Source organism: Odontesthes bonariensis, chromosome 20 (genome assembly GCF_027942865.1).
Source record: "Odontesthes bonariensis isolate fOdoBon6 chromosome 20, fOdoBon6.hap1, whole genome shotgun sequence".
Lineage (NCBI taxonomy): Eukaryota > Metazoa > Chordata > Actinopteri > Atheriniformes > Atherinopsidae > Odontesthes > Odontesthes bonariensis.
This window is the reverse complement of record NC_134525.1, coordinates 4817810-4889725: the sequence shown is the minus strand read 5'-3', so window position 1 is coordinate 4889725 and position 71916 is coordinate 4817810. Positions and strand designations below refer to the sequence as shown.

The 71916-nt window shown below is 39.7% G+C and overlaps 3 protein-coding genes and 2 long non-coding RNA genes across 6 annotated transcripts; 2 read left to right on the top strand and 3 right to left on the bottom strand.

The window, feature by feature from the left end:
* The first annotated feature begins 12487 nt into the window (after positions 1-12487).
* On the top strand, positions 12488-27899 carry tnfsf10 (TNF superfamily member 10). The gene is made up of 6 exons (XM_075452197.1): positions 12488-12710; positions 13504-13629; positions 16754-16799; positions 16932-17048; positions 20655-20902; positions 24466-27899. The coding sequence occupies exons 1-6, from the start codon at positions 12603-12605 to the stop codon at positions 24673-24675; spliced, it is 855 nt and encodes a 284-aa protein (XP_075308312.1). The 5' UTR covers positions 12488-12602; the 3' UTR covers positions 24676-27899.
* Positions 27900-29553: 1654 nt separating this feature from the next.
* Positions 29554-40914, bottom strand: LOC142370142 (E3 ubiquitin-protein ligase MSL2-like). Its single transcript, XM_075452588.1, has 3 exons — positions 39573-40914; positions 33279-34657; positions 29554-31361 (listed from the first exon to the last, which is right to left on the bottom strand). The coding sequence occupies exons 1-3, from the start codon at positions 39712-39714 to the stop codon at positions 31062-31064; spliced, it is 1821 nt and encodes a 606-aa protein (XP_075308703.1). The 5' UTR covers positions 39715-40914; the 3' UTR covers positions 29554-31061.
* An 8020-nt stretch (positions 40915-48934) lies between these two features.
* On the bottom strand, positions 48935-52759 carry LOC142370119 (uncharacterized). 2 transcript variants are annotated; one of them, XR_012767796.1, is made up of 2 exons: positions 51683-52759; positions 48935-51375 (listed from the first exon to the last, which is right to left on the bottom strand). XR_012767796.1 is itself a non-coding variant. In XM_075452560.1 (2 exons), exons 1-2 carry the CDS (start codon positions 52504-52506, stop codon positions 51367-51369), a joined length of 780 nt encoding a protein of 259 aa, XP_075308675.1. In that variant the 5' UTR covers positions 52507-52759; the 3' UTR covers positions 48935-51366. The 2 variants fall into 2 exon arrangements, 1 of the variants encoding a protein (XP_075308675.1); XM_075452560.1 differs by having other exon boundaries at positions 51736-52759.
* A 1789-nt stretch (positions 52760-54548) lies between these two features.
* Positions 54549-55997, top strand: LOC142370099 (uncharacterized). The gene is made up of 3 exons (XR_012767790.1): positions 54549-54858; positions 55743-55805; positions 55935-55997. It is a non-coding gene; the product is annotated as an uncharacterized LOC142370099 (long non-coding RNA).
* Positions 55998-56455: 458 nt separating this feature from the next.
* On the bottom strand, positions 56456-58465 carry LOC142369835 (uncharacterized). The gene is made up of 2 exons (XR_012767717.1): positions 58148-58465; positions 56456-58016 (listed from the first exon to the last, which is right to left on the bottom strand). It is a non-coding gene; the product is annotated as an uncharacterized LOC142369835 (long non-coding RNA).
* Positions 58466-71916: the final 13451 nt, after the last annotated feature.

The following is a 71916-nucleotide window of genomic DNA, read 5'->3' as shown; positions in this document are numbered from 1 at the left end:
AATAAACTAAACTAAACTAAGAATTGATGTTGAATGATGGGCTGTGACCAGTCAGAGCAGATCTGACTTCTCTCCAGCTTCTGTTTTGGGCAGGAAACATGTAAAAATGCATAGGTAGAAATACTGTTGCCTTCAACTGGATGTTTCACAGGAACTTTAAAAGCAAGCTTCAGGGATTTAGTGCATTTTAACATTTTTCTTATCAGTCCGCACTTTCATTTTGTGCACACAGCACAACATTTGGAAGAGAAAATACTGTAAAATTACTCCAATGTTCATACATTTGTATATCAATAAAAGTATAAAGGGTCAAAGTGCAATGGAAACAGGATTAGGGGTTAAATAATGCTGTATATGAAGCATGTTTTTAAGAAAACTCTTACTCACAGTAATGTTTGAACAGAACAGATCCTTGTTTTACTCTCAACATATGCAGAGATTTATATGCAACTGACTGGGCCAGAATGAATAATAGCAATGTAGGTCCACAGTAAGAATTGTAAAATAACACTTTCTGGGCTACAAAATCATTACGTGTCCCCGTCATTCAAAATCATAATATGCCTACATTTTAAATTACGCCAAACTGTCACAAATGATCAAAATGATTATTAATTGTTTATTTTCTTCTGCACACTGTAGCATGCTTACATTTTTCATCATGTGAAACTGTCATAAATGCGATATTACAAAACTATAACATGTTAAACTATGATGTCTGACTCATGAGGAGGTGAGAGGGGCTGGACGGGGAAATTGAGAACAAAGTTTGAATCCGGTCCAACTCAGTATTATCCAGAAACTTCTCACTTTTCATTTTTTCCCATCAGTTGTGAGGTTTTGGGCTTAAAATATAGTTTAGATGCTAATAAAAACATGGTCACAAGCTTGGAACACATCACCTGAATTATCAATTAAACAAAACAAACTGTCAAAGAAAAACTTTCCCATCGCACATTTTCTCCAAATTTACTGTCACACCTTTACATTTCAGCCTTGTGGAGCTGAACCAACTTCTTATATTTACATAGTGTACTTACACAACAACATAACAGAACACTCACTTTGATTAACATCAATTTCACAGACAGGGTTGAAGAAAAAGGTTTAGATTTATAACTAGTAGATTTCACGAACTTTGACATTAAATGATAACTTAGGTGACTGATTAACAATGAAAGCATTTTTTTTACATCTAACAAGGTTGAATTTTGACTTAACTTGTATGTTTTTTGCACCATTACACCAAACCTTTTTTCTACCCACATCCAGTCTTTTGTTCCACATTTTAACCACAACAATTGTCATGCATGATGTGCATAAACTATGAAAAATTGGAATTTTATATATTTAACACTGGATTCAGTTTTCATATAAATTTTGCTATGTTTTCTATATTTGTGGGCCTGCAAAATTGAGATATACTGCATCTCTTAGCGCCCACCCCGACCATTACCCTCACAACTTAATCCAAAATCTTTTCCCCAACTTTCGTATAATTATACACTATAACCCTCGTAGAGTTCAGTGTTTTGGTCCACGCAAAGTATATTCAGTTTTTTTGGACTCCGTGAAGATAGAAAATACAACACACAACTTAAAGATCAGCATGGACATGAATCCACGCCCCTACAAAAACACTTACATGCTCAAGCATGTAAACGCCTCAGGCATGAAAACACAACTGAGGATATTTTCATTTTCTAAGACTTACCCTGAGCAGAACTACCGCCTACATAAACACAAGCTCAAACAAAGACCTAATTTACAAAATTAGGATTTATTATATGTCCTCAAAGGTGATGTGAGTCCCTGTCATTATGCCTCACAACATGAGGTATGCAAATAAAACACACACACAGACGTTGGTAACTGTCTGTGGAGGGTCTGTGAAGGCACCGACGGCCCCCTGGATCGCCTGCTTTCCTCTGAACTCTTGATTCCTGAAATGAAATAAAGAGGTGAACAAGCAGGCCTGAACTGTCTCTCTCTCTCTCTCACACACACACACAATAATAGAAAGAGAAAACCTATCACAAGCAAAACAGTATAAGAACACAAAAAGCCCTGACAAAAGCAAGACTGGGCCAAAATAATTTTGGAAAGTCCCCAAAAGTCTCCTGTTTTTCATTGGTCAGCTCTCGGCTGTCCGGCGTGCCCATTGGTGGTTTCGGTTGTCCCACCTCTCCCTTATCGAGGTGTGTGTGGGAGTGTGTGTGTCAGAAATCAGTGATATTGCTCAGTGCTGGGTCCTGTGCTCCACTGGCATGGACAAAATGAATACAGTGTGTGTGTTGGGAGGGTGTTTTCCTTGGCAGGCACTCAAGACACGGACAGGGAGGGAGACGTGGAACATATTAGTGTTCTCAGTCATTGTTTTCATAAATAATGTGTGTTTGGATTAAAAATCTATTTCAACAAATATTGGAATTAGGTTCACACACACATATTTTGGTTTTGTCACTTAGGAGGACATTCAATTGACTTACGTTTGTTTCCTAAACTAGAGAAGTGTTCAATCAAAATTTAACGGTTCAAAGTCAGTTTACTCTGTGAGGTCAAGACTTAATACTAGGTGACGTGAGGAGGAAACACTCCCAGTTCCCACAACATGATTATGAACTGAACTGATTGCCTGTTGAGTCAAAGGGAAAAATTTGAGTTTTAATGAACAACTCTGGTAAAAGTGACGTGTTTAACCTTTATAACATGTTCAAATGATGTTTTTAGAAACTTAAAGACATGAGCATTTACACCTGTTAACACCGCTGTACCAACGAGTCTCCAAAGCACATTGTCAGGGTTTGTGAGGATGGAGGACACCGATGCGGACTTAAGAAGGAAAACTGGATTTATTGTACAAAAACAAAGTAACAAACAAAAGGCGCGGCTGGGCCAGATTAAAAAAAAACAAAACTATGAAGAACAAACTAAAAGACTTGGCATGGCAAGGAATAAATAAATACTTAACGACAACAACGTGGACCAAGGACGCAAGGCAGGCCAGGTAACTTGGGGTAAGGAAACACGGGTAATGGTAAGAATCTCACAAGGAACAAAAAAGGACTGAGAACTTAAATAGGGAGTGAGAGTGATTGGGGACAAGGTGCAGCTGGAGGGGAATAAACAGGTGCAGTGAGTGAACTAATTAACAGGGTGCAGGGAAAACTAAGGCCACATTTACACATAGCCGGGTATTTAGAGAAACGAATATTCCCCCCCCCCCCCTCTGTTTTCAATAATAACATCGTGCACACAGCATCGTTTTCAAAAAACTTGTCATTTACATCAACCCGCATAAATACTCCGTCAAGCGCCATAATAACTATGCCAAACCTATTGGCGGCAGTGTAGGGAAAGGAATAAAGCCATGCAAGCCAATCAAAATCCTCAGAATCGAGGACTTTCCTCATGTGAAGGAGGAGATAACGCGAGCAAATATCACAACAAAACTGAAGGCAACAAGAGGGAAATATAGACAGTCAGTGGATACCTGACGCAGGAGCGGCCACGGAAGAGTGCGAGCAGGTTTGGGGTGGCAAATGCAAATAATACAAACGTAAAAATTAGTAGAACTTTAACATCATCCATGATAATCCTGATCAGTAGCCAAACAAACTGTAAACATAAGGCGCTCGCATGACGTTAAGCATTTTCTGGCGCATAATGTGACGTTTAAGAACCTAAAACGCCGTTTCTCCCAGTTGACATGGCAACACATAACCGGCGTTATCAGAAATCTCCACTTTGGCCGGAGGTTTTAGAAATAATCGTTTTCTGTGATAAAAACGGGGTTTTGGTGTAAATGAGAGGCCAAACCGCAGGAAAATATCTGCGTCTTCCTATCGTGTAAACGGGGCCTCAGACATGAACCGAAAAACTAAACATGGATTCAAACTCAAAAACGTGACCTAAAACATGAAACTAAAAACAAGAGTCCATGGGCGTGGAACACATTTTCAACTGACTGTCTCATACATTCAAAGCTGAGAAACCAGTCTCGTCAACAAATGGAAAGAGGAAGTAGTCATGTCTAAAGATAACATAATGTTATGATCTAAGTGCAAATCCAGTCAATATAACCAGAAAATATGTTAAAAAAAAAAAAAGTTTGTTCACATGTCCAAAACATAGTAATGTTATAAAAGTCGTCCTAAGATGACAATAACAACACACCAAATAACCTAAGAAGCAGTGTTTGGAGGTATTTTGCATTTTAAACCATAAATGGTATAGAAATGAACAGCAATAAGGCCGTTTGTTGACTTTGTACAAAGCTGCTTGCTCTACAACAACAAATCTGTGGACTCGCCAGCTGGCTCGCCACCAAAGTGAGGCAGCACAAACATATAAGCGAGTCAACGGTGGGGGTTTCGTGTTGTCTGACTGCCCACTGCTCAGCACAGTCAGCGACAGCAGGTTCCTTTGCCAGACATTCGTAAAAATGCCACCGCCAACATGGTAATAAGATTTAAAGGCTCACAAATAAACAATGAAACCAGCAAAAAAGAAGGTATATTACGCCTAACAGGACAGTTTTCTAACCCTAACAAAGTAAAATCATTGCCTATAGTGAAGCAGGAAGTAGGAAACCTGTTTTAGTGTTTCAGTAGAGTGATGATTTATTGATGGAACATATGCTGATAACCATGGGGCCTCAAGTGGTGCGCTTCACTGCTACATTTGACGCCTCTCCTTCCTCCTTATAAGGCCTTTATGGCTTCTTAAATGAAAAACTTGAGAATGATATCAACTCAGATTCAAAGAGACTGATGTGAGTTATATTTCGGTACGTTCCAGGACGCCGTTACGATCACATTGAAAGGTGTGAACAAACAAACGGTTTAAACCTCTTGTAGCTGTTGAACACAGTTCATAGCGACAACTACAAATGCTTTGAGGGACTTTTTAAGTTCGCTACATTTGACGAATTACGTGTTTATTTGAAAACTGCTCAAACTTGATTTTTGGAAAATTACATCCTTTCTTTGGATTAGTTAGTACCTTCCACTCTTTTTTTTTTTTTTTTATAAGCCTTTGTGGCTGTTTCCGCACTAACAACACCTGGAGAGTGAACACCATCACATAGATAGATAAATACTTTATTCATCCCAATTTGGGAAATTATTGTGTTGCAACAGCGTACAGTATAAAAGATATGTAAACAATTAAAGGAAAAACAAGCAAATAGAATAGAATAAAAATTAAGAAATTAACATTAGCTATTTATCAATCTACAGTATGAAGAGTAGGGTAAATAATAATAATAATATTAATAATAATAAACATCAGTAAACTAAATAAAAACAGATTTGTACATTTAACAATAAAGGTAAAAATAAATTTAACTGAGCAGACTGAACCAATAAGAAATATAGGGTATATGGATAAAATATATGGATAATTTACATTATATTGTACATAGGAACACATACTGAGACGAAGGATGTCGACACACTGACGATTGCAAACTACTTCCACATCTGTGTAGGAAACTGAGTAAGGAAAATGCTCTGTTATTAGATTAAGCTGTGTGGTCAAGTGGAAGGCTTTAAAAAACGTCATTACATGTAAGATTAATGATCAGAGATTGGCTTATATGGATTAAACAACAGGAAAAGAAAACAACAAAATGCAAGCTGTATTGCTTTTAAAACTACTAACCACCACGATGCAAGCTGTAGGTTTACAATACAGCATGTCCACAGAGAGGTAATAATAAGCTTAAGAAGTGGTATTTTCTTTGCAATGTATCTGGTCAAAGCTTGCTGGAGACCCATTTGTTGCCAATTCTGAGCTAAAACTGCAGACCACGTAGAGCCGAGTCATTATTAGGAAACTTTTGTGGCTCCAGTTATTAGTTTTACTGGTCATAAAATGGTGCCCACCGTTATTACTGACATCTTCGAGGCTGCTTAACAGGAAAAGGCAAGTTTGGGTCTTTGACGGAATGTTATAACATGAAGCAGTGAATTAAGAAAAAAACAAACAAACCCAGAGACAATACAGGAGTGAAAAAAGAAAGGAAGGGCCGGTCAGACAAAGAGAGCATGAGGCTGAGGAAGAATTAGGGCAGATGGGAGGTAGAGACAGAGTTTGGAAGGCGACTGAGGCAAGAGGGAGTCAACTTTGTGGGGGAGTCGGTCAGCTCTCCTCTATCAAAACTTGGCTGCCATTCAGAAACACACTCAGACTGTGTTTTTCAGCTTGTATTAATCTAAACGTGGGGACAAAAAGCTTTCAAACCTTTACACACAATCAGGTTAAGAGAACAAAAGCCTTTTTTTTGAAGGTTAAGACTTATTTTTGGGTTGTTTTTAAGACTAAAATTTGGAGTCCTCTTCGGTGACAAAGCCTCTACCTGTGTGACAGAGAATATTTGTGTTTCTCTGCAGTGAGGATGATCACAGATGATTTTGACTCTTACTTTTTCGCCGTGCTCTCTGTGTCACACACACACACACACACACATGCACACAAGTCATGCACACAAGTCATGCACACTCCATTACCCCCAGCAGGCCCTGCGGGTGAAGCTGAGTGAAACCTAAGCGGAGAGCACGTCTCCCGGGGGATGGCGGGGCGTAGAAGCCAGATTGAGGCCAGATGTTGCAGATGCAGGAATGAGCCAACACAACCAGGATCCATTTATAGGCTCAGACCGCCTCACTGCAAAACAACATATTGATAAAAACGACCAGAGCTGCTCTGACCGCCGTGCCTCACATCAGCGATAGAATGACAGAACAGCTTGAGCTTTCTTGCCAAAGTCTTTTCAGCCTTTTCTTTTTCCTGAAGTCTTTGTATGTTGCTTTTAACAGTCTAAAAATAAGAATAGGATCATGGCACAATGACACTTTTAGGCAGGAATAGGCTGCTATTGTGTTCAGAGGTCCTCTGAGCTTAAGGAATGATTAAAAGTCTTAATACTGACAATATTTGGAAATGAGGATCACAGTCAGTGTGAGCCCTTCTGCTTAGTCTGATGTTTCTATTGTTAGAAGGGTTTTTCCAGCGTGAAACCCTTGCGTTGAGATTACTAATGCGGTGCAGTCTACCATGGTCAGGTCATTCTTTTCATCTGCAAACCTAGACAAGGTTGTCCATCCTGTTTTTTCTTCCCGACTGAGCATTTTGAAGCATTTTTCTGTGATATCACCAGTTAAAAGGTGATGCTGCCAGATTAAGATGCAACAAGAGGGCACATTTTCATCCGTGTTGGCCTTGACTGGCTGACTTTTAGAACTAGTCGTACTTCTTGTTTTTGAGGCACTGATTGTTTTGGCTCCTGCCTGTGTCTGTGATCCACTAATTCACACAAGATCCTCCTGAAGAGCGTCTCTAATGGATCCCAAATCTTCATGTGCCACAAAGGTCACCAAACCCATGTGATCCCCTCAGCGCTGATACTCTCTGCCTGGAGATATTCCTTTAAATTTTAACGTTTGGCCCATTCCTTTAACCCTTGTGTGGTCTTAACATTCTGTTTACTCCCCTTTTCCCCGCCCTACCAAAGCCCCAAAATAAAGTAACTTAATTGAATTTAAATCCAAAATCTATTTTGTATGATGAAACCACCTGTTATTTATCTATTCAACTCAATTCAATACAGTTTTTATCATGTGTTTTTTTGTTACACAATACAAAAAGACAATCACCAGTTTTCAGGATTACACTTTTTTTTTTTAGCACTAACCAACTGTCAGTTGGACCAACAGTTTTCTTGTTTTCTCAGTTTTCTTTTACATAATAAAGGTTTATTATTGCTATTATATAAATGTGAAGTAATTACTTCTGAATTAATTATATTGAAAAACAGTTAAAAAAACAGTGAACTTTTTTCTGGTGTTTAAATGTTTTTATAATTCACGGGTCAAAAATGACCCATAAGACAATCTTTGCACCCTAGTGGTGTACAGCCCACATGGGAACATAAACAAAAATAAAGTATGACTTTTTCTAATGATGGGGTCCCTTTAGGAAAAGTCATAACATTTCAAGTTGGAAAAAGATAGTTTAAGGTATTTTTTCTACAGCTAAACATGGTAGTGGGTCACTTTTGACCCGCAAGACAACAGGAGGGTTAAGTTCTGATTCCTATTATACATTTTCATCTTACATCTTTGGGTTTATTGTTCAGCACTTTGAAAATATGTCTTTAAATATGTGTAATATCAATGTGCAGTATGTAACAACTAAAACAATGTGAAAAGACTAAATAGATGTTCATTTAGGGTCATTATTAAACTGGAAACAATAGCATTTTCTGTACCTGCTTATTGGGGTACACCCTGGATGGGTCACCAGTCCATCACAGGGCCACACAGAGACAAACAACCATACACACACAGGATTCTTTAAAGACACCAATTACTCCACACCGAAAGGCCCCAGCTGGGATTTGAACCTGAAACCCTCTTGCTGTGAGACGATGGTGCTAACCAATAGAATGACATCATAAATCTTGAAGCTGAGAAATTCTACATGTGCTCAATTTGGATTTGATGACAGCGACATGTTTAAAAAAACTTGAAGCATCTTTCTCAGTTTTCTCCCGTCTTGCTTTATGGCCAAATTTAGATCCCAGATCATTCTACGGAAATAGTTATTTGGAAGTTTGTTTCATTTGTGGAACAGTTCACCAGGAAGGATTTTCTGACGTGATTCTAATGATTTGGTTCCACTAACATCCTCCAAATGTTCTCTTTAAAATGGGAACCTTTGGAAACTCAGTAGGCAACATTAAATGACAACATTAGATAAAGTTATGTTATGATTCAAGCCATAGCTATAAACATTTTAGTACCCAAGGCCAATTATCTGAATGCTTAAATGTGGCAGGGTACTTGTATTTTCAGAATCTTTATGGAAAACCTGTCTACCTCTGGGAAACATTGTAAGACTGTTCTTTATTGTTGGATTGTGGAACTACCAAAATACAACCAATTAGAAATTCTGTGCAAAAGCAACTGTAAGGGAACACTGGTGTTTTTAAGTTCCCCAAACCTTTAGGGAATACTCTGCTACTGCAGAACCTCATGCAAACATTCTTTAAATGTTTGTTCTAGGTTCAATCTAACCTTAGGAGAACCATGTTAACAGTTTTATACTTTACATCAGTCCACATAAATCTAAACCATTAACAAGTTTTTGTTTGCATGCACAGTTAGAGCTTGTATTTGTGGAAGGAGAAAAACAAAATGTCCACTGACAGTGGGTCCAAATCATTCACATGTGGGCATGAGTCTGCACAACATTTAAGAATCAGATGTGCAAGCAGCGTAGACACCCACCAAGTCACTGACAGCTGGATATATTTCACTCCAGGATGTAGATTTTTTTTCTTAACACAATTTAGGACAATTTGTTTTAAAGTGACGCTTTCTTCTGGTGCAGACGTTTTTCATTCACCTCGTGCGCTGTCGTAGGAGCGAGAGGCGGACCCACTGACTTCTGAGCCCGTGCAATGATTGTTTTTTTATGCAGTGATGCCTGAAGAAGATCATCAACATTCAGTATCTTTTAATTTTCTCAATCTTTTAATGACAACTTAAATCCTCGACTTATCTGTTTGTGTTGACAGATGTTCATCTTGATATTCTGTTTTCCACAGTGACAAGCTTCTTTTTATCTTAACTTCAGATAGAGTTTGAGATGCTCTTATCGTACCCAAACACGTTCAGAATCAGAATCAGAATAAGAATCAGAATGCCTTTATTGTCATTATACGTGGTATTACGAAATTTAAAGCCACCAAAAACAGTGTAAAGAGTGCAAATATAAAAAATATAAAAATATATAAGTAATGTAAAAAAAAAGGGGGGGGGGGGGGGGGGGTGTAAGGTGCACCGTTTTTTACGGTAATAAAATAAATAGAATCAAATTTGGTGTTAGTGGTAACATATAAAATAAAATAAAATAAGGTGTTAGTAGGTTCAAGTATGTGGATATATTGCACACAACAGAGTCTGGTCATAATTTGAATATTGCACAAGAATTGGGATTGTCCAAAGGGATGATCAGTGAGTGTCAGAATTGAGACTGGTTATGGCTTTGGGGAAAAAGCTGTTTTTAAATCTGACCTGACCTGTTGCTAATTAACATAAAAAGTTGTGAGATGAGCTGTTTTTCCTTATAATTACAGAACTTTTCTTGTCTTTTGTTGCCCTTATATGAACTTTTTAAAATGTGCAGCTTGCATTAAATTAAACTCTTTAATTTTGTATAAATCAAACATGCTAATGATAATAATTTTATTCCTGTAAATGGGGTTGTATGTTGTTTACTTAAATGTAGCATTCCTATAACCATTCAAATAAATCAAAGTAAAGTCACATGTTATTCAAACATGACGGTAATTCAGTCCTGCTTATTGACATAATGCTCTGTGCACTTTGGTCCAACATACAAAGAAAATGTGCACTGACTCATGGTAAAACTATCGTAGTTCTTTGGCGTTTTCAAAATCAGGCAAAGAGGAGAACAGTTCAATGAAGATGTAGAACACAAACTCAATTAGAAACAACAGTAAGAACGACAATGTTTTCTAATCGCTAACAGACCCACAACTTTATCCGTTTCAGCGCTGCCTCGAGGTTAAAGGTGAATCCAGCGAAACAGTTTGGAAACTCGAGTAACAGATGTGTTCACACTTTATCACACATCATCTAACGTCAAATTTCTCTCAGACCTACTTCATCTTTCAGAGACACAACCAGGAGATCAGTGAACATGGTTATGTCACGCAGCCTGTTAGAGCTGAAAAACGCATTTGTTTCCATGTCAGTCCCATCATTCATGAGCATTATCCTTCAATATCTGTAGTAACTATATCCAACTACAGTTAATGTGATAGAATGGACACTTCCAATCACTTATATACACCAACAGGCCATCAAACAAACTGACTTTTAGACTTTTAGCATTTCTAGTTATCTATTTAAACTCCTTTCCTTACCTGAGACATGGATGTAGAGGGAGTGGAAACAAATGTCAGGAACATCAATTTATTTTTGTTTCTTCTAAACAACTGGACATCTTTTCATGTGGTCCGACACAGTGTAAGGCCTCTGAAGGAAATGCCTAGCTCGTATGTAACTGAAATAAAAAATCTTCCATTCATGGATCCAAACTATTTACAGTACTTTGCTAAATACTTGAGACACTCCCTGTACCAGGAACACAGGAAATAAGTCGTGCAAACATAGATATAAATACACTTTATAAGACAAAAACTGTTTGTCTTAGTTTGTACAATTCTAATGAGCTTTAAAGTGAATATCTGCTCTGAGCTCCTTTCTCCTCCAACACAGCCTGAACCCTCTCAGACGAGCTTTCTGTCCTTTCTTTAAGGAGTCTTCAGGAATAGTTCTCCAGGCTTCTTGAAGGACATCCCAAAGCTCTTCTTTGGATGTGGGCTGCCTTTTGTTCCGTTCTCTGCCAACATGATCCCACAGTGCTTCAGTAATGTTGAGCTCCGGGCCACCCTTCCATGGAGCCCATTTCTGATGAGGCTTGGGCCAACAGCAGATGGATCAGCTGAAGGTCCAGATGCATCTCTCAGCTCCTGTGTCAGGTCTTTGCTGGATGCTTTCCTCTTTCTTAAGGACATCACTTTCAGATCCTGTTCATCTGCTGTAGATAGTTCTTTAGGCCTGACACTTCTTCTTCTGTCCTCCACTTGTCCAGTTTCCTCAAATGTTTTAAGGACACACTGCACACCATGCTGAGATATGCCAAGTTTCCAGCTAACAGCTCTTTGGGAATCACCTTGTTGCTGCAGAAATCCTGTTTTCTGTCTGTCACACTGTGTTATCTTTGCTGTTTTTCATAGATGAAACAAATGATGTGTCTCTGTGACAGGCTGCTAGTAACAAAGTGCCTAAAGATCCAATTTAAAACAGTTTCTTTGCTAAGTTGTCTGTTCTGTGTCGACACAACACTGGTTCATCCCTTGAGTTAGGAGCCTTTTTTATGCTCGAATGATTCATAGGTCAGAGTTAAGTGGCTTAATAAACAAAAAAGGTACAAGGACTGGACTGAAAATTTGTGAAAAAGCAGCCAAAGACCAAAGAAAAACTTTTAAATACTTTCAGAAAGACTGGAAAACTATTGCTAAAACCATTCTAAAAGATTAGAAGAAAGTCTGGCTGCTTGGAAGAAAATATAAAGAAATGAGGGGAGGATCAAGACAACTCTAAGATGTGATGTAAGTTTTTGTTGTTGTTGTTTCAACTCCATAACATAATGATAAAGTATTCTACGTGCCTTTATTCCAAACTCAGGTCGTGTAAAAGGTGTTTTTCTAACTGTGAACCTTGGATCAGAGATCTGCAGCGAAGATATGAGCGTTCACAATGAACTATTGAAAGCTATCTGTGTTTTCTCAGAGCAGAAATGAAACAATCTCTCCAGGAGAAATTCAAAGAGTGAAAAGCTCTTGTTCTTCGGACCCGCCTCCTCCGCCTCCTCCACCTTCTCCTGCTCGCTGGGACGGGGAGGGTGAAAGTTAAGAAGTCAGCCCTCAGCCATTGTTCTTGTTCTGGAAGTTTGGGAACGGGTCGGGACGGCGCTGGTCGGGTACCGGACGGCGGTCTGTCGTTATGACGGGCTCCGGTCCGAAGCTTGGGGTCTTGCTGTTGGTGGCGGTTCTGCTGCAGACCGTGGTCGTCACCATTACCGTGCTGCACTTCAGTACAGCTCTCAACTCGGTAAGGAAAAAGTAAAGATGCGGAGACGCACGGAGGATTTTTACGCAGCGGCAGGCGTTGCGCACCGCGAGGTGGGCGCAAAACTGTGCGGCTTGTTGATGCGGCCATTAATCCGTCATTAATACCAAGTTGCAGTGTGTGTTGACACTTGCTAGAGAGGTGCAAGAGAAGTGCTTTTAATTAGTTTGAGCACTCTGGTTCTGCAGTTGCGCTCCAGAGCACAAATTGTACTCTTGTAATCTCTTTTTTTCTTTTGCACATGCAAGCACGGGCCACGCGCACAACTTTCACATTGAAATAATCCAGTTTCACGGGTTTTTCTTTGAGCAAAAGCAGGAACAGAGAGGAGGAGGAGGAAATAAAGAGGTCAGGCGCAGCAGAGGTGGACTGCAGCTATTTTATGATTAGCTGTGATTACCAGGCAGAGTTTCTGCAGAGCTGTGTGTGTGTGGGTGTCGTTTGCTTATTCAGTCCAGTGAAACTCTCAGGCTGTGTTTACAGCAATTAATCATTAACCAAATAAAATACAGCAACATTGTACGGGAAACGAAATCTAAGTGGATGAAAAGCAAAGAAAAGGGACACGTGCCAAGAAAGATTGTTGACTCGGGTTTGGAAGTTTAAATCTTGTTTAAGATATACCACAAGTTAACAAAAGAGCATTTCGAAGTAAACATCAGTTGTGCTCTTCCTCTTAATAATTTGTACTGACAAACAAAAGGAAACAGAAGGTAATAGCTCGGTCAGTGAGTTGAAAAGTTAGATGGTCTAACTAATATTTTCACCGCCACAGATGAAGGAGACGTTCGCCAGGAGCAGCGTTTCATGTCTCATGGGCTCTGACCTGCAGAGCATCACGGCTGTGCGAGGAGATCCGTGTTGGCAGGTCACACAGCAGCTTCACCTGCTCATTGAGAAGGTTTGAAATCACACACGTGGAGACACGCATTCATTTCCTTTGACAAAACACACTTTTAAGCCTCGCTTTGTATTATCCAGTATGACCTCACAACCCTGCAGCACAAAGTGAGCTGTTCATTTCAGCATTTATTTATGTTTTTCATGGGAATTAACGACTGATATTTTGGCAAACTGCTGAGGTTTCAAAACTTATTTTTTTTCCCCTGATCTGCTCTTTATCAAACCTTCCCACCCACTTAAATTTTGAAGACAAAAAAAACGCTGAAGGAGCTTTTTGTTATTCTTTCTATTTCAGTGATATGATGTAACCAGACTTTTTTTTTCTTTTTACATGTGGGAGTTTTTCCCTCTGTGATAACATTTTCATCTTCTTTATTAAGAAAATAGGAGATTAAAAAGAATCTTGAATCTAGAATAATGCCAACCTCATCTTTTACACTAAAAGACAGGGCAGTGAAGTCATCTTTATTATTATCATAATTTTTGGTGGCTTCCTGTGGGGGAAAAAAAGCTGAAATGATCCAAATCTCTGTCGCAGACATACAATGAGCTCCTTCATAGCTGGAGATGTGATCCGCTGTGGTCTAATCAGCACAGGAATGCATTCACCTGCCCCGCTCTGAAACACACACACACATAATTTGTCCAAATTCATATTTTCTTTTACTTGCTATTTGTGCATGTTCCTCTTCAGATTTTCTTCTTCCTCTGCATTTGCTGCTCTCTTTAATACCTCAAGTTGGCTATTTTTCCCACTCAGCTGGTTGATGAAATTTAGTTCAAAGATAAATATGAAGCTGGGTCATTTTGGCCAAAAATTTTGTTTAAATGTTTTACCATATGATGCATGTGAAACCCTATTTTTAAACCTTGTGACTTTTTCCAGACATTTCCTTTATCTGTTTGGTTCACATCAATAAAACAGAACCGGCAGCAAAGTCAAAATTGTTTATTTCATGTTCATCATATTAGTTTGTGTGCAAATCTAAGCTGTTTTCAGTAACTTGGCAGCTGTTTAGTTGTAAACCAAAACAGTAGGATTTACTTGGAAATAATATGCTGCTGGATTAAATTTTATTGTTTAAATTATGTCCTAAAATCCATTTGATAAATATTTCACTCAAAACTGCAAATGTGTCAGAGGACCAGAGTCTGATATGTGGGAAGAATCCATTTGACAGAGGTTGAGATGTTTCAGTAGTTGATTGTCTAACAGTAACGAGAGGAATCCTGCCAGCTTTGCTAAAAATATCCAGAAATATGTTTTTTTAAGCATTCAGTGGCTAAACATGAGGGAGAAATTCAATCATACCATAAACATTTGGATGATTGGGACTGTAGTTTTCTTTCCATAAGTGAGTGTTGTTCAAAGAGTTTCTCAGCTGAAGAAACATTCACTGTTAATGAGCTGCAGATGATTAGTAAATTATCTGAAACGGAGGTTATGAATTAAGAATCCTGTTCTGAAAGATAGAATTTTTCACAATTGCAAAGAAGTTGGGATGCTGTGTAAAATGTAAATAAGAAGAATTCACAATAGCACATATCAAATGTTGAAAGTATGCCATTTTATTGTTTCATTACAAATATATCCTCATCTTGAATTTTCTGGCAGCAACACGTCTCAAAAAAGTTGGGAAGGGGCAACAAAAGGCTGAAAAAAGTAAGCGTTACTAAAAAGAAACAGCTGGAGGAACATGTTGCAACTAATTAGGTTAACTGGCAACAGGTCAGTAACATGGTTGGGTAGAAAAAGAGCATCTTAGGGAGACAGAGTCTCTCAGAAGTAAAGAAGATGAACAGAGGTTCAACAATCTGCAAACAACTGTGTCTACAAATTGTGGAGGAATTCCAGAAAATTGATCCTCAGACTTTGAATATTCCATCATCTACAGACCATAATATCATTAAAAATATACTATAAATAATCTGGAAAGGCTCCATCAATGCTGAAAGGTATATACAGGTTTAAGAGCAACATATGATGCCATCCAGACACCGTCTTCTTCAGGGAAGGCCTTGCTGACCTGCCTGCAGTCCAGATGTTTCACCACCTGAAGACATCTAAAATACAACAAAGAAGACCCAGGACTGCTGAGCAGCTGGAATCCTCTATCAGACAAGAATGGGACAACAGTCCTCTCCCAAAGGTCCAGCAGCTGGGCTCCTCAGTTCCAGATGTTTATGAGACATGTTGCTTCCATCACATTTAAGCTGAGCGAATATTTTTGCATTAAAATAGAAAACCATCTCACTTTCAACACTTATGTTAAGTTTCTGGAACTCAATGTTTTGGTTTCACAACTACAATATCCTGCAGGTATTTTCATCTCTGTTCATGCAGATGTGAGAATTACAGTCTGAGTCACTCCAGGAAGCTTTTGACTAACTTAATGTAGGTAAATTCAGTTCATGTCCTGTTTTGTTTTGTTGGCATCCGCTGAACACTGAAGTGAAACTTATCTCCTTCTTACATAAATGTTTTGCAATCGCTGTCATGTCATCTTAGGGAACAAACATTTTTATCTTTTAAAAGACAACTTGTTTTTGCCTTCAGAGTCTTTGAAAGTACCTCTCTTTTTTTTTCCCCTAATCTGTCTTGCATTTCTTAACTGACAGCAGATTTACAGAGAAAGAACTTTTCATCAATTTGGCCAAAGTTGCCAATTTAAATGGGTAAAGGAACGTAAAACACAAGGAACAGGGAGAGGAGTCGATTTCCAGGAAAAGATCTGTTACCAGTCTGAACATGAAGGCTTCTTTTTATTCTCTGGAGTAATCTTCCTTGTCCTGATGTCAGCACATTTTCAGGGTCAAAGTCAAATAACAGGCGGCTGGCAGGGCTCTGGAATGAGCCGATTGCTCTCTCCTGCAGATAAAGACTGACACTGAAACTCTCTGGCATGGTTAATTGAGCATCCCTTCTTATGTTTCTCTTGTTTTGGACTGGAGCCACTTTCAGTTATATTCTAACTTTAACGTGTTAAAAGGAAAAAGTTTGTGGGAAACTTCACTTGTGTTTGTTGAGGTATGGCTGTGTCACGGGACTGCTGTAACCAGCAAAGCATCAAACGCCTATTTGTGTATTTCTTAATAATCATCTGCAACTTTTCCACCTGCAGTCTCTCTCTCAGCGTTACCAAAGGCAGATTTCATCAGCAGTGAGAGGTGAGAAAACTTAAGCACTGCATACAAATTGACCTAGAACCCACTAAATAATGATAATAAAAAGATATTGCAATTTGTGATTGGTGTTAATTGTTTTTAAAGTTATTTTTCGTCCGTTTTTCCTCACCTTAGATGAAGTATCTCGGGTTCTGCCCTCACTTGTGATGGAGGATAGGGCTTCAGCTCGCCCAAAAGTCGCAGCTCATGTCACGGGCAGCTTCGTGCTCAAACTGGAGCAAGAGGAAGGAGGTGGGTCCAAAACTGAACCAGATTATGATTTTTAAAAAAGGGGGAAATCAATAAAAATGCATGTTTATTGTGAGAGATGCATTTGGATTGGTTTTGGCAAGTTAAAGGCCACGTTCTAAGTTAGAATACAATAGAGTAACCTTTATTATCCCACGAGTTAGAAAATGACGTGTTATTAAATAAGTTGAATAAATCAGAAAAAATGCCATGTCACACATTTTTAAAGGTTCATAGTATAGAATGTAGTGACATCTAGTGGTAAAACTGCAGATTGCAAACACTAGAATTTTAGCCACTAATTAGTGTGGACACCTAAAATTTGATCCAGTTTCATGTGTTTGATACGTTTTAACTACTGCTGCCACAGTTCATCTTTTAACATGTTAACACAAGATCCATTTGATACCTTAAAAATTGACTTTCTGTTTGGTTTTAGTTACAGAAAACGAGGTGGCTTTGCAACAAACTTTATTTTGAACAGTACTTTATGCATGTTACAGCAATAAAAACTTAGATTATCAGCTTTATTAACTAAATACCAGCTTTCCTAACACCCACTGGCTCTCTGGAGTCACTACGAGCAACAACAATCTTTATCATAAGGTGTCTTATCACCAAACTAAAACACTATCCTCAGCTATACTGACACGGAAAACATTACCACACATTCATAAATGAAAACAGCTGCCTTAGTCGTCAAAACATTGCTAAATCAACGACAGAACTGAAACATTAAAAGTCCCACGATCCTCTCACCACTGACTGAAAACCTTGTGGTTTGCTGCGGTACAACATGATTTATGTTCGGTGTCAGCTGTATTTGCCAGAGCGTTGTTTGCCGACCATCATGCAAATCCAGACGAAGAACTTGCTCTTTAGCTACTCTTTCCTCTCATGCCAGTGGGAGACACATCTCAGACCAACAATGTTATTCCTGTTGATGTGACAGAGATGATAGACACATTTGGGACTAATCTGGGCTACTTTTCACGCTTAACGCACAGTTACGGCACTGGCCAGTGTTATGTGGCTCAGGCGTGGGTTATGGCTTGTGTTGTATTGGCCAGATGAGGCCCAGATGTCATAACCTGGCTTTGAATATGGGGTATGACAAGTATAAGGTCAAAGCTTGGACCATGTGTGATGGGTATATGGATGAATTTAGACGGCCACACTCACCCTGAGTCAACACTGTCAGTGAGGACCAAATGTGTTCCAAAGAAAGCTGCAGATTTCGGTCATGTTGCGGCCAAACATTCTTTGATGGAATGATCTGCACCACTCGATCAAAACCATGTCAAATTCCAGTCAATCATCTAACTGTTCTAGGTGCAGCATGCAATCAAGTACTGTTTAAGTGATCTTTTCTAGAAACTGCAGCCTCTAACTGTCTCAGTGTGTCTTCAGTGAAGCTTGTCACATAGCCTGGCTGCTAGTTTGATTTTATTGTTTGGACAATCAAATCAGACCACTGAACACAATAAACAACATTTGGATAAGTTATTCTGGAACCTGAAACTAATTATGAATGATCCAGCGGCCTCTGTCAATGGTTTTATCATTTTGAAGAAATTTAATCAAGAAATAGAATACATTTGTGATTTGATTTGTGATTAATTACATAGAATAAATTAAATTTGAATGCCAACCTCTTTACAAGCCCTAATTTTGACTCATTGTCTCATAACTGACTGGTCAAAAGTTGCTTTGGTGGAAAATGGGGTATGATATGAGTCCCAGGAAGTCTATGTGAAGTAACCAACAAGTCAGTTTCATCTCTAAAGCCTGAATTTGCCACTTTGGCTCTAAAACCTTCATCAATATACAACTTTTGCGGATTTTGAATAAAAAATATCTTCAGAAGCTTGTCAGACACCCAAACGTGTTACAATTCTGTTAAGTCATCATTGTGGCAAATGTATTTTGTCATGATGATCTTAAAGTCTACAGAAGTAGGGGCCCCCCTCTCCACCTCTTCAAAAGCTCAGAGAGTTTTTGTCACCAATAAGACCAGAGACAGAGTGCAGATTTGAAGGCAGAGGAGCCTCAGAGACTGGTGTTCAAAGTCTTGGGTGGAACCAGTTGTTGTTGTTGTTGTTTTCTGCCTTTCAATAGATATTTGGTTCTAATTAAGCTACAAACCTACATGGTTTGGATTAGAAAAAAAGTCCTATTTTGGGTTAAAACTGACTCTCTTTTACAAGGACACCAGCTGATATTTAACATTATTTGCACAGCTGCAGGAGGTCGCCTACACCATCGGGTTGGTTTCAGTTTATCGGTAATTAGAATGGACGATGATTTTCCCTCTAGCCCAAAAGCTGGTGTAGTTTGGCTGGCGTGAGGCATAATTAACCCTTTGTGAGGTCTTATCATTGTGTTTACTCCCCTTTTCCTACTGGTCAAAAATGACCCGCCATACCAAAGCCTCAAAATAAAGCAACTTAACTCTTTCGGTGCCATTGACGTCTATAGACGTCAATTTAAAAAAAAAATGTTCACTGCCAAAGACGTCAATTGCGTTTTTTACGGAGCGGGCTGGGGGACAATCTAGCGGAGTTCGTCACTAAATCTTAGGCTTGTAAACACTAAACAGAGAATATACTGGCAAAATTACCCGCTAGGTGGCAGCAGTGCCACTATGCACAAAAAAAAAAAGAGCTTGTTTTCTCAATTTTTTGGTGAAACCAACCTATGTTCTACTGTCTATCACTAAAAGACTGAAAATGGTAGAAACAAACTTTTTTTTCCTGATCAAAGAAGAGAGTCTACTCTTTCTTTTGGTAATTTCGGTGTGTACATAGTCATAAGACACACTTTTCTGTGGGTCTTGGAAAATCAGTCAAAATACTGAAAAACACTTGGCAGTATGGGTGGCTCTGAACTGAAAATGGCTGGCAGCCAATGAGTTAATTGAATTTTAAATCCAAAATCTATTTTGTATGATGAAACCACCTGTTATTTATCTATTCAACTCAATTCAATACATCTTTTATCATGTATTTTTTGTTACGCAATACAAAAAGATAATCACCAGTTTTCAGGATTACACTTTTTTTTTTTTTTTTTTACCACAAACCAACTGTCAGTTGGACCAACAGTTTTCTTGTTTTCTCAGTTTTCTTTTACATGATAAAGGTTTATTATTGCTATTATATAAATGTGAAGTAATTACTTCTGAATTAATTATATTGAAAGGGAAAAAAACTGAACTTTTTTCTGGTGTTTAAATGTTTTTATAATTCACGGGTCAAAAATGACCCATAAGACAATCTTTGTCCCCTAGTGGTGTACAGCCCACATGGAAACATAAACAAAAATAAAGTATGACTTTTTCTAATGATTGGGTCCCTTTAGGAAAAGTCACAAAATTTCAAGGTGGAAAAAGATAGTTTAAGGTATTTGTTCTACAGCTAAACATGGTAGTGGGTCACTTTTGACCCGCAAGACAACAGGAGGGTTAAGAAAGTAATAAAAGGTGGTCATGACCGGATGATTATGTAACATGTGAAACAGGTGGTTTGCTGGAGGCGTCGAACTTGGCATCTTGCAGTGCCGTTAGAAAACAAAGCCTTGGGTTACTCTGAATGTGTTTGTTTGTTTTAGCTCCAATCTCTGCTGGGCAACAAGTTAAAGGTCAGAAGATCTCCTGGTGGGAAGGGCAGAAGGGGCTGGCATTTCTCCACGGTGTCCAGCTGGTGGACGGGGAACTGGTGGTGTCACAGCCAGGCCTCTACTACATCTACGCCCAGACCTATTTCAGACACACCCACTCCCCGGAGGAGGAGGAGGGTGAGGAGGGCGAGGGGGCAGAGGACAGGGGGCAACCCCTACTGCAATACGTTTACAAAAAGGTGAGGCACCCTTTTCCAGCTCCGTTTCTCTGTATCATCACCATATGCTGCTGTTTTAAAATGCTCTGCTTTGACCTGACTGTAACCTGTCAGCTGACACTGTGTTGAGTCCTTGACTCAAACGCTGTTGTGAGTCATTTGAACAAACGTTTACGAAAATCTAGAATGTTTTGACCGCATTATGTCTGCAAATCTGTTTGTAGCGCCTTAGTTTCTGTTGCACAGAGCACAGCAGGCCGATGATTCACACGACTGCGTGATGGATGGGGGTGGGCTTTGAGTCTGACTGGTTAAATCGAATGACTAAGGCAAAGCCAGACAGTGAGCGTGTGCTGCCACTAAGAAGTCCAAAAGCTATTACAATTGAAAAATGAATAGTGTAGTCAGCATGATTTTATATGGGTCCCTGTTATTCAAATGTTTTTGCCAGATAAACATCGACAAAAGATGCAAATAAGGTGAGTTAGATCAGGGAAATGGGTAAGGAAACTTTTGGCCATAAAAATGTTAGTGTTTCTTAAGTGCTGGTGTTAATGATCTCTTTTGTGTAGGCTTTACAACTTTATAAAACAACCAGTTTTATGACAAATTGTAAAAGTTTAAATGTGAGTAGTGAAGTCCCGCTGCAACTACTAGTTAAAGTGGCCAGATATCACAGAGAGAACGTGGGCTGCTGCTTAAAAAGGCCCCCAGATGATTTAAGTCAGCCACACAGACTCCCCACATGTGTGGGTTCTGGTTTGTGTTTTTTTTTTGTTTGTTTTCCACCGCTGGGGTCATAATTGAGACAGATGTTGGGGAAATTTATATCGTCTCCCAAGAGGTTAACTCTTGGAGCACAAGACTGAGGAAGGCAAAATCATTCACTGAGAATGTTTTGATTCATTAGAAACTAGTTCTTGGAGATATTTTTGGCCATGTAAGGTACCAGCTCACCATCCAACTGTGTTTCTGATCAATCAGCTACAGGACAGCTGGATCTGTCAAAAAGGGGTTGGTTTTTGTGGGTTTTCAGTGCCAGATGGATGACTCCTTTAACCACGAGCGCTTTCACTGAACTCATAACCTGCTCCAACCTGTTACTTATTTTGTTTTCTATTTCTGTAACTATTCTGTGAGCTGAGAGAATAAGATGAGCATGTAAACTGTAGAGCCGCACAGAAATGTGGAAAAAGTACACCTTCTTTCAGCTTTAAGGCTACGTGCCCACGACAACGGTAACGACAGATAAACGCAGAACATTTCAACAGATGTGCCTATCTTGCACACGGCGACGGCGTTTTTAGGAGTTCAAAACGGAGAAAACGCAAACGCCCTCCAGAGTGGAGATCTTGAAAACGATCCAACCTGTCGTCGCCGTAGGAACAGTTCAAAACACAGAAGTGCGTTTCTTGCACACGTTAAGTGGGTAGTTCTCCATGAACGACTCACATATCTCACTATATTTATTTTGGACACTCTCCCAATCCACATTATCCACTGCCTTCCTGGCTTTGTAGTTCAGTGTCGTGTTCAGGAGCAACTGGACCTCATCATCTGTCAAAAACAAAGTTTGAAGGCGTACTGTTGTTGCCGCCGCGCTTCACCATTTTCTTCCAACTGACGCGGAGGAAGTAGCCACAAAACAGGCATTTCTCATATTTATTAATATATAACAATATAACTCATATAACAATACCAAAGGTATTGTTGCTACTGCCACCTACGTCCGGGGCGTGCATACTACATCGGCAAACTGCGAGTTTTATACGTTTTCCCTGTTCCCATGGGTAGACAGATATCCACCCCAAGACGCTCGTGAGAACGCAGATAAATTGTGGAGGAAAAAAACGGACATCTGCGTTTATGCTTCAGAGCGTTGTCGTGGGCACGTAGCCTAAGATTTTATGTATCGGGGTTTTTAAAACGAATGGTCTGATTCTCATCAAGTGTTAAAATGAGGTAATCTCAGATGAACAACAACACATGAACTATTACACTGTGTAATTGTTATAACTAAATCCAACAGCTAGTCAAACCACTTCAGCAGCAATAACTTGAAGTAATAATGGTCTCATCTGTCCAAAGGACATTGGGCCTCATGCAAGAACATTTTCGTATTTTTATTCTAAATTTCTCTCACTTTTTTCGTATGAAGGTCTCGTACGAACACGCCACGTCAGATTCAACAAACGCTCTTAACTTCGGAAAAAGTGTGTAAACGACCTGCGTAAATGATGAATCCCACCTGTGCGTATCTAAGTTCACGTGCACGAGGATAGTAGATTTGCATACTCCATGCCCAAAATAATACCATATAAGGCTGTGCTTCCTCGCTCCTGTGCCAGGAAGTGTTGAGTGTTGAGTCATGAGAATGACATCAAGGCGCAAAAAGAACAACTTTAGGGGCTCTGAGACTCAAGTTCTGCTTTCAGAGATCCAAAAAGGAAAATCTGTCATTTTTAGCAGCATCAGCAGTGGAATTACGGGACCTGCTAAAGCGAAGAAATGGGAAGCAATTACGAGTGCTGTTTATTGTCACCTGTAGTTCGCAATGTCACCGAAATAAAAAAAATAAATGGTTTGACATGAAAATGGCTTAAAAAAAAACGTCTCGCCATGGGCAGGCGATCGATGACTGCAACTAAAGCCGTGCAGTTGTTGCCTCATCATGATGGCACTTTGATGGGGTGGTCCATGAGGGGGGTCTTCTGGCACCACACCTTCTGGTCTGCCTGGGCTGGTTCAGGTAGTGGGAGATCCAATCTCCCTCTGAAAGGTTCCAGTGGCCAAAAATCCAAGGGTGGTGAGGACCTGGACGTGTGGTGGAATTGGGTTTGATCGGCGTGTTTTTCTCTGGAGTTGTGGCTCTAGAAAGCTGCATATTTGCAGTAGCACAGTCTTTGGGAATCTAAATCGCGATGTCAGCCATTCGTCTCGTCTGTCTCCACACGGTCTCTTCCAAGAGCCTGACGCACTAAGGCATCCAAAAGTAGCAAGTCAGCCGCTGCGCTTCCCGTTACAGATTCAAATTAACCTTCAATTAGTGCATAATTTAAGTCAAACAGAATAATGTCAGCATCATTATGGGGTATAATGTATATATTTATTTATGTTTTTGCTTCAAAGTAATTAAATATAAAATCCATTAGTCAAGCAAACTTGATTTGAATAACAGCGGACTATTTTACGAAACTCCTACGACAGGTCTGGATCACTCGTAAATTCTGTTCGTACCTGAAAGAAAACGTAAAATACGAAAAGATTGGTGAATGCGCAAATTCTCTTAAATCACTCCTACGGACGATTTAAGAACAAATCTGTGCGTACGAACGCTTCTTGCATGAGGCCCATTGTTCCAGAAGTTTTGTGGTTTGTTCAGATGTAACTTTAGCTCTGCTGCCATGTTCTTTTTAGAGAGAAGAGGCTTTCTCCTGCAGCCCTTCCAAACAAGCCATACTTGTTCAGTCTTTTTCTAACTGTGCTGTCATGAACTTTAACATTTAACATGCTAACTGAGGCCTGTGGAGTCTGAGATGTAGCTCTTGGGTTTTTCAAACTTTCACCTTCCCTCCTCTCTCTAGGTGAGCTCCTACACAGTCCCCATCCTGCTGATGAAGACGAGCCGGACCTCCTGCTGGTCCCGGGGTTCAGATTACTCTCTCCACTCCGCCCACCAGGGAGGGCTGTTCCCGCTCAGCACCGGCGACCGCCTGTTTGTGACTGTGACCAACGCCTCTGCTGTGGACATGAACGAGATGAGCAGCTTCTTCGGGGCGTTTCTCATCAGTTAGAGGATGGCACGCAGGACTCGGGATAAGAGGTCGGTCTGAGGAAATCTCCCAGAGGCACGACGGCATTTGAATTCTTTTTGAGGAATGCGTCTGCTTGGTAAAGCAACAAACTGCTAGACTTGATGGGAACGTGTGTCCTTGGTTTTCTCTTTCTTTAAATCATTATAAACTCAAGAACTTTGGCAACACTGGTTCTGTGGATGAAAAGGGAACATTTTAAAGAGCTAATCAAACTCCACAAGCTTGTATTTGAGTGAGTATGGACTCACTAAATAAAGTTTAGGATATCATCTAGGAATTTTAAAACTAATTTCCAAACCACCTGTCTTAAAGAGACTTTCCTCATATCCCAAATTCTTTGAGTGCTGATACAACTTTTAGCAGTTCTTACTACAAAACTCATATAAGGTACAGCTGGTGCAGAGTCAGGCAGAAATATATTCCAAGTTCACATTTTGTGTAAATGTCGCCAGATTGTGGCCTGTTCATTACAAACACGCATTTTCTTACTGTTTGCAAGTTGTTTTTGTCCACAGGTTTTCAGATAAGATGGAGTTTGTTTGAAGTTACAGCGTGGAGCAATGATGAAAATCTTTGGGCAAATTGTATCATTAAGAATTATGCTTCAATCAGTGCGAAACCGCTTTGCTTAGTGTAGTGTAGAATGGTTCATTCTAAGGTTTAATTACGGTAGAATAAACCTTTCTTACCCGTTTGTCCTGTGGGTCCTAACCAGGAGAACAGTCCTCGCCTTCTTCCGCCCTTTGAAATACGTACAATCGTAAAATGCACATAGAAGAAGAGTACTGTTCAGAGGATGATGGGGGGAAAATACGTGAGAGTAATCGGCGTCTGCAAGTGAAAATTGAGGGCACACATTTGAGAAAGGGAATATACTTTTATGTAATGTAAAAACAGGCCATGCTGCATAAATCAGCCTCCGCAAAGAAGCAAAAACAATAAGTGGCAAAGGCAGAAAACAAGAATAAATTTGGCTTTTCTCTTCCCTGAATAAGACCCTGAGAAATATGTTATAGAAGCAATTTGAGATGGTTGCTATCTCCAACTTGACCAGTAGGTGTCAGTAATTGTTACACACTGTTGCTTTCCTTTATTTGCTATTTTTTTGTTTGGAAAAAGCAACTGAGAGTTAGTTATGTTAGTAGAAGCGTTATTCATGAACATAAATATAGTTTAAAATGGAGCATTAAACTCACGAATCAGTTGGTTGCTGCACAGTTATTATCTACAAGGGGGTGCTGTTTAGTCGTTTCGGGCTCATGTGCTAATCTCAGCTACCTGGAGGAAATGACTGTACCGGAGTCTCCAAATTCAGACAACACAAATTGCACTGTTAAAAGTTCTGCAGTCATGATATCATTCCACTCACGCAAACGTCGGGATGTGTTTAAAGATGTACATATTCTTATATATATTTGGTGTGTGTTTTATTTTTTCAATAAGCAAATTTAGAGTCTGGAGCTCTTTTTGAACTCTCCTCTGCCCTAAATTTTCTCTCAACACGATGGAAGCCTGGGCTTAAAAAAGGCGATTTACAGTAAAGAGACTTGCTGCATTTGTTGACAGTCGTATTGGAAGATTAACTTTGTCTCTTACTTTGTGTGTTTTGCAGTAAAATTTAAAACACTGCAGCATTCAAGTGGTGTGTTTTTGTTGGCGGCAGCACTGCAGTCTCTCCCTCTGCCGTCAGTCTTCCAGCATGTTGGCTCGTCCACTGCAGCCCTCGTCCAAGCGCTTCATTCAATGCTCCCTAACGGTCGATATTCATGTTATGTTAGATTAACTGCAGATGGGACTTGCAAACTTGGAAAAACAGTTATTAACCTCTGCATCCACACAGCAGAAATACGTTTTCTTGTCTTAGGAGCTCTGGTGTCGTCCATATGGTGAGATGAACTGTTGCAGGAACCACAGATGATGCCCCAGGGGATAAGACAAAATTATTATCTATATAGATTTCTTATGTTAAGTTGTATCAGTGATTGAAACTGACTGAGCTTGAATGTACCCATGAAATCCTATGAGATGTCTTCAGATCCGTCTTCCTCCTAAATAACCTACACCAGCATGTGGCCCATCAATGACCAAAAAAAGGTAGTTTTCTAGGTAATCTATTGGAATTTTAGAGTTTATGTTCTGAAAAATAATTTTGAAAGGTGGATGATGCAGAACAGTTGGTGGTGTCTAATCAGACCACCAGAGTTGACCAATCAGGGCTTTTGTCGAGGGGGTGGCTGCCCTCCTGGCCTGCTTGTTTAGCATGTGCAATTATCTGGAAGTAAACAGCACTACCAAAGGAGTTTTCAGCCCCGCGACACATTAAAGTGACATGATAATAGATCCATGAACACAAAATCAACACAAGCAAACTCCATCAGCTGATGATGCTGCTGAAAGCCCCATGCCAAATCTATTGGTGGTCATAAAAACTTCTGCTTGGAACCTTAAAGTCGAGCATTAAGTTCGTCACACTCTCCTACAGTTCCAATGGGTATGGAAGATAAATCTGCTATTTTTTTCTCCAAAATGACATAAATTCAACATTTGCATCACTGTGTCTCTTTAATTCATTATACCTTTTTTTTTTTAAAGTGGTTATGTTTTGTTTTTTTTTATCCCAGGGCCAAACATGGTGTTAAAAGAATGTGACGGTTTAAAGTCTAGGTGATGTAATTTTGAGTTTTTACCTAAGAAACAGGTGACGTCCTCCTGCAGTGAGTCCTCTTGGTTTGCTGGAGCATCTGAGTAGCATCAAAAAGACACAACTGCACACAAATCAGGTTGTTTAAACCTTTGAGACATTGAATCGTTTGTCAAGACAGAAAACAGCTGAATGTGAATGTAAATAAAATGCGTTTGATTGTTTAAATGTGCAAAATAAAGACACTGTAAAAGAAGCAGCTGAATATATATTTCAGTGTTTGGCAGCAGCTGTGAGAGCAGCTTCTTCTTTGTTAACAATATGATGCAATGTTTCTTACCTCTATGAAGGTAAACGTGTATTTTTCCTGAAATAAAGTCCATTGTTCGAGCCAATAATTGATCTCCATTGACACTGAAACCCTGAACACTGAAATGAACTCTGACATACCTGCAATCAGCGATTTAATGTTTTCTTTTTTGAGAACGTGCTCTAATATTGCAGTCGTTACAGTTATTTAAGTTTCTCCATTAAAATTCAGTCTCTTGCAAACTTTCTTTAAGACATGTTTATACTTTATTATGTGTTGTGCCTGCAGTGAGATGTTTAAGGAAACCAAGGGAAACTAAGATTGGGTACAGTTATAGAGCCTTGGATTTCTCTATAACTATGAAAAACAAATCAATGTTGAAACAGAGAGATATTTGTATCAGTTTTTCATCTGGCCTTTATGATTCATTTTGGTGTCTGAAATCTATTTCAAAGAAATAAATTTCAAACAAAATGAGAAATTTGGCTTTAAGCAACATATAAACCACAATAAAGTCTGTCTTTTCAATCAGGCTAACAATAAAACCCATGAAAAAACTAAATGTAATCCCAGTGATTATGTTTTGTAGGAAGATAAAGAAATGAAAACATAGGACATAAAACTACTTTTTTAAACAGCTGCACATTCTGGCTTTGTAAAACAGACCTTTTTTCAGATCGAGCAAAGAAAATTATGGAATCACTTGGTAGTTTTAAGTGTAAATATGCAAACGAGTCTGCAGTTAAAAAGGAGTGTTGCACCAGCTTATTAATTGACCGGAAACATGGCCCCAACAAGAGAGGTTGTTGGTGGAAACAATGGAGAGGGTTATAAAAGCCTTTTTAAGAAGGAAATTCATCTCAGAGTGTGGCAAAAGATGCTGGTTGTTGCCAGTCAGCTGTGTCTAAAGTCCGGAGCAACTACAAAGGGACACATACAGGTCAAATATCTAAAAATATGATGTATAAAAATAGAAAAATGTGCAACAAATGGACACAAACAGGATTTAGTGTTTGTGACCCAACAGTCTGAAACCAGCTGAAGGAAAGGGGATTTCAATCCAGAAAAGCCAAACATAAACCATCATTAACACCTAAAGAGAAGAAAGTGATATTCAAAAATGGATCTCCGATCTGTGTTGGACCAGGAGGTGATGCTGGAACTGTAGTTTGGTCCAGTGAAGCATAAAGACGACTGCCTGAAGAAAAGAAAGCACATTTCCACCATCACTGATGATGTGAGGTTGATGTCAGATAAAAGACCAGGGGAGATGGCAGCCATTAATTACCTCTACAGGAAATGAACAGGTGGACCCTGAAACCTTGGACACTTTTGTTGACGCTGAGGTAATCTTTCAGGATGATTACGCCCCTCACCGCAGACCAAAGAGCATTCAAACTTTTCTTCAGGCAAAGAGAACTCAATGACACGGCCAGCAAACAGTCTCCATCCCAATCAGTTCAAATTTATGGTGGAAACTGAAACAAAAGAGGGTCCGTGAGGAGGCTCCATCCTGCAAAACTGATCTGTCAGCTGTTGCACGAGAAAAATGGAACCTGACCGAAGAGGAATTTGTTTATCATTGGTGAAGAATTACTCATCCTGTAACCGTGTCCTCTACTTTATCTGAAAAAGAAAGAGCCATGAATTACAACAGTTTCATTAATCATTATTCCTTTTTGTATGTTTAATATGGTGTTAAGCAGATGAATAATACTTTTGTGTCTAATTTACAAGAAGCCTACAAAAAACAAAAAGGTACTGTAGTTTAAAAAAAAACATTTAAAAAGTGTCCTCTGCCCCCTGCTGGTGCTTTTTAAATATCAAATATCAAGCCCTCTACTGCACTCTAGTGGCCACCTCCCACATTGCAGCCCAGCTGATAAAATAATGACACCACACTTAATAAGTTTTGGATTTTCTTTCTTTTTTGTGGAAATATTTTACAGTTATATTACAGGTATTTAAATGCCCGGAGGGAAAAAAAAAAAACAAAAAAAAAAAAACAGTTTGGAGACACCAGAAACTAACACTAAGATGATGACAGCAACTTAATAGACAGAAACAGTCCGGACTGGATGGACAGACTTGACAGGTAGAGTGGGCAAAACTGACTGCTCAGCCCGTGACTAAACGTTAGAGGACGTCCAATAAATACTGCAAATGTTAACCCAAAAGACCGAAAACAGAAAATAAAGGAGAAACAAACGACGAGGAAAACAAGTGCTCTCCTTCTTTGAGTCCTTTGTAGTTCTTAGCAGCATATGTGTAGCTTCCAGAAACCAAAAACTTAAGAGAAACAGCGCACAGCTTCTGCAATCAACCAGAATTTTTAACACACGAAAGAACAGATAAGAAACATGGTAGCTCTAAGCTGTGTGTGGCCAGTGTGGAAAAGTGCTTAATATACAAAATCACACATATGAGTAACTTGCATCTTTGACATATAAAACAGCAAACGACAGATGGAGGGTTTGTTCTCCTCCAGCCACAATAGTTGGTTGACTTCAAAGTTCACAATTTTACAAGTTAAATACATGGTTTTTTTGTTTTTTGTTTTTTAGTATACAACATCTTAGCATAATATTTGGTAGTCTGACAGTGGCTCACAGAGTTTAAACATTAAACAGGCATAATCAAACCTTGGCTGGTGGTGTTAGAATTCACATCCTGGTTCTTCAGCTAAACATGTAGGAAACTATTATCTTTATTTTTCTTAAGTTAGGTTTGAATAACGCTTAACTTCTGGTGGTTAAGAACAGTCGACAAAATACCGTCTACCTTTTAGCAGTGTGAAAATATTCTGGTTGAATGCAGATACACTCCTGCATCAGCTTCCATTGGTTTTAATGTAACTTATAAAATAGATAATAAAATGTCTTCATAAATGGAAACTGATAAGTTCATGTACAAAAATGTCTCTTATATAAATTACACCAGTCTCCGATGATGATGATGATGATGTCTCTGCTCCTGTTAAGAGTTTTTTTTTATCTCCAAACCAAACCCTTACCCTCATACATACACACTCACATGCACGCGCGCACACGCAGAGTGGCGTGACCGAGGCCAACCCTGCTGATTTAGCTACACAACATGCTCTACACGTTACCCATCGTAGAGAAGAAAACAACAAAAGAAAACCATTCCCACTGAAATTAAATCTCTGAACATACAGTAACGCTACATCTCTTTCTCCTTCGTCTCTTCTCTGAATGCAAGACCACAAGCATGGTGCAGTTTTTGGGGCGCTGGATGGAGGCGACACCTCAGTTTGAGCTTGTGACCCTCGCTGCCGCCCGTCACTGTAGCTGCCTTGTTCTGGCTCCGCCTCTGCAGGTCCACGGCACGACCCCATTGGGCGGGGGGGGCGGGGGGATGTGCGTGACAACTGAATGGAGGAGGAGCTGGACCTCAACAATCAAACCGCATCTCCAGCGAATCGTCATAGCCCCGGTTGTCGTGCCCCGCCCCCGACAGGAAGGTGGCTGTGACGGGCGACCCCGTGGCCGTGGCTACGTTGAGGAGGGTGCTGCCAGGGGAACTGGTGGCCGGGCTACGGAGGGCAGCTGCGGTGATACTGGTGAGGTTGATGCCCAGTGTGAGTCGGGTTTGCTCCAGAGCCTTCTCTGGCACGGCGAAGGCCTCCAGCTTCTTCTCTCCGTTAGCCATGTAGGAGTTTTGGCAGCCGCGGCAGATACAGTCCAGACATGCCTGGAAACAACAGACAGAGTTTAAGACCTGATCATAAAAGCTGTGACCAGGACTCTAAATTAACACCCGCCAACCCGCCAAATGCGGGTGAAAGTTATTTTTGGCGTGTATTAAAAAAAACTCACTAGCCGGCTTGGCCGATGATAAATGAGGAACTTTACCATCTATTTCGTGGGACGCGATATTATTATATACAGTCTATGCGCGGGACGCGCAAGCACAGTTTCTATGGGAACGCATCCGCCGAGGCTGCTTTACTAGGGGAGTGGGCCACTCTTGGTTTGGAAATACGATAGACGCCGGTACAAATACAGACGCAAACACTAACAAAATGTGGCGATGGTTGGGACTGGCGGCCGTGAAGAGAAAAGATATGCCTGCCAAAGGAGGGGAGGAGGATGATATTGAACCTCGCGAAACACGCCGGCCACACTTTGTGAGAAAAGGGAAAAATGGAACGGATTTAGATGGGTCCGAAGACAGTTCAGAGAGCTCGGACGATGTTTAAGCATTTCACAGTATCCCCCTCATAATTAGTCTCTGCACATAGTTTTGTTTAATTTTGTGCATTATCTGCACTAAAACATGGTTAGAAAGTTGTTAAATATTTCCATTTTTGTAGATTCAGGGTTTACATGAATATAAATAAGTTTTAAAGTTATTTTTTTATGTACAAAAAATGTGACCCTGAATAGTATGTGAGGGTTGAGGAGTAATGAAATGTTAGAATAAGTTTTGTATGTACATAAGTGTAATTATTGTAATTATTTTAATTGGATATACATTAGTGATGCTCCGATCAGCATTTTTTGGACCGATCACCGATCACCAAAATCATGATCTGCCGATTGCCGATCACAGAAGGCATCGGACATTTCCACGCCGTTCATCTAGCAGAGAGTGCACCATTTATAGAAATTAAACCGCCAGAGGTAGCTGGGGACATGTAGAACAAGAATCTGGTGGAGTCGGCAGAGAACATTTTGATTTGGTTCTAAATGAAGTTTTCAAATCTGACTATGCAGAAATGAGTTTGATTCTGAATATGCTACAATAATTTTGTTCTATCATTTTGTTTTAATCATTAAAAAGAATGTAGTAAAAAAAACAACCAAGTAATGACAGGTGTATGTATTCCAACAAATGAAAAATCAACTTCGATATAGATTTCTGAGTTTACGGGGTGCACTTGAATGCACCATAAATCGCTCACACGCTTTACCGTACGACTCGATGTAAACGGGCACTCGATTTTCAAGTGTAGCTAGCCCGTGCCTCTCCGAAGCGCAGATGGCGTGACCGCAGTAAGTTTCACATCTTTCTGACACACTTTGAAGAAATTCCAGACAGGAGAGGTCATGTTGTCGAGATGCACTGTAGAGGTTTTGCCTGTTCGGTTCTGTACACACGTCACGTACCACATTAGAAAGTGGTCGCTAGTAATTTACGTCACGTGATCGGTTTTTTGATCGGCATATTTTTCCGATCGCCGATCATGATCGGAGCATCACTAATATAGATTCCCAATTTCACTGTAAAATGAATTTAAAGCTTTAGTTAATAAATTGATCAAATGAATTCAGTGGCTCTCATCTGTCTTTTTTGCACGGAAAAATATGTGGCTAGTGGAAATTCTGATTGGCTGGTAACTTCAGAAACTTACTAGCCACATTGGCTGGTGATCAAAAAAGTTAATTTAGAGCCCTGGCTGTGACAATACATAAAAAGTTAAAGAAAGCAGAGTATGTTAACCTCACGTATGACGGCTGATGTTTTAATGTAAACAAAGCAGTTAGCAGTTAAATATACTCAGCCTTTGTTTACTTCATATTTCCAAACATTCGCAGTAATAGGGCACCGCCTGTGGTGTGGGTGACGTAGTTATACATTGCGTACTGTACTGGATGCAGCTCTCACCTTGCGGTTGGAGTAGCAGGGACAGCGCTGCCCCCTGCAGGTCAACACTGAGGGGTTCTGAGTAGCTCGACCACACTTGCAGCCCTTCTTCTCCACAGGCTTCTTATACAGTGGCTTTGAGGGGCTGGGTGGGTGTGTCAGGGGGTGAGCGTGAGGGTGTTGGGGGGCTCTGTCACGGGGCTGTGTGCGGGGCTTGGGGGCCCCTGGCCTGGCCTTGGTGTAAGCTTTCTTGGCGGACCCGTGGTGCTCTATAGGTTTTTTCAGTGCCTTATTGGAGACCAGCACAGTCTTGGCCACCTTAGGGGGGCCACCGTTAGGCACAGGTGCTAGATGGGGGTGCGGCGAGATTGCAGGGAACTTGGGCTCAAGTTTGGTGGTGCAACCAGGATTGGGGTGCTGGGGGGAGCTGATGGCACCAATGGCAGGCCCTCGCAGAAGGCTGGAAATGGGGAGGGGCTGCACCTTCTCGCTGTCGCTTTCTGAGTGGGAGCGCTTGCGATGGCACCGCACAGGTACGCGGGGGATGACTATTGAGGGCTGAAGGGGAGGCTGTAGAGAGGGCTGCGGGTGAGGTTTGAGAGGGTGAGGGCTGTTCTCAGGAGGCAGAGAGGGGATGAGGCGGGACGATTCGGGGCCAGATGGGCAGCGCGACCCGTTGAGGCTCGCCTGAGGTACAGAGTGGTGGTACTCTGGCTGGGGATTGGGCTCAGACGTGTCGGGGTCGGTGTCCGTCTCCAGAGTCCTGAGCACCTCCTCGACACTCAACAACAGAGGCCCGCCACCGTGTTTTAGGTCTTCCCCGAAGGTGCTGATGTCACAAAGCCCCGCCTCCCCACTCCCCGTGACGCTCACACACACCGGCACCTCTTCTGAGAAGCTCTCCTGCTTTGCAACACCTACACCCGTTTCTATGGAGATGGGTTGCAGTGTGTCTGAACCGACCAGGCCGTTACAATCATGAAGTCCGTTAATACTCATGGGGCTCCGCTCCTCGCCCTTGATCTCCCTCGTGGGTGGAGCCTCATCGGACTGAACCACCTTTGAGGTGGACGCAGTCTGTGACAGCGCGACTGAATCTGAAACGTCCTCCGCCTCATTCTCAGCCAACGTGAGGCCCTCGTTGAGGATAGCCTGGAGGTCCGGCGAGTCACTGGCTGCGCTGGCTATGTGCGGTGCAAGTGGCGACTGAGTGATGTAGACGCAGAGCTTCCTGTAACAGTGGACGAGCAAAGAGAGCTGCCTGTTTTCCTCAAAGCGGGTATAGTCCTTACACCAACTGCAGGACGGCTTCAGCTGCATCCTCAGACCCCTACAGCCTCGACAGACGTAGTGCTGACATGATGAGTTGGTGGGAGCGATGGGGTCCTGCAGCAGGTGACCTGAACACGAGAGAGAAAATAAAGAAAGATAAATCTATCACTCACTAGGGCTGCAACGATTCGTCGACGTTGTCGACAAAAATCGATAACAGAAATAGTCGACAATGAAGTCTATTGTCGACTATTGTTGCCAGACGTGTTTTTCCAACAGAGTGAGACATCTTACTTAATTACAATCTCTGCCGAGAGTCGCACATGCACGATAACGTACACAGAAATGGCGGCGTCCAACACATTAGCTACGCGTACCAAAACTTCTAAAGTTTGGGAGCATTTTAGCCTGGATACGGCGAATAAAAAGATTACTTGCAAGTAGGGGTGCGCGATCTGACGATATAAAATCGTGACTGGCGAGGAAGAGTGGAGAATCGCAGGCGATCTACCAAATTAGAGAAACCGTATAGATCGCCTTTGCCAATCAGCACAATGATTTTTATTTTTTATTTTAATGCTGGTTCCCGCCGATGCGGCAGACGTAGGGCGTCCTTAACCTAACCGACCAATCATAGCGAACTGTGCGTCGTGACACTTTCTTACACGCCTCCATGTTGTGTTTGTAAAAACTTAGAAAACGCATGGACAGCCATGGCTGAAAGCCAAGCCGACGAGCTGGTGAAGAAGAGGAAATCCACCTCTGTAATTTGGAATTGGTTCGGGTTTTCTTCTACCCTAACCCACTGCTGCTGGTCCACATCAGGAATGGGAACAGCAGCAGCGGCACCATCCACAGCACATCCATAGCGGCGCACGGGAGAAACTCACGGCCAGCAGCAGCACTCTCGGGACGGATGAGGAAACCGCTAGCTCGTAAGCTAACTACGGTGCAAGAGAAAAGGGATGCACCGCGACCGTGACAAACATTACACAGTTGAAAAGTATTCCTTTAGGGCGCTCTGGTGATGGCAGTGCTTCACTGTGGCTGCAGTAAATGAACATGCAGCGTTGCTCATCTGTTGCTAAATGGCATCATGAGGTGGAGTCCAGTCGTCATCAGCGGTTCCTTTTTCTATTTCCGGTTGCTTCACTCTCACTGTGTCAGATGTCATCAATTAGATCATTATTTTTCATCTTGAATTGGGTTACAGTTGAATTACAATGTGTTGATTGCCAAATTATTTCTTTTACTCCTTAGCTCTTCTGTGGTTCAGCATGTCGACTTAACTCTACTGTAATTGGTCTTTTTTTTTTTTTTTGGATGGAAGATTGTGATAAAAAAATCGAAATCGTGATTTTATGCAAAAAAATCGTGATACAACATTTTTTCCATATCGCCCACCCCTACTTGCAAGGTTTGCAAAGCAGCACCTCGGTGATGCACGAAGATTAAAAGAGAAAGCACGTCGGGCAGTCGAACGAAACGGAGTCTGACTCGCCTCGGTAAGATTCAAGTAACAGTCAAGTCAATACGTTTTGTTTTTGATGTACATTTTATAAGCGTTTTTTTCGCTTTAAAAGAGAGCTTTAATGTTATGCCTGACAAACGTATTTTACTATTTTACTTGATTGTAATTAATGATTTATTTTTTATAAAAACACATTTGCCTGTGTTTGGAGAGGTTGGAGAGGTGTATTTATTTATGGATTTATGTCTATACTGACCGAGCACTGTGCCTAATTGGTTTTAGATGGGACATTTTTATTTACTTTTTGTATGAATCAGCAGCAAATTTGAATAAAAGGTGCATTTTTCATTGAAGTACCCATCTTTCTTGTGTTTATTATCATTTGCCACATAATTAAAGCAACTTCATGCAAAATTTAAGAAAAAATTAATCATTATCCGATTAGTCGACTAATCGTTTCAATAGTTGGTGACTAGTTGACTACTAAAATAGTCGTTAGTTGCAGCCCTATCACTCACACCACAGGGAACGTGCAGAACAGCTCACAGTGATGATTAAATAAAAAGCAACACAGTTCACACCAGCAGAGGCAGAGCAATAAATTCTGTATCCAACAAAGTATGGCACATCTGGTATCAGAGTAAACCCACAATATCATAAATCACGACCCAGGCTTTAATGATGGTTTATTGACTACAGCTTCCTTCTCTGCTATATTTCAACAGCTCCCCGAAGCAGCACGTATTTGTAAACCTGAGCGGTGCTTGGCAGCCAACCGGACTGAATGACAGCTGCTCTTTGAGAGGAGCTTCCTTAGCAACGCTGGCTGCTACAGAGTGCAGCTGCACATGGGGGTGGGGGGTGGGTGGGAGGAGATGAAGACCCATTCATAAGAGACAACTGACCCTACACAGACTGACTGATAAATCCCCCATAATGACAGGAAGTCTATATTTAACATACTGCACGGCTTGCTTCATATTGATGTGCTTATAAAGCGTAGATGGAGGCTGTCGGAAAGAATGATAAAGACACTCTTCACATCCCTCCAGAGATACCGGTAACACATATTCAACCTCCAGCTCATGGAATATTCATAAAGATTTCATACGGTCATAAATTTATTGATAACTTGCTAAAAAGTATACCATAGCTGTAGCTGTATGTGGACTAAAACAACATCATTTCTTTCTGTTTTCTCCCCAGCAGCCAGACTTTCTTGTAATATTTTAAAGTGGTCTTGAGATATAGGTCTCCAGACTTTCTGAAAGTCATTCAAAGTTTTCTTTAAATATTGGCTGCTTTTTCACTAAAGTTTCCACTGTCCTTAACACTTAACTCTGACCTATTCGAACATAAAAAAGGCTCTTAACTCAAGGGATTAACCAGTGTTGTTTCTACACATAACAGACAACTTAGCAAAGAAGCCGTTTTAAATTGTGTTTTTACACACTTTGTTATTAGCAGCCTGTCACAAAGACACATAATTTATCCCATTTCTTTAGTTTCATCTATGAAAAAACACCAAAGATAACACAGTTTGACAGACAGGAAATAGTATTTTTGCTCAAACAAGATGATTCCCAAAGAGCTATGATCTGAAAACTTGGCATTTCTCAGCATGGTGTGCATTACATTACGTTTTGCTTACAAAATATAACAAAACGAGGGGTGGATCATGACTTAGTAATAAAAGTGAATCATCTTGCTACAGACATACTGCCGTTTCTTGAATTAATAGTGAAAACTGTGCATTAAATATGCATTTAAAATAAAAGCTGAAGTGTATTTTACAAATTAGCATTAGCAAACAAACCACAGAATGTTTTTGTAACCTACATTTAATTGACATTTTAAACCTTAATACTGAAGTAAACACTTTAAACTAACTTTAACGCTTTAATCTTTGCTGTATTTTCTGATTGATTTATTAGAAAATAGGAGAAAAAGGTTTGAAAACATAAGGTGCTTTACATCCAGTATGTGGAAGCACTGATATTCAACAGCATGAACAGAGAAACGCCCCACTGCTGCCAAACAACACACAGAGGGGGGTGTGTCATGATGGGTGGAGCAGTAAACAACACACAGAGGGGGGTGTGTCATGATGGGTGGAGCAGTAAATCATGTCGTCTTCACAGCACGTCAGAATTTCACAGATTCAAATCTCAACTGATCAAATCGAGCAAAACCAGAAAAACCTTGTGATCGTCTCGATTGGTTTATTTTCATGCAGTGACAGAATGAACGGAAAAAGCAACAAAGACAAGCCAGACATCTCTCTCAACACATTCCTCACATGACTCACACAAGAGAGTTTGCAAAAATCTGCATGCTGAGGAGCCTCAAATGTCTCCATTTCAGTCCAAACTAAATATTTTCAAACATTTCTAATCATGAGTCTTTGAAATGGTGAGGGAAGTGTGTTTGAGCCTTGATGGTATAAGCAACAATAATAAAGCATGGTGCACTATCATAATGTTTTTATTTGTAAGTGACATATTTACAGCTTACCTTTAAAGTGAAACAGTACGCCACATTTTAAGACATTTAAAAAAAACTCCCCATTTAATCTAATCTGATCTGGATAAAGATTATTTACGTCTTTATGTAAGGGAACTAATTTGATTGCAAATGAATTGAGTTCATGTTTAAAAGTTAGAACCATGGTGCTCTGAGGCACGTAACATGAGTTAAAGGGACAGTTCGCCTCTTTTGACATGAAGCTGTATGACATCCCATATTAGCAACATCATTTATGAACATCTTCTTACCCCCTGCTGCGTCCTGTGAGCCGAGTTCCAGCCGAGTTTTGGCGTCCACGAAGGTAGTCCGGCTAGTTGGCTGGGGCTAGAAAAATAAAGCATCTTGCTTCTCAAAACAATATGCGTTCAAAAGAGTAATACATTTGCATCACAAAATCATTCTCGATGAAAAAGTCAGACCTCACATCGCTTGACGCTATTTTTCTCTCCCTTGATATCAATGCGTTCAGCCACCTAGCGATAGCCGCACCTGTTACGGTGTTTCCTGCTCGGTCTGCACTTCGGTCTACACAGCAGGCAGTGATACGAAGGGAGAAAAAATAGTGCCAAGCGATGTGAGGTCTGACTTTTTCCTAGAGAACGATTTTGTGATGAAAATGTATTACTCTTTTGAACGCATATTATTTTAAGAAGCAAAACGCTTTATTTTTTTTGCCCCTGCCAACTAGCCGGACTACCTTTATGTAGTGTTCATAAATGTTCATATGTTCATAAATGATGTTGCTAATATGGGATGTCATACAGCTTCATGTCAAAAGAGGCGAACTATCCCTTTAACCTTTTAAAATCTATGAACAAATTTTCTTCTTACTTTGTCTGGGTTATTTCAAAATACAACAAAGTTATAGAAAAATAGCTTCGAAAAGTATTAACAATTACTGTTCTCTAATAAAATATAAAATAGTCGTTACTTTTTTTGCCACTGCTCGTCACCAAGTAATACTGATGGGGGAGATTTACGACCCAAAAACACGTATTCACACAGACATGTTGTGCATGAATAAAACAATCATCAGACACACTCACCGCAGACCAAGCAGGACAGGGACTGTCGGAAGAACGGCAGCAGCTTGCAGAGCTCCGCCAGGGCCCGGGGGTCTCGGGGGTCGCACTGCAGCACCGAGCGGCTCGCGGACACGTAGAGAGAGGTCGCATTCACCGGGTTCATCTCAGCTGGCTTGGCCCTTCGGCTCCGATCCGGTCCGGTCCGGTCCGTTAAGATGTATTAACACGTTAAAACTTCCAAAGTCATTCAATAAAAAGACAAACTAGCCGCTGGAGCCAGCGGTAGTCCCGCGGTCTGTGGGCTGAAATTGCTTTGCAGCGAGCATAGATGAGTGTGACGGCCTCATAAATCCCACATATATTATATATGTATTATATACTTCTATAGTAGAAGTCTAAATCCCACATATACAGAAGTCTGCGCGCAGAGCAATCTGGGTTACCTTGGTTACTCATCCCCCAGTCACAGCCAATCCATCCTCAATGTGGTGCCCAGGTTCGAGAGCACTCGAGTTTTGGATCGGATATTTCAATCACAAGAGAGTCGACCATGCATAGAAATACCTGTTTACCCACATCCATTCGGTTTATTTCCATACCCCAGCGTGAGATGTGATGAGACAAAGCATCGTGTGTCTCTGCTTCCACCCGGTTAACTTGCGGCGGCTCCAAAATTCACACGGGGGCTTTCGTGACAAAGTGGTCCTGTTCGCGGTGGGTTCCCGGGGATAAATCCATGGTTCAGATGCATGCTCGTCCCGGGTTTTCACGTCGGTTCAGAGCTGGTATCACACAAAGCATTTAGTATCCCACGCAAGGGGCTCCCGTGGCTCCTGTTTCCACTGAGCAGGCTCGACACGGTTTGTGTTATTGTTCGCAGAGATTCATGGCGGCTCGAAAACAAAACAGGCCGCTCCGGGTTGAAATAATGGTCCTTCTGGGGCGAGAAACGCCGACAGCTGCACGTCAATGGGAGGGGGCACGGGTTAAAGGGAGGCTGCAGCTATTTCAACAAAACTAGCCCCGTAGCTCCAATGGTTCTGTCGGTGCACTGAAAAACAAATCAAGCGAAAGCACCGGGCTCTGGTGACAGTGCTAGCCGCCTCAGCTGCACCAGGAGGCCGGATACCAACGCAGGCCGCTTCCCACTTCACGGGATTAGCGGGAGTTTTTCCGTTCTCGGTGCTCACCTCGGTGGGAATGTAGCGGGAGGTGGAGGATTTAAAGTAAATTAAACCCTCTAGTTGCTTTTCATAGACCCCAGAGTGTCAATGAAGACCGATAATGAATAATTTCCCTGTTTGTGTACGTTGCTATCGTTAGCCGCGGTGTATTCCTCACACCTCCCGTTGCTCCTCCGTATACAAACAAGGGGGCGCTGTTGCACAGATCTCGCGAGAACACAAGTAACGCGGCTGATTTTAAACAGTCAAATGTGTATTTTGGCACGAAAACAGTGTTTTTATGTTATTTAGAACAATAAACGTTTTAACCTACAAAGATCTGATGTCGAATTAGTGTTTATTTAGATTAATTGTACTTAACTTTCAAGTAAATGATTTCCAAGTCTACCACAATGAATATAACAGTAATGTTTAAGGTTTTTTTGTATGATTATTTATGATTTCTTCTTAATTTTTGTGTGATATCTATTATTTCGTCTTCTTTGTATGATTATGTATTATTTCCTCTTCTCCCCTTTTCTTCTTCTTCTCCTCAACAGCTATTTGACAACAAAAGACAGACTTATTTGACCATCAAATAGATAGTGCAGAAATAAAACAGCTGTATGTATCTTTATTTAGTCAATAAATAAAAAGACAGATTAATTAGATCCACTATATGATACTATTACTAGTACTAACTAACACTAAAACTACTAGTGATAATTTTAATCTGCCTTTTACTTTCTAATCTGTATTTCCATCCACCAATTAAAATGTTTTTCAAAGACTTAAAATAAATTTAGTTAGAAATGCAGAAATCCATCAACAATAAGACAAAAATCCTACATTTATGGTAGCTAGTGACGGTGTAATTGTCCTTTCTTGCATTGCTCTTGTGTAATAACCTTCAATTGTGACATTCATATACACACAGTCACTATTTTTCTGAACTGATGACTTATTCAGTAAGAACTGGGGTCACGGTTTAACCATATTTCATCAGTTGAGGTTTGGTCATTTTTTTCCCAGTAAAAACAGGAAAGAAAACCCTTAATCATACCATTACATGAGCAATTGTCAGATTACAGGCTCACTGACGATTGTTGGATCATCAAACAACAACAAAGCAGCAGCATTAATTCAGTTAATTTTTTTCTTATCAAAGTACTGTAAGGGGACAAAATTAGAGAACAAACATTATATAAAGGCAGCTAATTAGAGCCATTGCTTCACTTACAGCTTAAGATAACACTGTATTATCAGTGTTATATAACTGCTGTCAGTAAAATAGTTTATCTTATAAATTATCAATGAATTGTATGTATGTTGATGCTGCATCATCCGCATTTTTACAAATGTGACATGTCAAAAATAAAAAAAGCTTTAGTTTTTATTATTTTGTACTTCAGTTATTGACCATAGAAAGAGTTTATGTACATACTTCTGGGTTGTCAAAGAAATACTCAACACTTCTGGACTCGTCGCAAAATTTAGACCAAAGAAACATTCTTCAAAGCCCAAAATGTTTAACATGTATTTGAATTAAGCCTCCCGTCTTCCCTTTGATTCTCAGGCTGATTTCTACAGCTGTAGCTTCCTTTACCTGCATGTTTTACATAAGAGTTATGGTGATAACTTAACCCCTTAACGCCTATTGTCGCATATATGCTACAAACCGTTTGACTCAATCAACCAGCTGAGATAGCATCTTTATTCCCCCAATGCCGGTTAGTTATCTGTTATCTTATTATTGACCATTATGCCTGGTCTTGCAAATAAGCAACATACCAAATTACATCCCAAACATACCAAATTGACTCCGAATTGACCAGGATGCCTGTTGTCGCAAATTTGCAACATACCAAAATTTCTATTTATTTTTTGTGCAAAAGTTAAATCAATAATCTCGGCATTATTTACCATCTACTTAAAGGCTAAAACACACACAAAACATTTTTTTATATACAGCTATATAAATTCAGGCGTTAAGGGGTTAAAGGTGCTGCTTGTGAACTAACAGGGTGAAGAAAGAAGGTGGACAAATGGAAACAAAGGACTCATCATGAAAGTGCGACAATGCTGACTTACTAAAAATGGCTACAAACCTCCTCCCATGCAATGACTTCTTTAAAAAAAAAAGACAATTTGTATGATGTAAACACACTGATATAATCTAACCGTGCAATCTTTCAGCCCTTATCTTTTCTTCCTCTTTTTTTGTCTGAATGGTTGCTGACTGGCTGGGACTTTCCACGTTGTCACTTCCACTTGGTTGAATTGAAGACTGAAAATACTCCATTTTAAGGGTTAAGGCTAGCATCTTCAGAAATGACCAATGCTGTGTCGAAGTATTCGTCCAACAGCACTGAAAACATGCCTTTGCTTACTCAAAAGAAATTAATTTAGTCTTTGAGTTTGATAAGAACTACAACAATGATCTGATATGTGTGTCAGTTTTGATCATTTTTACTCAGGTAAAAAATAGTCTGATCTTTTAAAACAAAAGTTAAAAAAAATAATCAAAAGTATTAAATGTTTTATTTTTATTCTAAAAATAATTATAAAATAAGATTCAACCTTGTTTCTTTTGTAATGAAACAAAACTCTTCTGAAGCCGCAGATGTTTTTCTCTAATAAAAACACAAATAAAGACGTATTTCATCACATTTCTTACAGGCAAACTTTCAATTAATTTCATTACATTACGGTCATTTTGCAGACGCTTTTATCCAAAGCGACTTACAATAAGTGTGTTCCACATCGGTAGGCAAAAGAACTTCAGGTTAGAGGCCTGCGCGGGACTCCCGCATGATTCAGACGTTCGCGTTACTTCTCACGGAAGTTCTTGTCATTGGCTTGAGGAAAGAAACATGATCTTAGCTGCGCACACCGCTGTCCGATCCTTCACGTGGGGCACATAGTGCAGGAGCGCATTAGATGGCACAAGCAGCTGAGGCTTTACAGCAATAAGCCTACCCAACATACCTACCAAAATATACCGTGAATATTAAGAATAATACATTGTACATATGTTATATGCCACTCCTCACATTTCCATTCTTGGAAGTAAAAGTATATATTTTTAGTTAATATGATTTTAAACACAGCGTGATGGAGCCCCGCCCCCTACTTTGAGTAGATTTGAGCATAAATATCTAAGCCTACTACAGCTCACGTTACATTGATTTAAATACAACCATAATGTTGAAAATGTAACATGTAATCCAATTATTATTTAAGTAGGTTAACCATGCCCTGTCCCTCGTCGTTGTGCAATGCGCATCTCCTGAATAAAAGGAGAGATGGATCGCGCTTTTGAACTTCTTTTAGTTAGGCTTTATTTCTTCTCAGTTGTTTTCAGCAGCAGGAGATCATTATAGCTTTTATATTAAACACGTTTTTAGTTAGCGGGACTGCAGCTTATCACCGCTCCCGCACTAGGCACTCCCCCTCCCGCCCGCGCCCGCAATGAGCTTTCAAAATGTGTCCCGCGCCGCACTGCTTTGCGTTGGGTCCCGCGAGTCCCCCGAGACTCCCGCGGGAGTGCAGGGCTCTACTTCAGGTCACAAGAAATCACAATTGCAAGTCATAATTGCATTTCCTTCCAAACAGCTAAGAGCATAACTAGTGCTAGAGTAAGTGCAGTAAGTTAGGTAGACAAATGAGAAGACAATTTAGAAAACAAATAAGTGCGTAAGGAGCTGGGACGAAACAGGTGATGTCCTAAGAGGGCGGATCAGGGCAGTGTTTCCTGAAGAGATGGTTTTCAGCCTGCGGCCAAAGATGGGCAGCGACTCAGCTGTCCTGATATCAGTCGGGAGATCGTTCCACCATCGGGGCGCCAGAACAGAGAAAAGCCGTGACCGTGTGGATCGTGCACAGGGACCGCTGAGTGAGGGGCAGCCAGGCGCCTGGTGGCCGCAGAGCGAAGCGGTCGGGCGGGGGTGTAGGGCTTGACCATAGCCTGGAGGTATGAAGGAGCTGTTCCTTCTACTGCCCTGTAGGCCAGCACCAGAGTCTGAAACTGGATGCGAGCAGCTACAGGGAGCCAGTGTGGAGAGCGGAGAAGGGGAGTGGTGTGGGAGAACTTGGGGAGGTTGAACACCAGACGAGCAGCAGCTTTCTGAACCAGCTCCAGAGGTCTGATGGCAGAAGCCGGGGCGCCAGCAAGGAGGGAGTCGCAGTAGTCCAGGCGGGAGATGACCAGAGCCTGGATGAGCACCTGTGCTGCCTTGTCGGTGAGGAAGGGGCGAATCCTCCGGATGTTGTAGAGGAGGAATCGCCAGGAACGGGTCACTGATGCGATGTTTGGCGAGAACGACAGTTGGTCGTCCAGGGTCACACCCAGATTCCTCGCGGTCCGAGTTGACGTCACCACGGAGTCATCCATGGTGATGGCCAGATCTCAGAACGGGCAGCCCTTCCCCGGGAGAAACACCAGCTCAGTCTGGTCCAGGTTGAGCTTAAGGTGGTGCATCGACATCCACCCCGAGATGTCTGCCAGGCACGCAGCAATGCGTGCTTCCACTTGGGTGTCAGAAGGGGGAAAAGACAGAATCAGCTGGGTGTCGTCTGCATAGCAGTGGTAGGAAAAGTTATGGGAGTGTATGACAGAACCAAGAGATGATGTGTAGAGGGAGAAAAGAAGAGGACCCAAGACCGAACCTTGGGGAACCCCGGTAGTGAGCCTACGTGGCTTCGACACAGACCCTCTCAAGTGTTATCTGGTAGAAGCGATCTGTCAGGTAGGATGAGAACATGGAGAGTGCAGAGCCAGAAACACCCATTCCCTCCAGGGTAGAGAGAAGGAAGTGGTGGTTCACTTTCCAGTTTAGGCATAAATGAGATCCTAATTCCAACCTTTTAATGTCTTTTTTGCAGGTTCATATAAAGAATGAAGGGCAGCACGGTGGTGTGGTGGTTACTGGTTAGCACCGTCACCTCACAGCAGGATTCAGCAGTTCAATTCCCAGCTGGGGCCTTTCTGTGTGGAGTTCACATGTTCTCCCCGTGTATGCGTGGGTTCTAAATAATAAAATAATGAATAAATAAAACCATGGCAGGTCGCTAAAGCGACACAAATAAAGTTTTTGTTATTCATGATGCATTCCACATGTGTGAGTAATCCCTTTTTTAAAGTTTTTTTTTGTCTCTCATGCAATGGTGACTGTTTTTAGAGTTCTTTTTATGGTAACAAAGCACGCTAAAAATACTTGGTTGGTCAGTCAATTAGATCCACTATATGATACTATTACTAGTACTAACTAACACTAAAACTACTAGTGATAATTTTAATCTGCCTTTTACTTTCTAATCTGTATTTCCATCCACCAATTAAAATGTTTTTCAAAGACTTAAAATAAATTTAGTTAGAAATGCAGAAATCCATCAACAATAAGACAAAAATCCTACATTTATGGTAGCTAGTGACGGTGTAATTGTCCTTTCTTGCATTGCTCTTGTGTAATAACCTTCAATTGTGACATTCATATACACACAGTCACTATTTTTCTGAACTGATGACTTATTCAGTAAGAACTGGGGTCACGGTTTAACCATATTTCATCATTTGAGGTTTGGTCATTTTTTTCCCAGTAAAAACAGGAAAGAAAACCCTTAATCATACCATTACATGAGCAATTGTCAGATTACAGGCTCACTGACGATTGTTGGATCAAACAACAACAAAGCAGCAGCATTAATTCAGTTAATTTTTTTCTTATCAAAGTACTGTAAGGGGACAAAATTAGAGAACAAACATTATACAAAGGCAGCTAATTAGAGCCATTGCTTCACTTACAGCTTAAGATAACACTGTATTATCAGTGTTATATAACTGCTGTCAGTAAAATAGTTTATCTTATAAATTATCAATGAATTGTATGTATGTTGATGCTGCATCATCCGCATTTTTACAAATGTGACATGTCAAAAATAAAAAAAGCTTTAGTTTTTATTATTTTGTACTTCAGTTATTGACCATAGAAAGAGTTTATGTACATACTTCTGGGTTGTCAAAGAAATACTCAACACTTCTGGACTCGTCGCAAAATTTAGACCAAAGAAACATTCTTCAAAGCCCAAAATGTTTAACATGTATTTGAATTAAGCCTCCCGTCTTCCCTTTGATTCTCAGGCTGATTTCTACAGCTGTAGCTTCCTTTACCTGCATGTTTTACATAAGAGTTATGGTGATAACTTAACCCCTTAACGCCTATTGTCGCATATATGCTACAAACCGTTTGACTCAATCAACCAGCTGAGATAGCATCTTTATTCCCCCAATGCCGGTTAGTTATCTGTTATCTTATTATTGACCATTATGCCTGGTCTTGCAAATAAGCAACATACCAAATTACATCCCAAACATACCAAATTGACTCCGAATTGACCAGGATGCCTGTTGTCGCAAATTTGCAACATACCAAAATTTCTATTTATTTTTTGTGCAAAAGTTAAATCAATAATCTCGGCATTATTTACCATCTACTTAAAGGCTAAAACACACACATAACATTTTTTTATATACAGCTATATAAATTCAGGCGTTAAAGGGACACTATGTAATAAATTAAGTCATTTATTAGCTCAAATCAACATATTCATTCATAAGTTAGTCCTCATTGGTGTAAAATGATCTCTGTCAAAAATCTCACTTATCCTCCTGAGTGAAGAATAACTTGTCTGTATCTACGTAGAGCAGGTAAGCTCTATGGAGGCTGCCATGTCCTTCCGCTCTATGAAAAATGACGAAGTGCAGAGAGGGACATAAAGCACTTCGAATCGTGATTTCTTTTTTTTTTTTTTTTTTTTTTTTTTTTTCCTTCAAACTTTATTAAAAGTTCCAATCACAATCAGAACATTGACTGTGGACAATACAAAACAGTCAGGCATCAAGGATTTAAATAACAAATACAGTATGAGACATAAAGTGGATAAGGTGCATAAGTCATTACATAGGTAACCTAAATATAATAACATAAATGAAATTAAATAAAAGGAAGAAAGAAAATGGCAGGACATATTATATTTCTCCAAATATTCCTTCAATTATGTTAACAGTATGTATACATTTTTTATTATCAATTCTTTTAATACATTCGAGGTAGTTCTTGAAATCAATTTCAAAAACAGGAAAGAAAGGTCGACCTTTAGAAAATTTGGTTTTATGTATGTGGAATTTTGCAATTAGAATAATCAGATTAATTAAGTGTTGCATTTTCCTATCTTTATTATTATAGTATAACAGTATATCTTTGGCATTCAAATTAATTGGTATGTTGGAATGTGATGTGATGTAAGCTTCGATTTTTTTCCAAAAAATCTGGGAAAAATTACATTCAAAGAAAAGGTGCCTAATCGTTTCCACTTCGGCATTACAAAATACACAATTGGCATCAATATTGACAAATTTTGACACAAATTTGTTAGTGGGGTAGATGTTATGTATAATTTTATATTGAACTTCTTTGATTTTATTGGAGATAACAAATTTATGTGGAAGGAGCCATGTTGTTTTCCAATTAATGTCAGAGAAAGAGGAAGACCATACAAATTTTCCTCGAGGTGTAATTTTCCTTTTCCTGAAAAAATGATTCCTTATATGTTTATTGTTACAATGGTGACTCATAATGTTTATACCATTAATAAAGAGGGTAAAGTCAACTTTCTCTGCCTCTTGCCTTTCAAAATGACCTTTTATCAATTGGAGAATGCCACTGGGAATAGCTTTTATCACTGTTTGAAATTCTTTATAGGTAACAGGGAAGATTTTAGATCTAAGAAATTCTTCATAACTAAAAATTTCACCTACATCATTTTGTAAATCCTTAAGATATATTATTCCTTTTTCAATCCAATGTTTCAGAAATAGTGATTTATTTTTCCTAGTTATGAACTCATTGTTCCATATAATAGTTTTATGTGGAGAGAAGTTATGGACAAAGCATAGTTTTGCTGCTGAAATGGCTTGTTGGTGAAATTTAGATAATTTTAGGGGTAATTTTGAAACATTATAATCACAATTTAGGAGAAAAGGTAACCCTCCAACTTTCCCAAAAATATTCTGAGGTATAAAATACCAAAGAGATTCTGGCTTTTTCAAATATTCTTTTATCCATTTTGTCTTAAAGGTATAGTTCACATCCATATAGTCTAACAGCTCCATACCACCATCTCCTCTTGGGGCTGCCAAGATCTCTTTTTTTAAGCGATGGCATTTGTTTTTCCAGACAAAACTTATTAGGGTATTATTTATTTCTTTACAAAGGGATTGTTGAACAAAAAGAGAGAGAGTAGGATATACAAATCTAGAGATACCGTCTGCTTTACTCAGAAGAACTCTACCTAATAGGGACAGATCTCTTTGGAGCCACATATTGAAAATATTTTTAGTTTTTTGTATTTTAGGTTTGAAGTTTTTTGTTTGACGTTCAATTATATTTTTAGAAATATAAATTCCAAGATACTTAATATTTTCTTTAATTGGTATTTTACATATAAGAGTTTCATTTGTGTTGTAGAGACATAGTATTTCACATTTTTTTAAATTAAGTTTTAAACCTGAAGCAACAGAAAAGGTGTCTATTATCTTAAGTGCTGTCTCTATTTGTTGTTTATTTTCCAAAAATAAGACTGTATCGTCCGCTAATTGAGTTATCCTAATCTCTCTCTCAAAAATCTTTAACCCTCGAAAGACATTGCTCTGTCTAATTTGTATTGAAAGCAATTCAACGACTATAAGAAAGAGAAATGGGGAGCAAGGACATCCTTGACGGACTGACCTAGACACTGAAAATCTTTTCGTGGTATTTGGGAATAACATGACACAGCTACTAATATCTTTATAGAGCATTCTAATATAGGATACAAAATGTTCACCAAAACCGAAGGTTTGAAGAGATTTAAATAAAAATTGATGCTCTACACTATCGAATGCCTTGTAGAAGTCTAAAAATAAAATTAAAGCGTCTGAATCAACATATTCAGAGTAATCTATTAAGTCAAGGATAAACCTAATGTTGCAACTTATGTGGCGATTATTCATAAAGCCAGTTTGAGTTTCATGTATGATTTCACTTAAACCTTTTCTTAAACGCCTGGCGAAAATTAGTGAGAGTATTTTATAGTCAACATTGAGCAACGTTATTGGTCTCCAGTTATCCAATAGAAGGTGGTCTTTGTCTGGTTTGGGAAGCAAAGTTATTATGCCTTGTTTCATGGTTGTGGTCATTTCTTCATTATTTGTACATTCTTTCAGCATTTCAAAAAGAGGTCTTTCAATTATTTCCCAAAAGCACTGGTAAAATTCGACAGGAAGACCGTCCATTCCTGGAGATTTACCTTTTTTCATTTTGTTTACAGCTTCAAGGATTTCAACTTTAGAGATAGGTTTTTCGCAATCCAATTTAAAATTATCTGATATTTTGGGAGTAAATTCTTTAACATTATTAATAAATTCTTCACCTTTTATTGAATTATAATTAGAGCTGTATAGGTCAGAATAAAATTGAAAAGCGTGATTTGCTAAATCAGTTGGGTTGGAGGTTACAGAATTATCTATTTTTAGAGATGTGATATTATTTCTCTTGTAGTTCCTTTTTTCTAGGGCGAAAAAGTAGCTTGTATTCTTCTCACCTTCCTCTAACCATTTAGCCCTGGAGCGTACAAAGGCTCCCTTGGTCATATTAATATATAAACTATCTAAATCATCTTTCAATTTTATCAGTTTAATTTCTTCCTCTGGAGTAGGGGAACTTTTGTTTATTAGGATATTTAGTTCTTTCATGATTTCAGATTCTTTAAGATTGCTGCGTTTTTTCATTTCTTTACTGTGTCTAATAGCTGATTCTCTGATTTTAAATTTAAAAAATTCCCATTTTTGTATATTACTAAGTTCTTTTTCATTGAAAATATTCCCAGCAATTGCTTTGACTGAGTTACAGAAAGCTTCATCTTTCAGTAAATTACAATTTAATTTCCAGTAACCACGCATTGTTGCTTTTTGTTTTAGAGGATTAGTAAAGGAAATGACTATCATTTTGTGATCTGAAAAGGGGGCATAACTATGTGATATTTCGGAAACATATTGCATAGTGTAAGAAGATATTAACCACATGTCTATTCGAGATTGTAAAGAACCACTAGCATTACTCCATGTACACTCTTTTTGGTAAGGGTGGATATATCGCCAGGCGTCTATAACATTAAGTTGCTCACCTAAGTGTGATATCACTTTAAATCTTGAATTGGAAGATATTCTTGCTGGTACTCTGTCCATTAAGTCATCAGCTGCATCATTTAGGTCACCGCCAATTATTAAGTGGGCCTCTTTATATTTCTCTTTGAGCTTCAAAAGTTTTGCTGTCAGTTGGACAATCATATTTTTTGCTAGAGCATTGTAATTATAACCATAAATGTTATTCACCACCAGAATCACATTGTTTACTCTAAGCACTAAAATAATCCATCTACCTTCTTCAGATAAGTGAGATTCTATAACATCCCCTTTAAATTTATTAAACAGAATAGCTCCTCCTGCTGAGTTGTTAGAACCATGACTTAAATAAATCTGGTCTCCCCATTGACTTCTCCAGAATTTACGATCATCTTCACAGGAGTGTGTCTCTTGTAGAAAAAGTAAATCGGCGTTAGACCTTCTGCAAAACAAAAAAATTGCCTTTCTTTTGGTAATATTGCGTATACCATTGACATTAAGAGAAAGTACTTTAAGGTTGATGAAATTGTTGGTCGCCATAAATAAAAAAAATAAAAATAGCTGGATGCCGACTAACTTGAACAATCAAAAAGAAAACAACAACAAGAAAAGAGCTTTTTATAAAAACTCTCTACCTTTGGAAAAAGTTAGAAAAACTCTGAACATTATGAGTATCAGGCATATAAAATGTGCTGTTTTGAGGCCATAACATTACTTGTAATGAGCTTTCTTAATATTCTTTTTTTTACTTTTAATAAGCATCATGGTCTTCAGAGCTGGCTTTTCACGCAGTGAATTTTACCCCATCGATGAAGACGATCGGCCCTTGCCATCTGGTTTTCTTTCCATCCTTACGTGCCTGTTCGACTAAAGGCCACAGTTTGTTTCTGCAGTCTTTCTCGAAGCGGGTCAGGTCTTCGGCCATACGGAGGTTCATCTTCTTCAGGATGTCAGCGTTGCGTGATTCTCTCCAAATCTTAATCCTGAAGGTCCGCATGTTGAACTGGATGATGACTGGACGCGGTTTGTTATCATCCCTCGGGCGTCCCACTCTGTGTACCGTGTCAACCAGGAACCCCATCTTACTTTTTTCATCCGGTGCAATCTGGCTCAATATTTTGAGGACTTCATGCCTCACATCTTCGTTTTCTTTTTCTGGGAGGTTGATGAGGCGCAGATTCCATCTTCTGCTGTATCTTTCTCCTTCTTCGGTTTTTTCTTTCAGTTCGTCCACTCTTTTATCCAGCGTTATCACTTTATCCTCCGTTTCTTTAGCTTGAAAATTAAGCCCTTTCATTACTTCTTTTGCCTCTTTAATGTCCGCAGTGTTTTGTTTCATTTGCTGCTCAAAGACGGAAAAACCCCGCTTTAACTCACGTATGGCTTGGAGGATGTCGGAGTTAGAAACCGTGTCCTTCTCCTTGTTTTCTCCACACAGTTTCTTCGGGTTTGGACTTTTGCTGGGAGTCTCGGGAAGAGGAGAACACAAGCCGTAGAAACTCTCCTCTGGCTCCATGTCCATCACCAGATTTCCTTTTGTGACTTCTTTTTTTTTTGCGTCTCTCTTTGTCATTTCGGCTCACTAGTGCAATGTTGGTGTTAGCTTCGTAGGCTAGCTTGTAGCTTAGTTGACGCACGTGTCAGGAGAGTTAATGTCCGTAGGTCGTCACTCGTCAGAATCTTCAACCTATTATCAAAACTCTTCTATCCTTGTTTGGTTGGTGTTTAGCCGTTTAACAAGCCGTTCAAACCGTTGGCCTCGTCAAATTATCATCAGATACTCGTTAATGCTGCAGAGCTTCGCACTTACACGTCTGCTGCAGTCGCCATCTGCGCGACCTCGCCTCGAATCGTGATTTCCCCACCAGGCTTACAAGCAGAAATGACGTCATTGTGACGTCATTTCCGCCAAATGGCTTATTACAGCCGCTAATGCTGAATAGATTTTATTCCTTGGCACATATGTCTTTGTGTTCATTAGCTTTCTTTTTGTAAGTGCATCATCTTCTTCTTTTTATTATTATTCCTATGCTCCCCCTGGATATCTTGTTTTTGGCGTTATGCTCACATTTGTAAACTGTTATTTTGTTGATTTACTAATAAAGTTAAAAAAAAAAAAATGCTAAATAGATTTTATCTCGTAAATGATCCCACTAATAATGCATTGATTGTTACCAAACTTCTGCCGTAGTACACATAGGCTCTTAACTCACAAAACGAGGCATTAGAAAGTTTGTAAGTTTACCGGGAGTTTATTTACCGCTGCTAATGCTCCTATTGCTAACGCAGGCTAATGCTAACGCTGCGTCGACGTCACTTCCGGTAACTCCCGGAATATGACTAATTGCATTGCTTGCACACCAAAGGAGATGTTATGTTATCTGACATGTTATCTGTCATCTGTATTCATAGTGTTGTTGTATGTGTGTTATATAATCCTTTGTGCTGTGTGTCTTGATTTCTTTTTGTTTGTATGGACCTTGAGTCTGAAGCTATAGCTTCTTGAATCTTGACACATTCCGCTTGCCGTAGTTCAAGAAGTTGCAGCGCACATTTGAAAACGTGAGGCGCTAGAGAGCAAATTCATTCAACTTTGCAAAATAAAATTGCACCACTAGATGGGGGAAGAAATTACATAGTGTCCCTTTAAGGGGTTAAAGGTGCTGCTTGTGAACTAACAGGGTGAAGAAAGAAGGTGGACAAATGGAAACAAAGGACTCATCATGAAAGTGCGACAATGCTGACTTACTAAAAATGGCTACAAACCTCCTCCCATGCAATGACTTCTTTAAAAAAAAAAGACAATTTGTATGATGTAAACACACTGATATAATCTAACCGTGCAATCTTTCAGCCCTTATCTTTTCTTCCTCTTTTTTTGTCTGAATGGTTGCTGACTGGCTGGGACTTTCCACGTTGTCACTTCCACTTGGTTGAATTGAAGACTGAAAATACTCCATTTTAAGGGTTAAGGCTAGCATCTTCAGAAATGACCAATGCTGTGTCGAAGTATTCGTCCAACAGCACTGAAAACATGCCTTTGCTTACTCAAAAGAAATTAATTTAGTCTTTGAGTTTGATAAGAACTACAACAATGATCTGATACGTGTGTCAGTTTTGATCATTTTTACTCAGGTAAAAAATAGTCTGATCTTTTAAAACAAAAATTAAAAAAAAAAATCAAAAGTATTAAATGTTTTATTTTTATTCTAAAAATAATTATAAAATAAGATTCAACCTTGTTTCTTTTGTAATGAAACAAAACTCTTCTGAAGCCGCAGATGTTTTTCTCTAATGAAAACACAAATAAAGACGTATTTTATCACATTTCTTACTATGGAAGCAAATCGTAATCAAAATTCAAATTCAAATGCATTATCAGAAATGCTTTTTCATTTTAAGAATGTGGCTGCATTATTTGACTCATAAATAAAATTACTAATCAATCATCCTATTGCATTTCAATTTTCTTCTTCAAGACTGCACATTCTATGCCATAATCAAAAAGAAAACTAAGCGGACATTGCTTTTTCGTTTTAGTGGTCTGCATGCAAAATACTGCCCACAATTCGATAATGAAAAAGCAATCTGAGCGGCGCAGGAGAGTGACGTCACGCCTGCTGACCGTGCTACCCATCATGTAGGCTACGGTAGGGGGCGGTGTGCATATTTGCTGTACAGTTTAGCTGCCCAGGTGGAGTCAAACAATATATCCATTCTGATGCCGGTGACCGGGTTGAACGGGTCACAGAGAGCTTGGCTGCATACTCTGCCGTCACAGATTCAGAGGTTAGTGCAGCAAGGGCTAGCGCGTCGCGGCTACGACCGGCCATGACTTTCGGGCCGCGGCCATCGCTGAGGGAGCAGCCATTAATGAGGCTGAGACAGACTTTGCGAACAGGAGTCGGGGGATTACCTTTCACAGGTAGGATTCAACATTACTATTGGTTGCATTTTGTCAATAGAATATTATTGTACTGTATTTGTGTCTGCCGGCGAAATCGTAGCCAGCAAACGTTAAACTAGGATATGTTTATAGCAGGTGTTATGCCGAGAAGTGCTCCCCCTGCTGGTCGTACTTTAAGGAGAGTCTGTGATGGAATGATACGATAAAACTACATCATAATTTGTTTACCTAATTGAATTAACGGATGCAAATCTCAATAAGTCCAAATTTGTATATACAATTAAAATAACCAAATTTCATAGTTTCAGGTTCATTTTTATATAATTTCATCTGGGCTATAATGAGTTGAGATTGTTAATAGAAAATGTATCCAACCGTCTTTCGTGTTGACTCCAAAAGTATTAGTCACGGCCCTTACTTTTGAATATATGTCCAATAATATAAAAATAGTTAGGAATAGGAATACTCTAAACTCTACAATTGTCAGATTATCATAATTGTACACGTATTATTAATTTACATGAAGAGATGTGAAAAAAGATGCACGAATGAAACACCATTGTCAGCTCAATATTATTTTTTTTGGATAAATGTAATAATCCACACCTGAAACGGTTTACGCGCGCTCCGTGAATGGGAATGCACTTCTCGGCAGAACACCTCTGTTCACACGGCTATTAGGCCAACGGAAACTTCATAAATCATATATTCCATAACACAGGCTTAGATTACAACTAACACAAGAATGCTACTTTTGAAATAATGCAAATATTACTGTTATAACATTGACCATCACATTTTACTCAGGTTTATTAATGACGTTTATTATGCCTGTATTATTCACATGTAATTCTTTCATCCTAACAAAAGTATTTACCTCATGTCTCATACCCACCCCTCAGATTGTCCGACCGAGAGTTGGTGTTATTCCCTCCATCTTCGGCTTACAGGTTCACCTAATAAGAGTAGGTGTATCATCATAAGGCTATTAGCATTCATAAATTGAAATATTATCAATAACAGGGCGGGGTGAAATACTTATCCCTGTGTGTGTGTATTTTTATATATTTTAATATTATGCTTCTTCATTTTAGCCAGAAAAGGGCAGGACTACATGTTCTTCCAGAAAAGCTGAAGAGAGCCTGTCTGTGACCACTGACAGCAAGGGCTCGCACATTTTCTGGTGGGGGGGGGGGGGGGGGGGGGACTCACACTAGGGCCAAAACACCAACTACAGGTACCGTACATTAACAGCAGAATGACAGTGTGTGATAGACTGGTCAGTAGGCTATATTTATAAGACACCGATGTTCGTTGTCAGCTGCCGCTGTTTTGGCAGCTCGAGCCTTGTCGTAATTTTGTAATTTGGAACGGATGGAATGAGAATCCAGCTTTGTACATATGTATGTGTATATATATATTTCTAGTGTAAGGTAGAGGATGTTTGTTTTGTATGTGTATTTATTTGACGATTGCCTATGGTGCCCTACGAATGAATGAGTACGTATGTATACACACTGCTTGAAGATCATTCAAGCTGTTGACCTAACGAATTTTCCAATCACGTACTACAAGCTTTGTATCATTGAAGAGGAATAAAGACACTATACAGCTGTTATGATTTTTATGTAACATCTTTATCAAATCTGTAATAAAGTATTTCACAAGGCCAAAACAATGTAAGAAAATATCTTTGATTTTTGCTTTTTTGGCTTCACAGCATAACTTTGTTATGACCATAGCATCAAGGTTCAAGGTACAATGTTTTTTAAATTGCCAATTGTGCATGAACCGCAGTCAAGACACATGCACTACTTGTTCAGGGATCTCTCTGAGTTAGTCTAGAAATATAGAAATACTATAATAAAATATGAAGAATATAAAAAACACTGTACAAGAAGGTAGTTGTATATACACAAGTTTAAATATTTTGAATGGTATCAACCTAAAGCAAAACAAAATGAGCTAAGAGCCCTTGTTATAAATAGGCTTTATTCTTAGACTTTATGTATTCATATTCTGTAGTTCTCTAGATAATCTATGTTCCTAGTTTGTACGTTACACTCTGCTCATACAACGCAAATGTATGTCCAACACTTTAAGATGACGTAGCGGGATAAAATAACTGGGTCAGATAAAGCGTCTCTTAGGACAGATAGGTCTGGTGCAGTAGATGCACGCCTGAAACAACACGCACACACACACATCGCTTATCACATCCAAAGAACATGACGAAGACGGTGGATGGCCTGCTCACAGCATGAGTAAATATTCAATAATGCGCCGTCAAATGTAGGTACAACCTCTGAGATAAGGGTGAACATAAATATGAAATGTTTCCAGATCTCGGGACTTGGTCGGACGGATTTCATGCGAGAACTCTGTCTCTCCAAGTCCAGCGCTGATACTTGACCTGTGACCTCCAATAAATACTTTGTTTAACTTAAGACTGCTCCAACTGGTTCTTAGGCTTCCAATATAAAGAATAGGGTCTAACACCCTGAAAGAGGAGTGTTTTGCAGAGCTTGTTTTTGTCTCATGCTCCCTTTTATGCAGGTCAAGAGAGGTCAGTTTGCCAATGTGGTGGGGCCTTATTTTCAGAAACACAGACACAAACAATGACAACAAGTTGGAATAATGGTTGTTGATGCCAAACTTTGTCTCCTCAATGTGTTCCCCAAGCTGAAAAACATCCTCCGTTCTCCTCCCGGATGATGTACGTGACTGTCGTCGTCTTTACAGCTTTGCTGAAGCTTGGCGAATCACCCACTCTGCAGCTCTCAGCACCTTCACTGTGCCACATGATGGAATCACTAGTACACCGTTGTTTTTCAGGGCTAGAAAGTGGTAGCTATCATGAAATGATGAAGGTACAGCATCTCTGACCAAGCTTGCATGGCACACACCACAGGACAGCTTTTGCAGAATCTGGAGGACTACAAACCCTGCGATGTAGTACAAAGCATTGTCCACAACATCCACCAGTATAAATATTGAGAAGTAGCTATTTAACATATTTAGAACGGTAATTTTGATATGATGTTTAAAAAAGAAATACTCAAATCATTAGGCTGAGTTAGTGAGTTTGAGGTTGAAGCTTCTGGGTCATCCTGAGTGGTCACAGACAGGCTCTCTTCAGCTTTTCTGGAAGAACATGTAGTCCTGCCCTTTTCTGGCTAAAAGGAAGAAGCATTATATTAAAATATATAAAAATACACACACACACAGGGATAAGTATTTCACCCTGCCCTGTTATTGATAATATTTCAATTTATGAATGCTAATAGCCTTATGATGATACACCTACTCTTATTAGGTGAACCTGTAAGCCGAAGATGGAGGGAATAACACCAACTCTCGGTCGGACAATCTGAGGGGTGGGTATGAGACATGAGGTAAATACTTTTGTTAGGATGAAAGAATTACATGTGAATAATACAGGCATAATAAACGTCATTAATAAACCTGAGTAAAATGTGATGGTCAATGTTATAACAGTAATATTTGCATTATTTCAAAAGTAGCATTCTTGTGTTAGTTGTAATCTAAGCCTGTGTTATGGAATATATGATTTATGAAGTTTCCGTTGGCCTAATAGCCGTGTGAACAGAGGTGTTCTGCCGAGAAGTGCATTCCCATTCACGGAGCGCGCGTAAATCGTTTCAGGTGTGGATTATTACATTGATCCAAAAAAAATAATATTGAGCTGACAATGGTGTTTCATTCGTGCATCTTTTTTCACATCTCTTCATGTAAATTAATAATACGTGTACAATTATGATAATCTGACAATTGTAGAGTTTAGAGTATTCCTATTCCTAACTATTTTTATGTTATTGGACATATATTCAAAAGTAAGGGCCGTGACTAATACTTTTGTAGTCAACACGAAAGACTGTTGGATACATTTTCTATTAACAATCTCAACTCATTATAGCCCAGATGAAATGATATAAAAATGAACCTGAAACTATGAAATTTGGTTATTTTAATTGTATATACAAATTTGGACTTATTGAGATTTGCATCCGTTAATTCAATTAGGTAAACAAATTATGATGTAGTTTTATCATATCATTCCATCACAGACTCTCCTTAAAGTACGACCAGCAGGGGGTGCACTTCTCGGCATAACACCGGCTATAAACATATCCTAGTTTAACGTTTGCTGGCTACGATTTCGCCGGCAGACACAAATACAGTACAATAATATTCTATTGACAAAATGCAACCAATAGTAATGTTGAATCCTACCAGTGAAATGTAATCCCCCGACTCCTGTTCGCAAAGTCTGTCTCAGCCTCATTAATGGCTGCTCCCTCAGCGATGGCCGCGGCCCGAAAGTCATGGCCGGTCGTAGCCGCGACGCGCTAGCCCTTGCTGCACTAACCTCTGAATCTGTGACGGCAGAGTATGCAGCCAAGCTCTCTGTGACCCGTTCAACCTGGTCACCGGCATCAGAATGGATATATTGTTTGACTCCACCTGGGCAGCTAAACTGTACAGCAAATATGCACACCGCCCCCTACCGTAGCCTACATGATGGGTAGCACGGTCAGCAGGCGTGACGTCACTCTCCTGCGCCGCTCAGATTGCTTTTTCATTATCGAATTGTGGGCAGTATTTTGCATGCAGACCACTAAAACGAAAAAGCAATGTCCGCTTAGTTTTCTTTTTGATTATGGCATAGAATGTGCAGTCTTGAAGAAGAAAATTGAAATGCAATAGGATGATTGATTAGTAATTTTATTTATGAGTCAAATAATGCAGCCACATTCTTAAAATGAAAAAGCATTTCTGATAATGCATTTGAATTTGAATTTTGATTACGATTTGCTTCCATGTTACAGGCAAACTTTCAATTAATTTCATTACATTACGGTCATTCTGCAGACGCTTTTATCCAAAGCGACTTACAATAAGTGTGTTCCACATCGGTAGGCAAAAGAACTTCAGGTTAGAGGCCTGCGCGGGACTCCCGCATGATTCAGACGTTCGCGTTACTTCTCACGGAAGTTCTTGTCATTGGCTTGAGGAAAGAAACATGATCTTAGCTGTGCACACCGCTGTCCGATCCTTCACGTGGGGCACATAGTGCAGGAGCGCATTAGATGGCACAAGCAGCTGAGGCTTTACAGCAATAAGCCTACCCAACATACCTACCAAAATATACCGTGAATATTAAGAATAATACATTGTACATATGTTATATGCCACTCCTCACATTTCCATTCTTGGAAGTAAAAGTATATATTTTTAGTTAATATGATTTTAAACACAGCGTGATGGAGCCCCGCCCCCTACTTTGAGTGGATTTGAGCATAAATATCTAAGCCTACTACAGCTCACGTTACATTGATTTAAATGCAAACAAGTGGAATGAAAACAATATGTGTTATTAATTACCCTACCTTTTCTAAACCCAGAATGTTGAAAATGTAACATGTAATCCAATTATTATTTAAGTAGGTTAACCATGCCCTGTCCCTCGTCGTTGTGCAATGCGCATCTCCTGAATAAAAGGAGAGATGGATCGCGCTTTTGAACTTCTTTTAGTTAGGCTTTATTTCTTCTCAGTTGTTTTCAGCAGCAGGAGATCATTATAGCTTTTATATTAAACACGTTTTTAGTTAGCGGGACTGCAGCTTATCACCGCTCCCGCACTAGGCACTCCCCCTCCCGCCCGCGCCCGCAATGAGCTTTCAAAATGTGTCCCGCGCCGCACTGCTTTGCGTTGGGTCCCGCGAGTCCCCCGAGACTCCCGCGGGAGTGCAGGGCTCTACTTCAGGTCACAAGAAATCATAATTGCAAGTCATAATTGCATTTCCTTCCAAACAGCTAAGAGCGTAACTAGTGCTAGAGTAAGTGCAGTAAGTTAGGTAGACAAATGAGAAGACAATTTAGAAAACAAATAAGTGCGTAAGGAGCTGGGACGAAACAGGTGATGTCCTAAGAGGGCGGATCAGGGTAGTGTTTCCTGAAGAGATGGTTTTCAGCCTGCGGCCAAAGATGGGCAGCGACTCAGCTGTCCTGATATCAGTCGGGAGATCGTTCCACCATCGGGGCGCCAGAACAGAGAAAAGCCGTGACCGTGTGGATCGTGCACAGGGACCGCTGAGTGAGGGGCAGCCAGGCGCCTGGTGGCCGCAGAGCGAAGCGGTCGGGCGGGGGTGTAGGGCTTGACCATAGCCTGGAGGTATGAAGGAGCTGTTCCTTCTACTGCCCTGTAGGCCAGCACCAGAGTCTGAAACTGGATGCGAGCAGCTACAGGGAGCCAGTGTGGAGAGCGGAGAAGGGGAGTGGTGTGGGAGAACTTGGGGAGGTAGAACACCAGACGAGCAGCAGCTTTCTGAACCAGCTCCAGAGGTCTGATGGCAGAAGCCGGGGCGCCAGCAAGGAGGGAGTCGCAGTAGTCCAGGCGGGAGATGACCAGAGCCTGGATGAGCACCTGCGCTGCCTTGTCGGTGAGGAAGGGGCGAATCCTCCGGATGTTGTAGAGGAGGAATCGCCAGGAACGGGTCACTGATGCGATGTTTGGCGAGAACGACAGTTGGTCGTCCAGGGTCACACCCAGATTCCTCGCGGTCCGAGTTGACGTCACCACGGAGTCATCCATGGTGATGGCCAGATCTCAGAATGGGCAGCCCTTCCCCGGGAGAAACACCAGCTCAGTCTGGTCCAGGTTGAGCTTAAGGTGGTGCATCGACATCCACCCCGAGATGTCTGCCAGGCACGCAGCAATGCGTGCTTCCACTTGGGTGTCAGAAGGGGGAAAAGACAGAATCAGCTGGGTGTCGTCTGCATAGCAGTGGTAGGAAAAGTTATGGGAGTGGATGACAGAACCAAGAGATGATGTGTAGAGGGAGAAAAGAAGAGGACCCAGGACCGAACCTTGGGGAACCCCTGTGGTGAGCCTACGTGGCTTCGACACAGACCCTCTCAAGTGTTATCTGGTAGGAGCGATCTGTCAGGTAGGATGAGAACATGGAGAGTGCAGAGCCAGAAACACCCATTCCCTCCAGGGTAGAGAGAAGGAAGTGGTGGTTCACTTTCCAGTTTAGGCATAAATGAGATCCTAATTCCAACCTTTTAATGTCTTTTTTGCAGGTTCATATAAAGAATGAAGGGCAGCACGGTGGTGTGGTGGTTACTGGTTAGCACCGTCACCTCACAGCAGGATTCAGCAGTTCAATTCCCAGCTGGGGCCTTTCTGTGTGGAGTTCACATGTTCTCCCCGTGTATGCGTGGGTTCTAAATAATAAAATAATGAATAAATAAAACCATGGCAGGTCGCTAAAGCGACACAAATAAAGTTTTTGTTATTCGTGATGCATTCCACATGTGTGAGTAATCCCTTTTTTAAAGTTTTTTTTTGTCTCTCATGCAATGGTGACTGTTTTTAGAGTTCTTTTTATGGTAACAAAGCACGCTAAAAATACTTGGTTGGTCAGTCTCTGAGTTTTATACTTAGGGTGAGCAACACCAGAAGTTTGGGAGACTCCCCTTCTGTTTCTCACGACACTCAGAAAAACTGAGCTCATGTTTGTCATGTTTCCAGAAATTATTAATTCCTGTGCCAGTTTAAGCATTTACTACAATATCTGTGAAACTATTTCCAAAGAATGCACATATTACTTTATTAGACAGAGGCGGTTTTAATGAACTTAAAGCCCCTTTTGTGGATCAGTCAGTAACAGCAACTTGCTCAACTTCTCCTTATTTCAAACTCATACACCAACGTGTATGTTTGACTGTTATCTGCTGCTGAAAAAGGGTCACAGTTCGACACTGTCTTTTGTACTGTCATACTTGTAGTAATTTGTGAGAGTAATTCAAACCCTGCAGCCCACACGTGGAGAGAAAATACACAAATATGGGGTGGGAAATAACCCCCGTTTCATTCGAATGACTTAATCACTCGTGACAAATCTGACTATCTTGATAACTTAACCCTCCTGTTGTCTTGCGTGTCAAAAGTGACCCACTACCATGTTTAGCTGTAGAAAAAATACCTTAAACTATCTTTTTCCAACTTGAAATTTTATGACTTTTCCTAAAGGGACCCCATCATTAGAAAAAGTCATACTTTATTTTTGTTTATGTTTCCATGTGGGCTGTACACCACTAGGGTGCAAAGATTGTCATAAGGGTCATTTTTGACCCGTGAATTATAAAAACATTTAAACACCAGAAAAAAGTTCAGTTTTTTTCCCTTTCAATATAATTAATTCAGAAGTCATTACTTCACATTTAATAATAGCAATAATAAACCTTTAATATGTAAAAATACATGATAAAAAATGTATTGAATTGAGTTGAATAGATAAATAACAGGTGGTTTCATCATACAAAATAGATTTTGGATTTAAATTCAATTAAGTTGCTTTATTTTGGGTCATTTTTGACCCAAAGGACAAGGGGAATAAACAGAATGTTAAGACCACACAAGGGTTAAATTCCATCTGAGAACATCGCTTCGATGCTTTTTGCAAATCAGTTTTAAAACTCATTTCTTCTACTTGTAGGTGTGAGCATTGTAAAATGAATACCGGGTAACAGTTAAAAACGACAACACTAAAATTGGTATACTCTGACAAACCACATGACCCTGAATACCTCCAGTCTTCTCAGAATGTGAGTCTTTGTATTGTCATCACTGCAGCATGATTGTTTCCATGCCATATATGATAGTTACATGGCAACAACAGTTCCTCTTTTTGAGTGCAACTTTAGTATAAAAGATCATCCCTCTTTGGTTCATTCATTAGACTTTGTAAAGTTGAGCTTTTAGTAGCTGAAGCCATTCAAAGCTTTCTACAGATCCAGAGTCAGTTTTGTCATTGTTTGAAGATGTGGACGAATCTCTCTGTCAGCCGGTGGATTTTTCTGCTCACCCTGGCTGCTGTGATGTTCATCTCAGCATCACATGGTAAGACTCAACTTTCATCTAGTGTTTTCCAGTGTTGCATTATGAATTAAATTTCACAAGACAAAAAAGACAAGCTTGAAAGAATTTTTATGGAAAACAAGTGCAAAACACTTGCTAGTTCCAGGCTCTCAGTTATGACTGAGTTGATTTTATTTGTCTTGTAAAGAGGAAACTGAATATCTTTTAACTTTGGACTGTTGGTTGCAGATATACATTACTGAGCAAAAGTCTTGATCCACCTCTCATTACTTCATATATTGTCAAGGGAATTGGAAACGGGCTCAGTGATTTCTTGAAATATTCAGACAAGTTTTCTGTCATTTCTTTAAGTAGTCTTCAGGAATAGTTCTGCAGGCTTCTTGAAGGACATCCCAAAGCTCCTCTTTGGATGTTGGCTGCTTTTTGTTCCGTTCACTGTCAGGATGATCCCATCTTAAGTGCCTTAACAAAGAAAGAAAGAAAGAAACAGATTCCTCTGAAAATGGTCAGGTACAAGGACTGGACTGAAAGTGAGTGAAAAAGCAGCCAATGTCCAAAGAAAAACTCTAAAAGACATTCAGAAAGCCTGGAAAACTGCTGCTCAAGGCCACCTCATAGGGTTACAACAAAATCTGGCTGCTTGGAAGAAAATATAAAGAAATGAGAATCAGGATATTTGCATAGGCTTGTAGTCATCTTTTTTTCTCCATATCACTGACAGTTGGAGAGATTAAGAAAAAAAAAAGATCACAACAAAGCAGCTTATGATGACAAGCTTTAGGAAAAAAAATTGTTTAACATGTGATAATTTCAGAAAAAAAAAGGTACAAGTGCCTGATTATTCCATGAACATTTTTCTCAAGTTAAAGTATTGCCTTACACAGGTTGAGATCCCCTATTATTTATTATATTTTTACATCATATTTCTGAATTTTAAACCACTTTTCAGCTGTTTGGTTTGTTACAAATGCCACACATGCCTTCATGATCTAAGACACTTTAATCAGGAATTACTTGGCTAATTTAATTGTTTATCTAATTGGAAGGTACAGTATAATAGCTGCAAATATCTGTAAACTCTACAGCTGAAGCAGTGAGTCAGGGAAACTGTAACCACTGCAACTGTGTGTGTTATAGAGTACTAATATTTGATAGGTTGTTTTCATGTAAAGCTGAGTGATGACAGCATTTTCCTCTCTCTTTCTGGTTAAGCAGTCAACTCCTTGAATATAGGTTTACCCTGCTGTGACAAAGTCGGCAGAGGCCCAGTCAAGTCCATAAAAGAGTGCTATGAACAGAAACCACGACAGAACTGCAACCATCACGCCTACTTGTAAGTACAGCAACCTGAATACTGTTCCGTGTCCTCTGTAACCCGCTTGCTTTTCATCATTAAAGTATTTCCAGATCGGCAACCTTCACTGAAGTCTGTCAAATAGAGTTTGCATGATTTCCAACCACCATAAATTTGATAACAGGGGGAATCTAACTTTGATTAAAAGTGTTTTTGGAAGTAAACATCAGTAAAAGTTTGATTTCTTGTGTCTCTTCTCCAAGGATTATAGACAGAAATGGCACGCAGAGATGCATTGATCCATCTTCCAAGTGGCTCAAAGCCAGGATCCGAAAGGTAAACATCGGCTATCAAAACCCAATCACATGAGCAGTTTCACAAACCAGTGCCAGATAAATGTATTCTGCAAACAAAATAGAGCTTTTATGTATGTTTAAATATCCATAAAGTGTAACTGTATGCTCAGTGTGTTCTGCACAATTTGGAGGTTTAAAAAAAAACAAAGGTTTCCAAAACTCTGTCAAACTGATCTTGACTTTTTTCACAAGAAAATCCAGCTGACATGTAGGAAATGTAACTAAATCTGTAAATATGGCCCTTTATGATCCTTCCTGCAAAGGTTTGTGCTGAGTAAAGCACAGTTCAAGACCTCTGGTGGAATATCAAACATAAGCTGAAGCTGCTGAAAGAAGTAGTGCATTTCCATTCCTGCTACCTTTGACCTATATTCTACTACATTTGTGACAATATCAGCTATAAAACTGTCACAAAATTGACGTTTTAATCACAAAATGCACGATTTGACCAATAAAATATAAGCCAGCTTAAATGCAGGGTTTTAGTTTGTGTTTGTATTATTAAACTGTAGTATCTCCATCTAAACAAGAGTTAAGTGTCTCAGTTGTCCTGTCCTGAATATCATAAATGTGTCTAATCATACAATCTTATTTCTCCCTTCTCTACCCTGCAGGGATTAAAGTGTGATCCTGTCTTGTCGTTATCAAATCAAGGCTAAGGAGATGAGGACGCATAAAAACCGCACCCCAGCATTGCAGCTACTGAGAACATCTCATGTTGATTTACTATTTATTACTTTTCCATAAAAACTATATATTTAAAATTTATTTTATTTTTTTATTTAATATGAAAAAGTGTCATGTAAGTTATTAATTTATTCAATTCTGAATTTGTCGTCATCTTAAGTCATGGAAATTGTTCTTTTTAACCCTGGAACCAGTAATAGATATTAAATATTTTCTAAATGTGATGCAGTCTCGTGTTTTTTTCCATGCATGAAGACTGGTTTTGGGTGACAATACAGAGGGGATTTCTGGGGTGACTCAATGTCACATTTCTTTCAGACACAACTGTAACCAAACTTAAAGCTCCGCCGCTGTCTGTCTTAAATGTCTCCATCATATCTAAAAATGGCTGCCCACATGTTAATATACAGTACATCATGTGGCCACTGGAAGATGACACCTTCATGTGATTATTTAAGTCATTCTGACATAACACACCAGTGCTACACTATCAGCCTTTGTCCAACAAACTTTAAAACGTAGCTTCAAGGCAGAGGGATCCAGCACTGATCGTGAGACTTACAGTATGCCTTCCAAACAGATTTATACACTTAGACAACTGCTGTTCAAAAAAGCAATATGCCAGCCATACTGATCAGAGGGAAGCCCCGCCTCCTTATTAACTACACTCAAATAAGGCTTGGGCCAACAGCAGATGGATCAGCTGAAGGTCCAGATGCATCTCTCAGCTCCTGTGTCAGGTCTTTGCTGGATGTTTTCCTCTTTCTTAAGGACATCACTTTCAGATCCTGTTCATCTGCTGTAGATAGTTCTTTAGGCCTGACACTTCTTCTTTTGTCCTCCACTTGTCCAGTTTCCTCAAATGTTTTAAGGACACACTGCACACCATGCTGAGATATGCCAAGTTTTCAGCTAACAGCTCTTTGGGAATCACCTTGTTGCTGCAGAAATCCTGTTTTCTGTCTGTCACACTGTGTTATCTTTGCTGTTTTTCATAAATAAAACTAAAGAAATGGGAACAAATGATGTGTCTTTGTGACAGGCTGCTAATAATAAAGTTACAGAACATCAGAATAACAAATAATCACATGGAAGTATCACCTTAGTGTATGTTAACATGTGAGATGCCTCGGGACAATCTAATTCTAACATTTAATTAACAGCTGTAGGGCTTATCATTTTATTTGGTTGTTGCTTTTCAAAATATTCTATCGTTTGAACTTCATAAAAGATTTTCAAACTGTTTAATTTGTTAAAAATGTCAGATATACATTTATAATCCAGGGCACTTGATAAATGATTAAAACATCTTACTGTATATGGCATAAGAGGCTAGACAAAAATAACTGTACTAATAGTGGTAGTTGTTATATCTTAAATAAACTTAGGTAACACAGGACTCTTTTACATACTGCTTGTGCCTTATAAGTGGGGAAAAAAAAGTTTCTTCCTGTTAAAAGGCAGTTTTTCTTTCTACTGTTTCCTTGTGTATGCTCAGGATGGAAGGGGGGAAACTTGATATTATGTAGAACTCTTTAAATACTATATCAGAAACACTCATTTAACTTTGTTAGCTTAAGACAACACAAGTCCGGCATGTACAATGTGTGTAGATCAGATTCAGAGTTAGAACCCTTTCACCCCGTTTCACTTGTTCTTGTGCTATGAAGTAACAAAAATACTTGTGACCAACTGGTCTTATATTAAATATACAGATGCAATGCTCGATAAGAAGTGCTAGGTTTAAAGAAACGGTTTGTTTTCATTCAGAGGGAAGTACAAATATCTCTGTTTAACAAATGTTAAGACTGTACTGAATCGCTCTGTATAAAAATGCATCTACCCCACACATGACGAAATGAATATACGTTTGACTTCTTATAATGGTTACTGTTCAACTAATATTTAAACAGAGCATCATCCAGATGATGCTCAGGTAATGTTGAACTGGTTATATCTTATTTTCTGCTTGCAGCAAATCTGGAGGGAATGTTTTCAGTCAATTCTGTACTTACAGAGGTGACAGTGAAATTTACAACTTTGGTCAGTGCCAGTGAGGTCTCCACGGCACCTGTCAGTTGCTAACTTTGCTAAACAGTAAGTTAAAAAGACTTTATTTACATTTGGGTTCAGCTGGAGTCGGATTGGGGAAGAGGCCAGATCACAGTGTGTGATATGAGGTAATATCTTTATAAAGAATCCATGAAGTCATCACATCTCTTAGAGCTATTGTACACGACTGTATTGTTCAAGCCAACAATTTAGTCATGTTTCACCTGTAGCCAAAACTGGAAGCTTTGTATAGTGCCATCCTCGAAGGCCAGAGAGCCACATCCACTGTGTCCATTGGTCAAAAAGATTATGGACGTCATGTGTTTGTCTGCCAAACCCTGAATTGCCACAATTCCAAGAAACACTTTGCAACAGATAATAGGAGCCATTATAGATAATAGGCTACAAATTGGAACCTAATTTTAACATTAATGGGACATTGTGGAATTTCTTCCCCCATCTAGTGGTGCAATTTTATTTTGCAAAGTCGAATGAATTTGCTCTCTAGCGCCTCGCGTTTTCAAATGTGCGTTGCAACTTGTTGAACTACGGCAGGCGGTATGTGTCAAGATTCTCTTTTTCGCTGTTTTGGCGTCGAGGATCCCTTCTCCTGTGGCGTGGCATAACTATGGTCTTCCATTGCGAACAAAAGTGCAGGCCGTTCAGGCTGGTTTATACCAGAGAATGTCTAATGGCGTATACTGGCTCTGTTTATAACTGCGTGCAAACGTGACGTCAAAATGACGTCATTTCCGCTTGCAGGCCTGGCGTTGGGGAAAACGCGATTCGAAGTGCTTTATGTCGCTCTCGGCACTTCGTCGTTTTTCATAGACCGGAAGGACATGGCAGCCTCCATAGAGCTTACCTGCTCCATGTAGATACAGACAAGTTATTCTTCACTCAGGAGGATAAGTGAGATTGTTGACAGAGATAATTTTACACCAATGAGGACTGATTTATGAATGAATATGTTGATTTGAGCTAATAAATTACTTAATATATTACACAGTGTCCCTTTAAAGATTAAAGATGTAATTACTTCAGTACACAGACTCCTGGATCAAATAAAATCAGCCATAAATGCCATTTGTTATGGCATCTCCAACGTAACGACAATAAATTAATTAACTTTAGTGAAAAGTAGCCCATAAAAGCAACAGATCTGAATAATAGCCTCTGAAAATTTAAGACACAGACAGTGAAGCCCTGTTTATAAATGATGTGTAACATAGGAATTACCATGAACATGCCAACTAGCTGTTAAATTCAGTTGTGTGCTGATTTAACAACCTGAGCCTAGATGAGGGATCAGTACTGAATTTCTGGTTTAACTGTAGACGAGGGAAATATACGTTTTTGAGAATAAAAGAGCTAGACAAGTATTTTTCACTGTGTTTTCTTTGTCATGTCATAATAATGTGCTTCGCGGATTAATGAAAAATGGAGATTTCAAAGAGGGCAGATCCTAGTTAAGAGAGGGGTGGAGTCGAGCGTGTCGGTTCGTGTCTTAAAACCAGCCGTTATGAAAAGTGTAAAATCATGGTGGAAAAAGGAGCTGTTGTGAAACATCTCTTTACGAAATATAATAATCCATTCGATAGTTAACAAATTCATACAACACAACGATAGAAGTTCATGAGGCAGCCCTGCAAATACCAGTAAATCATAATGAGCATGTATGTAAGAAAAATATATTACTTTTGCAACCTAACCACACATTTCTATTCCTCTTTTCAATTTTCCCACCACAGGGAAATTTAAGTGTCCTCCAGCTATCAAGATTCCAAGACTTCATAAATTCAAGTTCAGGATGAAGTCTTGGTTCAGCTCCTCTGAACATTTTCTGCTGACATACTAATCAATCATTGTTAAGGCATTATTTGAATAAATTCATTTTGTAAAATTGACCAGAACAGCAACAGTTGTTCTTCTTTTTAAACAGAACCTGGAACCAGATACTAAATTAATATAAAATTAATACAAAATTAAGCTGAATCATATATATATAAAGTCCAAAGTGATACTTTCATACATTTACTTGTATCGTCCAAAGATGTTCAATTTACAAAAATGACAATGGCTGTGTTCGAAACCGCCTACTTCTCCTACTTTTCCTACTTTTCCTACTATTCCTACTAGTCATACTTTTTTAAGTTCCCGGATGTACACTAGATGCATACTATATTTGCTAAAATGTTGAGTATTCATCATGAGGTTACTTGTCACACTCAAACTACCCAAGATGCAACGTAACGTGACGTCGCCCATCGCCATTTGAACGGTCAAATTCCGTTAATGGGACGAGAGCAGTCAAAACGGCATAACCGGAAGTGCGTTGCTCACTGCGGCTAGCTTTAGTAGCGCCGAATTCGTGGGAACAAACTTGTAAATAGCCGGTATTTTGTCAGGTTTTCAACACCTTGGGGGTCTAAATGACTACTTTCTCGCCTGAAAATGTTTCAAATGTTGATAAAGTTATATATTTACAGAGTTTATAGCTTAAGCAAAATCAGCTTTTCAGGCCGGCTGATTTCGGCTCGGGCAGGAGTGAAGTGCACTGTGTGTAAACGCTCTGCATGCTGTCTGATAGATGAGTATGCCGTTTGCAAGTATGTAGTATGTAGTAGGCGGTTTCGAACACAGCCAATGACTCAAAAAGAGGAACTTCTTGGTGTGCGAATCCCCCCTGAAACATGTCACACGACAACAATAGTTCCTCTTTTTTTTTTTACAAAGCTGCAGTAAAGATGAAAGATAAGTTAAGAAATTAGTACAAAGATAACACAACCAGAATGACAGCGTCAGTTTTGGTGCAAAGCAGCACTGCATGTCCATGTTTTAGGTTAACAGTCTCAATCCAGCCCTCATTTCTTTATAGTTTCTTCCAATAATTCAGACTTTCTTGTTATACTTTAAAGTGGTCTTGAGCAATTTTCTCCAGGCTTTCTGAAGGTCTTCCAGAGTTTTTCTTTGGACAATTGCTGCTTTTCCCCTCGTTTTTAGTCCAGTTAATTGCTAAGCCACTTAACACCGATCTATGATTCATTCAAGCCCAAAAAGGCTCCTAACTCAAGGGATGAACCAGTGTTGTGTCTACACATAAAAACTTAACTTAACCTTGTAGCACCCAAAGTTGCAGATATGCAACAAGCTTTTTATTTATTTACATGATATTTTTATTTACATTACATTATTTGATTTTTTTAAATTTCCATACATTATTTACATTCATGTGTAATATTTTTTTACATTACATTTTATGTGCCGACAGTTGTCACAGCAATCATTTTCTTGGCTCAGTGAATTACACTCTGCTTTGCGGTGCTCTGTTCTAGTTCATTTACAGATGAACACAAAACCTGTGCATATGACGACATGAATAGTGTTATATAAATTATGTTTCTGTAGAAGTGTTCATCTTTGTGTTTGTGCATCGTCACCATCTCGAAATGAACCACCCAACAACGGTTCCTCTTTTTGTGCGAAGCTACAGCACATAAGATCACTCATTGTTCATCAAAACGGAGATCTAGGCTCAGTTTTGGTGTTGGTCAGACGTTGAAGATGACTACGACTCTGTCTATCAGCCGCGGGATTTTTGTCCTAAGTTTTGCTGCTGTGATGCTCATCCCTGAGTCAGGAGGTAAAGCTCTTTATTTCTGGGTTTTCTTTGTTGTGAATGTAGAGTAAGACGGTAATAACAGAGAAAAATGTGCTCTTCGCTGTGGTTATGGTCTGGATTTGGAGTTACGGTAGCAATAGAGCCTGAAATGACCGTA

Bases quoted from the DNA above. Each gene is read 5' to 3' on its own strand.
- tnfsf10 (XM_075452197.1), top strand. From the start codon at position 12,603: ATGACGGGCTCCGGTCCGAAGCTTGGGGTCTTGCTGTTGGTGGCGGTT. The intron at 13,630-16,753 runs GTTTGAAATCAC...TTCCACCTGCAG, and splicing joins TTCACCTGCTCATTGAGAAG to TCTCTCTCTCAGCGTTACCA. The intron at 20,903-24,465 runs GTGAGGCACCCT...TCCTCTCTCTAG, and splicing joins TGCAATACGTTTACAAAAAG to GTGAGCTCCTACACAGTCCC.
- LOC142370142 (XM_075452588.1), bottom strand. From the start codon at position 39,714: ATGAACCCGGTGAATGCGACCTCTCTCTACGTGTCCGCGAGCCGCTCG. The intron at 34,658-39,572 runs GTGAGTGTGTCT...TCTCGTGTTCAG, and splicing joins CCTGTCCTGCTTGGTCTGCG to GTCACCTGCTGCAGGACCCC. The intron at 31,362-33,278 runs GTGAGAGCTGCA...TGTTGTTTCCAG, and splicing joins CCTGCTACTCCAACCGCAAG to GCATGTCTGGACTGTATCTG.
- LOC142370119 (XM_075452560.1), bottom strand. From the start codon at position 52,506: ATGACAAAGAGAGACGCAAAAAAAAAAGAAGTCACAAAAGGAAATCTG.